Source organism: Rhinopithecus roxellana, chromosome 19, assembly GCF_007565055.1.
Source record: "Rhinopithecus roxellana isolate Shanxi Qingling chromosome 19, ASM756505v1, whole genome shotgun sequence".
Lineage (NCBI taxonomy): Eukaryota > Metazoa > Chordata > Mammalia > Primates > Cercopithecidae > Rhinopithecus > Rhinopithecus roxellana.
In genome coordinates, this window is record NC_044567.1 from 55,930,666 (window position 1) to 55,983,240 (window position 52,575).

The following is a 52,575-nucleotide window of genomic DNA, read 5'->3' on the forward strand; positions in this document are numbered from 1 at the left end:
CTGGGCTGTGTTTACCTCCTGCCTGTTTAAGCAGCTCCCACAGGCCATGATGAAAACATGAGTTCCTCCAGCTCGGTTTCCCTGGGAGGGCAGCCGGGCCCTGCCTGGAGCCTCGTGTTCCCCTCTCCAGGGAATGTCTGTAAACCCTGGAATGTCTCTTACCGGCTAACAACCAGAGTGAGCCAAGTCTGGGACCTCTGTACCCTGAGATCTCGGGGCCTTGGGACGTCCCAAAGCCCCCAACAGGTGGATGAGTTCTGGGAAGACTGGGGTCTGGTTTTAGGGGTGAGAGCAAATCACACTGGCCCGTTCTTAGAGTCGGGTTCAATCCCATTACCTGGATTTTCCAGCATCTGTGGTGCGTCTTCACTGGATAGCTTGTGCAGCCACGGGCCCCCCAAATGGCAAAGGAGGTCGCAAAGGGGCTCTGACCTCAGTAGGGCAAGAGGAGGTAGAGGCATCCATTTTCCCCACTGACCAGGCTGGGGCCCGCAGCCCTGCCTCCAAGTGGGCCAAGGGGAGGGCAGGCTGATAGCAAGGAGACGCTGTAAGCAAGAGCCCGGCCAAAGCATCCAGCTCCAGGGCGAAGGTGAAGAGCAAGAACCAAATCCAAAGCAAAGGTCAGGAAGACGGGAGCCTAGTGGGGCGTGAGTGAGACGCTTTTGTGGCAAGCTCTGTCCTGGAGGGAGAGGAAGCTTTTTTTTTTTTTTTTTTTTGAGATGGAGTCTCGCTCTGTCACCAGGCTGGAGTGCAGCGGTGTGATCTAGGCTCGCTGCAACCTCCGTCTCCCGGGTTCAAGCGATCCCCCTGCCTTGGCCTCCCAAACAGCTGGGACTACAGGCACCTGCCACCATGCCCAGCTAATTTTTATATTTTTAGTAGAGACGGGGTTTCACCGTGTTAGCCAGGATGGTCTCGATCTCCTGACCTCGTGATCCTCCCGCCTTGGCCTCCCAAAGTGCTGGGATTACAGGCTTGAGCCACCGCGCCCGGCCGAGGCTGATGCATCTTAAGGAGGCAGGTTTGTGGGAGACAGAAGGGGTCTCCTACTTAAAAGCCCCTCAAAGTCTGGCTTCCATGAAAAGGCCAGTTAGTAGAGCCTTTTATTATACAGCAGCTGTTGCTGTATCTCACAAATTCCTTTTTAAAAGCCCGCAAGAGGCTGGGCGCGGTGGCTCACGCCTGTAATCCCAGCACTTTGGGAGGCTGAGACGGGCGGATCACGAGGTCAGGAGATCGAGACCATCCTGGCTAACACTGTGAAACCCCGTCTCTACTAAAAAATACAAAAAACTAGCCGGGCAACGTGGCGGGCGCCTGTAGTCCCAGCTACTCGGGAGGCTGAGGCAGGAGAATGGCGTGAACCCGGGAGGCGGAGCTTGCAGTGAGCTGAGATCTGGCCACTGCACTCCAGCCCCGGCGACAGAGCGAGACTCCGTCTCAAAAAAAAAAAAAAAGCCCGGAAGAAAAATGTTCAGCTCTTCACATTGATTGCTTCAGCTAATGGATTACAGGGAATCATCTGTCCTCCTTCAGACATTCCTATTTTTTAAATTAAATTATAAATGATAAAGGTAATACATCTATAAATGCTTGGTGTAAGGTTCCAAAGATACAAGGTATGTGGGATAAAACCTGGAGACTGCCTTTCTCACCTCCAGTCCCATAGAGACTCCCCCAGCCATGAGTGACAGCTGGTATCAGTTTGGTGCAGAGAAGTTAGATGGCTTTTCTGTTTTGTTTTAAGTAAGTTTAAAGAGTGAATCTCACATGGACTGGGGAGCACAGAAAATTCCTGCAGAGGATGGTTGCCCTACAGAGTCAGGGGAAGCATAATGTTTTGTTTTAAATACGTTTAAAGAGTGAATCTCAGCCAGGCGTGGTGGCTCACGCCTGTAATCCCAGCACTTTGGGAGGCCGAGGTGGGCAGATCATGAGGTCAGGAGTTTGAGACCAGCCTGGCCAACATGGTGAAACCCCGTCTCTACTAAAAATACAAAAATTAGCCAGGTGTGGTGGTGCACACCTGCAGTCCCAGCTACTCAGGAGGCTGAGGCAGGAGAATCGCTTGAACCCGGGAGGCAAAGGTTGCAGTGAGCCGAGATTGCGCCACTGCACCCCAGCGTGGGTGACAGAGCGAGACTCCATCTTGGAGGAAGAAAAAAAAACAAAAAAAGTGAATCTGACATGGGCCGGGGAGCACAGAAAGTTCTTGCGGACAATGGTTGCCCTACAGAGTCAGGGCAAGCATTGCAGCATCAGACAGGGGCCTCTGGGACCTGGTGCTTGCACCATAGTCTTGCTTATGCATTCCTGGGCATGTCCCAAGAAGACCAGGGTCTCCTCTCACCCAGAAACACCTTCTCCTGATAGTCAACTGTGCACAAGGGCACCCTCTCGCCACTTCCTTGAGGAACATAAAATTCAAACCAAATTGAGAAATTTCTGGAAGAAAAGCTTCTATCCAGTGAAAAAACAAGTGGGGAAATGGAAAACAGCAGCACATACGAAGGCAGGAACGAGGGCTCATCTGCTTCTGGTGACCCAGCCTCCAATCTGCCTGTTGCACCAGGGAGCATTTTCACTGGGGAGGGGAGAGCATTCCCACCAAGGAGGGGAGCACTCCCACCAAGGAGGGGAGAATTCCCACCAAGGAGGGGAGCATTCCCACCAAGGAGGGGAGCATTCCCACCAAGGAGGGGAGAGCATTCCCACCAAGGAGGGGAGAATTCCCACCAAGGAGGGGAGCACTCCCACCAAGGAGGGGAGCATTCCCACCAAGGAGGGGAGAATTCCCACCAAGGAGGGGAGAGCATTCCCACCAAGGAGGGGAGCACTCCCACCAAGGAGGGGAGCACTCCCACCAAGGAGGGGAGAATTCCCACCAAGGAGGGGAGCATTCCCACCAAGGAGGGGAGAATTCCCACCAAGGAGGGGAGAGCATTCCCACCAAGGAGGGGAGCATTCCCACCAAGGAGGGGAGCATTCCCACCAAGGAGGGGAGAGCATTCCCACCAAGGAGGGGAGAATTCCCACCAAGGAGGGGAGCATTCCCACCAAGGAGGGGAGAGCATTCCCACCAAGGAGGGGAGAATTCCCACCAAGGAGGGGAGCACTCCCACCAAGGAGGGGAGCATTCCCACCAAGGAGGGGAGAATTCCCACCAAGGAGGGGAGAATTCCCACCAAGGAGGGGAGCACTCCCACCAAGGAGGGGAGAATTCCCACCAAGGAGGGGAGAGCATTCCCACCAAGGAGGGGAGCACTCCCACCAAGGAGGGGAGAATTCCCACCAAGGAGGGGAGAGCATTCCCACCAAGGAGGGGAGCACTCCCACCAAGGAGGGGAGCACTCCCACCAAGGAGGAGAGCATTCCCACCAAGGAGGGGAGCATTCCCACCAAGGAGGGGAGAATTCCTGCCAAGGAGGGGAGAATTCCCACTGGGGCAGGGAGCAGATTGGAGGCTGGGACTTCCCAAAGTCCCCAAGAGATGGAGGAGTTCTGGGAAGACTGTGGGGTTCTGGTTTTACGGGTGAGAGCAATTCACACTGGCTTATTATTAGATCACGTTCAATCCCATTACCCAGATTTTCCAGCATCCGTGGTGCCTCTTCACAGGCCACCCGTCCTCCAAATGGCTTACCAGGAAGGGAAGGGGCTCTGTCTGAGGCTTCTGGCTGAGACCCGTGTTCACCTGGCACTCTCCAAAGACAGTTTAGTCCCCATTCCCAGGGGGTCCCCCAGCCATCTGGTCTGGTCAGTCCCAGTGTCCCAGGCTCCCAGCCAGCTGGCCCTGGGGCTTCCATGTCTAGCCCCATCCCAGGGGCACCCTCCCTCTTCCAGGCCTGTGTGGTTGCCATGGCGACCCAGTCAGCCGACCCAGCGAGGAGGCAAGGTCCAGGCTGCCTTCTTCTCCCTGGCTCAGGAGACGGTGGACCCAGTGGGGCCTCCATAGCAAGGGCTGCTTTTGAAGCACCTTTGGAATTCACTCCCCTAGTGCCTAGGCCCTATGTTTAAATTATAGGTAGGGAGTGGGCGCGGTGGCTCACGCCAGTAATCCCAGGACTTTGGGAGGCTGAGGCGGGCAGATGACCTGAGGTCAGGAGTTCAAGACCAGCCTGGACAACATGGCAAAACCCCGTCTCTACTGAAAATACAAAAATTAGCCGGGCGCGGTGGTGCACGCCTGTAGACCCAGCTACTTGGGAGGCTGAGGTAGGAGAATCACTTGAACCCGGGAGGCGGAGGCTACAGTGAGCCGAGATCTCGCCATTGCACTCCAGCCTGGGCAAGGGCGAAACTCCATCTCAAAACACCAACAACATCAAAAATTATAGGCAGAAAAAAAATGGGAGAGAAACTGGGCACCTTAATGCCTGGCAATGGGAGAAATGATAAGTAAATAAAGAAGCTATCATTGATGTGCATTATATAGCCGTCTTAAAAGGATGTTTACAGATAATTTTTTTGTACGCAGAGTTTTTAATAACAGAGAAATGCTTGGGTTTGCAAATCTAAAAGGTAGCTTTGGAAGAAAATGTTTCTCAAAGAAGGGGCTTGGCAACCCACCGAATTTAGGAAATAATGCATAATCCACCCTTTCTTGGAGGTCCGTGGTGCACGTGGGTGTATGAAGGTCTCTGAGAAATCTTACTGCCCCGTGCCGTTCAACTCGACGTAATTCACCGTGTTCCTGATCTGTCTGATGACAGATCCTTTCTCTAGAGAACCCCTTTTGCCATCTCCAGGGCTGAGACGTGTCACTCTGCCTCCTTGTCCCCTGTTGAGGCAGCCACTGACGGCTGCCACCCACACCTTCCTGGAGGCTGCAGGAGCTCCTTTTGCTGCCTGCCGTGCCTGCCCCTCATGCCCACTCCCTGGTGGGAGTTTTCAGTAACAGCTTGGAGGACTGGACTGAATTGGAGTCCACGCTTGTTTCTAAGATACGCATGATTTGACTTTTCTCCCCTTCTTTTTCTTCTTTTCTTTTTTGGGACAGGGTCTTGCTCTGTCGCCCAGGCTGGAGTTCAGTGGTGCAATCATGGCTCACTGTAACCTCCTCCTCCCAGGCCCAAGCGATCCTCCCTCCTCAGCCTCCCAAAGACTGGGATTACAGGCCTGAGCCACCACTCCCGGCCTCCTTCTTCTTCTTCTTCTTTTTTTTTTTTTTTTTTTTTTGAGACGGAGTCTCGCTCTGTCGCCCAGGCTGGAGCGCAGCGGCGCGATCTCGGCTCACTGCAAGCTCCGCCTCCCGGGTTGACGCCATTCTCCTGCCTCAGCCTCCCGAGTAGCTGGGACTACAGGCGCCCATTTGTCTTTTTAGTAGAGACGGGGTTTCACCATGTTAGCCAGGATGGTCTCGATCTCCTGATCTCGTGATCCGCCCGCCTCGGCCTCCCAAAGTGCTGGGATTGCAGGCGTGAGCCACCGCGCCCGGCCGATACCTTATTCTTAATTTGCTGATACCTCGGTAGTCCACATCTAGTTGAAACACTGACTGCCCCGTGGTATCCATTCTCTTCCTAACAGAACCATGGTTTTTCCTTGGGGCATCCGTGTGCTCAGCTGAAAGGAAGGAATTTCCCAGCCTCCTCGGCAGCTAGCGGAGGTTGTATGAGGTACAGTCGTGGTCATAGAAAGCAGAAGTCACTTGACAGGAACTCCTGGAAAGGGGACCCACTGGTCCAGTGCAGTGGTGTTTACAACGAATTGGTCACAACCAGTCACATTTTTCTTTTTTCTTTTTTTTGAGACGGAGCCTCGCTCTGTTGCCCAGGCTAGAGTGCAATGGTGCAATCTCTGCTCATTACAACCTCCGCCTCCCAGGTTCAAGCGATTCTCTCGCCTCAGCCTCCCCAGTAGCTGGGATTACAGCCATGTGCCACCACGCCTGGCTAATTTTGTATTTTTAGTAGAGACAGCGTTTCGCCACGTTGGCCAGGATGGTCTCTTATCTCTTGACCTTGTGATCTGCCCACCTTGGCCTCCCAAAGTGCTGGGAGGATAGGCGTGAGCCACCGCACCCAGCAATTCTGGATCATTGTTTTGATATCTTCCTACCTCCACCCCTGCCCCTCCTTGGCGGCCCCACCCAGAGATACCCCAGATGGGGCATCACCCACCCTGGCTCGCACCCTCTTCCCTGAAGCTCTGGCCACCTCTGCCCTAAGCAGGCGGGTCAGGTACCCAGCAATCTCCCCTTCCCAAGACCTTGGCAACAGTGAAAGAAGCCATTTATTGTAAACAATATCAGCAACAGCATCAACTCCTGTTTAGGGAACTCGTGTTCAGGACCAGGCCAGCTGCTTCTCACTGCAAACACAACCCACCTGATACACTGTTTCCATTTGACAGATGAGGAGGTGGAGGCTCAAAGAAGTTGGAGGGCCGGGCACCCTGGCTCACACCTGTCATCCCAGCACTTAGGGAGGCTGAGGAGGGTGGATCACCTGAGGTTAGGAGTTCAAGACCAGCCTGGCCAACATGGTGAAACTCCATCTCTACTAAAAATACAAAAAAAAAAAAAAAAAAAAAATTAGCTGGGCGTGGTGTCGGGCACCTGTAATCCCAACTACTCGGGAGGCTGAGGCAGGGGAATTGCATGAACCCGGAAGGCAGAGCTTGCAGTGAGCCAAGATCGTGCCACTGCACTCCAGCCTGGCAATAGAGTGAGACTCCGTCTCAGGAGAAAAAAAAAAAAAAGATGCTTAAGGATTCAGCATTTGAACTCAGGCTGCCTGACTCTGGGAGGCCTTTCCTGGGCCTGCTCTGTGGGCGGGAGGAGAAGCTTGAGATTCAGTATGGCCTCCCCCACAGAAGCACATTAAGAAGAGAGGAGTCAACCCTGAGGGGCGAGGCGGGGAGGAGCCGGGCTGCACCTCAGCTCGCGATCCTCTGTGCTTCCTCGCTCTGATGAATTATTCATACCCACGACCAGGCAGCAGATCAATAATGCAGGAGCAGAAGCCCTGGCTGGGCCCCGCTTCCAGCTGACCGGCTGCACTGCCACCTCCGGAAAAGGACCCCAGCAGGGCGTAGCAGGCAGGCCTGCCCAGGACGGTGCCCGGGACCTCTGAAATCCAGCTACACTCAGCACACCAGGCTGGGCGCCCGGCCGCAAACATCCCAGGAAGGAGAGCCGTTTGCAGTTTTCATGATTTTTCTGTCTAGGGGGGTCCGTTTTGCGGTCAGCACAAAGGCAGCATGTGAACCTGGGCCAACTCCAGGAGCTGGAATTCCTGCCCCGGGACAGGGGTGCGAGAGGCCTCACAGCTTCCCAGGGTCCCTGCCTTCTCCCACTTCCTCCAGGCCTAGAGTTGGGGTGGAGACCCGGGAGAACCCAGGGTATTAATGTTGGTTGTGAGTAGAGGTTTCCATCCAAGCAGCTCTGAGACACCCACTTGGCTGTCCTCCAACCCTGGGAAGGTTCTAGAAGGTTCCAATATCCCCCAGAATTGCACTTTTGAGCCACGCCCACCCTGCCCCCCCAACTTCTTACCACCCACACAAAGGTCATTTTTTCCACCTGGGCCACAGCCTCGCTGTGACCACCCTGGATGTGGGGTGCAGGCCTCTTCTGCTGTGAGACCCCCCCAAACTTATCTGGGTTTCTCATATCCTCTTAGTTTCTCAGTACTGCCTAGATGTTCTCAGTTTGTTACAATAAATTCTAGGATGAAGAAAAACGAACAGAGAGAGGGAGGGCAGGTTATTTTTAGAGGTGAGATAAGGGACCCACTGGCAGGGGTCAAGCCTGGAAGTGCCTCTCAGCTCCATGACTCTGCCTTTCTGGGACTGCAGGAAAGCCAGCCCCCGACAAGGAACACTGAGAGCGGAAACTGCCTCAGGCATCTGATCAGAGCTGGTCCAACTATTTATTTATTTATTTATTTATTTATTTATTTATATTTTTGAGACGCAGTCTCGCTCTGTCGCCCAGGCTGGAGTGCAGTGGCTCAATCTCAGCTCACTGCAAGCTCCGCCTCCCGGGTTCAAGTGATTCTCCTGCCTCAACCTCCTGAGTAGCTGGGATTACAGGCGCCCGCCACCATGCCCGGCTAATTTATGTATTTTTAGTAGAGACGGGGTTTCACCATATTGGCCAGGCTGGTTTTGAACTCCTGACCTGGTGATCGGCTCACCTCGGCCTCCCAAAGTGCTGGGATTACAGGCTGGTGATCGCCCCGGCCTGGTCCAATTTTAAATTGCATACAAAGCACCTGAGCATCTTGTGAAAGGGCTGATTCCGATTGATTGAGGCCAGGGTGTGGCCTGAGTGGTCTGACCGCTCCAGGTGATGCCCATGCTAATGGTCCGGGGACCACACTTTGAGTAGCAACAGCCTCTAGAGTCCAGACTTGTGGGGCCCAGGCTTGAGTGTCCACTGGAATCACCTGGAAGGCTTTTAAAACTCTGGTGTGCAAGCCGCACCCAGACCAATTAAGCCAGATTCACTAGCAGTGGCACTGAGGTAGTAGGATTTTTTTTTATTTTTTATTTTTTTTGAGACAGAGTCTCACTCTGTCACCCAGGCTGGAGTGCAGTGGTGCGATCTCAACTCACTGCAACCTTCACCTCCTGGATTCAAATGATTCTCCTGCCTCAGCCTCCCGAGTAGCTGGGATTACAGGCACCCGCCACCAGGTTTTTGTAGTTTTAGCGGAAGACGGCGTTTCGCCATGTTGGCCAGACTAATCGCGAACTCCTGACCTCAGGTGATCCACTTGCCTCGGCCTCCCAAAATGCTGGGATTGCAGGTGTGAGCTACTGTGCCTGGCCAGTAGGAGGATTTTTTAAACATCTCAGGTGATTCCAGTGTGTGGCCACGCTTGAAAAGCCTGCTCCGGGCTGAGTCCCTCCTTTACACAGGGAGACTGAGGTCCAGAGGGAGGCCAGGAGCTGCCAGAGGTCACACAGCCAATGCGTGAAAGGCCTGGGACTGGGCCAGGCGCTACTGGTTCCTGGACACAGCGGGCTGTCTCCTGTTTTGCATCAAGGAACGGGAAGGAGGCGAGGTAGGGCTGGGCCTGGAGGAGATCAGAACATCGCGGTCAGCCTGGGGTACCCAGAACCTCCCAGATTGTGGGATGGGAGGAGCTGCCTGCTGAGCCCCAGGACACGGCCTTTTGTGTGTCCTGCTCTCTGTCGGGCCTCCCACAGCCCTGTTTACAGACAGGGAGCCAGAGCCCCCGGGTCCCAGAAGCACAGTGTCCGCCATGGAAGCCTGTGCACGGTGAGAGCCTCACTTTCCCCTTACATGTTCTCCTCCCAACCTGCTTTTAAACTTCTGAAATCGGTGTCTGACAAATGATCCCAAAGAAACTTCAGGCCCCCATGCCTGCTGTAAAAGGGCGTGGCTGTTGCGGACAGAGGGTGTGTAGAAGGGGCCGGCTCACCTGAGTGTGGCTGAGTTGCTGACATTACACTGGTGGCATTTCACCTTAATGACCCCCAGGTGGCCGGGCGCAGTGGCTCATGCCTGTAATCCCAGCACTTTGGGCGACCTGAGGTCAGAAATTCGAGACCAGCCTGGCCAACATGGTGAAACCCCGTCTCTAAAAATACAAAATTTAGCCAACGTGGTGGTGGGTGCCTATAATCCCAGCTACTTGGGAGGCTGAGGCAGGAGAATCGCTTGACCCTGGGAAAGTGGAGGTTGCAGTGAGCTGAGATCACGCTGCTGCACTCCAGCCTGGGCAACAAGAGCGAAACTCCATCTCAAAAAAACAAAAAAAAAAAAGTGTGTTAAGTATACGTGTATATCATATTTTTCAGTTCAATCAATGTTTGTTTTGAAGCTTGTCAGCTTGTCAGCTGGTCTCAAACGTGGTCTCAGGTGATCTGCCCACCTCAGCCTCCCAAAGTGCTGGGAGCGGTTACAGGATGTGGAAACGGTCAACTCCCTCAGCACAACTGGAGAGGCCCCTCTCACCACAGAATGCTTCTCGGGGACTGTCCTGCTCTACTGGCTACTGACTGTATGACCTCAGCTAAGCCCCTGGCTGGCTCCTGACTCTATGACCTCAGCTAAGCCCCTGGCTGGCTCCTGACTCTATGATCTTGGCTAAGCCTCTGGATCTCTCTGGATCTCTGAGTTTTATTTCTTCCCAGGAAAAGGGGAGGATCCGTCATGGAAGTGTTGTGAGGATTAAATGAGGTAATTCCAGCAGCGCAGGGAGCCCGGCACCTGGCATGCAGGAAGCGGTGCTGTGGCCTCCAGTCTGGATGGAAGGAGCTTTCACTCACAGGAAGCCTGCAACCCAGAGGCTCCTGGTGGCTGGGGCCCTCCCTCCTCCCTTCTACAGACTTGGCCTCAGCACCTGCTACATGCCAGGCCCCGTACTGAACCCTGAGGATACAGACATGTAGGACAGCCTTCCTGGACCATGCAACTCTGACCTAAAGAAAACGCGCTAGGCAGGCAGAGAGTTGGTTGTTGGGGGTGGCAGTGAGTGTCTCAGTAGTGAGGCCAGCAGGGTGGGGAACTTGGTGGTCTAGGGACTGTCCAGGAGGTCTGGGAGTCAGGAGCAGGAACATGGCTCGGCTCACTGCAGCTCCAACTTCTCTGGCTCCAGCGATCCTCCCACCTCAGCCTCCTGAGCCGCTGGGACCACAGGTGTACACCACCACGCCTGGCTGATTTTTAAATGTTTTGTAGAGACCGAGTCTCATTATGTTGCAGGCTGGTCTCGAACTCTTGCCTGCCCTCTTCTCTCCAGGCCTGAGATCTATGCAGAAAGGACTAAAGGGAGATGGGACTGGCATTACCACTTATTTTACAGTTGGACAAGCTGAGTCCTGGAGGGGACAAGTGACTTGCCCAGAGGAACGCCTTGAGTTGGCCACGGAGTGTGCCAGGTTCCCGGTGCCCAGCCTCAGCCTGACCCTGGGGCCACAGGCAGAGTGGACTGCTCACCCCCTTATTGTTTGGAACCCCCTTGACCCCCGCAGCACAAACACACAGGCCGGAGGCGAGCGTGCACATTCAGGTTTATTTCTTTCCATGCTGAGACACACAGCAGTGTCGCTGGTGTAGGCAGTGTGAGGGGTGGGTCTTGCTACTCCCTGTGGGACACAGGGAGAGGCTGGGTTAGTGCCTTAAGCCGGGCCACTGTGTTCATGCAGGTCAGCAGGGCCACTGACCCCTCTGGCCTCCAGGTGGTGTGGGGCAGGGGCTGCGGGGACCCTCCGTCCAGGTCCCCTGGTGTCCAGAATGGCTTTCTCCTCCAGGGCCCGAGCCCTCCTCCTGCTCTGTGCTCTGTGGGCCTCCGCCGCTTCCACACACCTCGGGGGCCTCTGAGCTCTGTCCCCGGCGCCCGAGGAAACTCTCAAGTCATCCTCGCCTGCCTGGAAGAGCGCCCTGGCTGTGCCCATTCCTGGGGCATCTGCAGTGGCTTCCCCTAAGCAGTGGCTTCCCCTAAGCAGGGCCTATGGCTGTCCTGGGTTCCGAGTGTGAACAAGCGTGTGTGTGTGTGTGGAGGAGTGCATGGCGGAGCCTATTTGTGCGGGTGTGAAAAGGTCTGGGCATGTGTGCGCTCTGAGGGCACCTAGAGTCCCTTCGGGTATCACGTTCCTCTTGTGACAATCCCTCAACCATCGGTTCGTTTCTCTCCTCTCCCTGGGTTGCTGAGGCTGAGGACCCCGGGGGCCTGCTGGGAAAACACCCACTCATCATCTCCTTCCAGAGCCTGTGCGGGGCCAGTTCCATCCACCTCACATCTCCCCCGTGTCACGTGACTTCACGAGTGACACAAATACTCGGTGCTCACACCTTTCCCCAACAAACGGGGCATCGGTTTTGGCCTCAAAGATCCCATTAAGCAAACCCAACCAGTCCCTTCTGTATGACCAGGAGAGGTTGGAGTTTATTCTGCAGGTAGGGGACTGACGTAGGAACACCAGCTCCAAAGGACCAACCTGGCACCCCTGAGCCCTGTACCCCTGCCCTCCAGCAGTCACACGGGCTCTGGAAGGCTCAGAGCTCCAGCTGTGCATAGGCCCAGGGCCCCTCCCTGCAGACAGAACCTCTGTACTGACCTGCTCTTCCCTTCCCCAGGCCTCTGAGGAGGGTGGGGAGATGAACAAGGGCCCTGGAGAGGAGGCAGGAGGGTCCTGAGGGGGCACAGAGGATGCTGACTTCAACAGCCTTGGGCCAGCCTGACTGTGGCTGGGAACCCTGCCCATGAAGGCATTGACTCTGGTTGTGAGGTGGGGCCTCCTAGGGCAGGAAAGCCTGGAGCATCCCTCTCCAAGGCCTGCGAGCTACAGTCAGGAGGGTAGGCGGGGGCAGGAGAGGTGCCTGTGGCTGGAGCCTGGGCCAGGGAGAAATCTAGGGAAAATCACGGGCCTGGAACGAGGGAAGAGGCTGAGGGCCCCGCTTGGCTCCTTTTGGGGGTCCCATTAGGTCCTAAGACAGGCCGTGGCATCCAGACCCCACGCTCTGTGCATGCAAGTATGTCCGCAAACCTGGTCCCCCCACTCTCTGCAGACGGAGTCCTTCAGCTGAGCCCTTCCCTCGGTCTCAGGACCGTCAAACAGACCCCCATAAAAACTGTGGCCCACGCCCTTGCAGGTGGCACAAACGCCCCTGACAGCCTGGGACCCCTTGGGAAGTCCCCCCAGGGTGGTCCCAAAACTACCTCAAGGGAAGGCCCCTGCTGTTTGTGGATGGCCGGGGTCCCAGGGCCAAGCACAGAGCCTAGGGCTAGGCTGGAGGCCTGAAACCACCACCTGAGCCACACCACGTGGGGCCCCGAGCTTGCATCCCAGGCCATTTCGGAGGCCACGGGAGGACGAGAGCTCAGACCTCGGCCTTCCCCACTGGCTGACCTTGGCCAAGTCGGGTCGGTGCCCCGGGCTACAGCAGAAGTAGGAGGAAGAGGCAGACTGGCTTGTCCTGAGAGACATCCTGGGACCAGAGTCCTCTAGAGATGCTTCCGAAGCTGACAGGTTTGGGAAGAGGCATGCGGGTCACACCGTCCCGGTACCTGTCTTCACAGACACGCCTGCCTCTCACACCATCACCTTGCAGCGGAGGATGTCAACTGAGGCAGGTGCCTCCTTCCCAGGAGCTGCACCCCCGACAGGTCCTGCGGCAGGTGGCAGGGAGTGTCCCGGGCCTATGCTCAGCACAGCTCCACCTCTGCGCTCAGGGCCCTGGCTGGGATCGCAGCAGGCAGGTGGCACGAAGCATGCAAACAGTCCGTTCTCTCCCCGCTCGAAAAAAATACAAAAGATGAGGCCCCACGTCTTTGCTGCTGGTCCACAGACACAAAGGAACTCTGCTGCATCTCTCCCTGCCGGCGTGTGTCTCGTTTGTGGGGCTGGGTTTTTTCCTCATCCTGGCAGTTTCGCTGCTTGGTAGAACCCAGGAAATTGTGGGAACGAGAAACAAGCCAGAGTGCCGGGGTTGAAATCCCAGGACACGCCCGGGAGAGTAAACCACGTTACCCGTCGGATTCGCCATGTTTTCCTTCTTCTCTCCAGGCTTTCCCGTCGGATGGGGGCTGACGATGGGTGACTGGGGAGTTTCCCTCTGAGTTTGTGCTTTTAGAACTTGGGGACAGGGGATGCTTGACAGTCACCACCCCGGCCTCCCGCGGTGTGTGGGGGGTGTGGGTCAGAGCTCTCCCAATGGCCAGGGCCGGCCTCTGCTAGCCCAGCTCCCCGGTTAAGTTTATTTTTTCTGAACTGTAAAGAAAAGAACAGATAAAAGGCAGAACAGGGCTCAGAACCCTGGCTCTTCAGGTCCCTGTTTGGAGGATTTAGATTTCTGGTTCCCAGTGGGAAATGGTAATAGGGATAAGGCTAAGGATTGGGGACCTCTTTGGTTTGGGGCTCTTGGAAAAACTGAACTCCTGCCAATAAGAGGACTGCGGCCTCAGTGACCGGGTCAGGTGGGCACTGGGTTAGAGGTGGGCATGCAAGCCTAACTGAGCCAATCTGAATCAGTCCTGAGACTTTCACTAGGTAACTATTGACACTTCTTTCCCTGCTTATACTGGACTGATTAAAATGTGTGCCACTCTGGTCGGGCGCGGTGATTCACGCCTGTAATCCCAGCACTTTAGGAGGCTGAGGCGGGCGGATCACCTGAGGTCAGGAGTTTGAGACCAGCCTGGCCAACATGATGAAACCCCATCTCTACTGAAAATACAGGAATTAGTCGGGCGTGGTGGTGGGTGCCTGTAACCCCGGCACTTTGGGAGGCCAAGGTGGGCGGATCACCTGAGGTTGGGAGTTCCAGACCAGCCTGACCAACATGGAGCAACTCCGTCTCTACTAAAAATACAAAATTAGCTGGGCATGGTGGTGCATGCCTGTAATCCCAGCTACTCAGGAGGCTGAGGCGGGAGAATCACTTGAACCCGGGAGGCGGAGGTTGCAGTGAGCCGTGATCGCGTCATTGCACTCCAGCCTGGGCAACAAGAGTGAAACTCCGTTTCAAAAATAAAATTAGGGCCAGGCGCAGTGGCTCAAGCCTGTAATCCCAGCACTTTGGGAGGCCGAGACGGGCGGATCACGAGGGCAGGAGATCGAGACCATCCTGGCTAACACGGTGAAACCCCGTCTCCACTAAAAAATAAAAAAAACTAGCCGGGCGAGGTGGCGGGTGCCTGTAGTCCCAGCTACTCAGGAGGCTGAGGCAGGAGAATGGCGTAAACCCGGGAGGCGGAGCTTGCAGTGAGCTGAGATCTGGCCACTGCACTCCAGCCTGGGCGACAGCGCGAGACTGTCTCAAAAAAAAAAATACAAAATAAAATTTCCCCTGCTTGGATGACTTCACTGGGCCACTTATGGGTGCCCACAGAAGGGTCACCTACTTTTTGAATTCCACCATATATACTGCTTGCTTCTGGGGTTCCCTGGCTGGCTGTGCAGGGATTTTAGTGTTTACAAAGCACAGTCACATCCATTATCTTGGGTGATGCTTACAAAAGTCTCTGTGCTGAAGGCTCTTTCCTGCCACTTGATACCAGCAAACACTGAGGCTCAGTTAGTCAGGAACCGGCCCGGTCCCAGGCCCATCAGAGCTGAGGCTGGAGCTCCTGGCGGCTGACTCTGAAGCTGTGCACTTTACATACCCTTGCCATCGATTCAGCCTCCAGGCACCAGACGAGCCTGCCAGCCCGTCCCCACTCAGCCGGCCCCTGCTGGGAACTGGGTCCCTTTTCTGGAGTGGGAGGATAAGGCCAGGGCCCCCACCGGCCCTCCTTCTTCCCCCAACCCACCACCTCTGCCCCTGAGGCTGGGTACACCCTTGCGCAGTCCTCCCACCAGGCAAGCTGGCTCCCTCCTCTCCAAAGAGCTGGGTCTCACCTGTGAAGTTGACGGTCACGGCCACCGTGATGATGACAATGCCCATGAGGATGAGGGTGATGCTGAGCAGCCGAGCCAGGCGGCCCAGCCTCCGGGCGCCGTCCACATTGCCCTGTTGCATGCTACTTCGAGACTGTGGAGAGAGCGTGAAGAGACCCCGGGAACCGGGAAGGCTGTCAGCTTCATGGGCCTCAGCAGGCAGCCCTGGGGTGGTCCTGAGCCTGGGCCTCCGGAAACATCCTGTCCCCATGACAGCCCATTCTAGGGGAGAGGAAGAGGGCTCCCCATGGAGAAGTGGCTGGGGCCTCTCGTGCTGACCCCTAACCACGCCTGTCCCTTACTGGCTGGGGACAGCTGGGAGCAGAACCCAGAAAAGCCTGGCACTTCTCAGGGTGGTGGTGGAGGGGGCGGCAGTGGCAGGTGGTAGGCTAGAGACTAAGGGCCTGAGAAAGTGGACCAGGTCCAGGCCAACTGGTAAGAACAGACAGGCCAGGACCCCCAGACTCCAGCACAAGGCTCACTTCTGCAGAGGCACTGGGATCAAAGACAGCCCCTGGGCTCTTCCTACAGCCTGACACACCGGCCTCCTCTCCACCCCCACCGCCATAAAAAGAGACATTGTCGGCCGGGCGCAGCGGCTCACGCCTGTAATCCCAGCACTTTGGGAGGCCGAGACCATCCTGGCTAACACGGTGAAACCCCGTCTCTACTAAAAGATACAAAAAACTAGCCAGGCGAGGTGGTGGGCGCCTGTAGTCCCAGCTACTCCGGAGGCTGAGGCAGGAGAATGGCGTAAACCCAGGAGGCAGAGCTTGCAGTGAGCTGAGATTCGGCCACTGCACTCCAGCCCGGGCGACAGAGCCAGACTCCGTCTCAAAAAAAAAAAAAAAAAACTGTCTTTACAGCCTCCATTTCCCACCCAAGAGCCACATCCTTGTTCAGTCGAGCCCACTTCCCTGGTCACACATAAGCATGAAACACCTTGTGGTTGCCTGGGGAGACCAGGACTGGGTGGGGCCACATGTGGCTTCCCGGGGGCCCCGTTGTGTGTGTCACTCCTTCTCAGTGAGCTCTGTTCTTCCTGAACCTAGTGAAAATGGATGAGGGTGAGGACAGACGTCCTAGGAGGGTCCTGGGGTGACTTGGTAGGAGGTGGGGCCAAGCGTCTCTAAGGGTCCTGTGTCCCCGCCTCCCTAGAACAGGCACACGCAGGAGTTCTCTGATGGTGTGGCTGGTTTCAGGGTCTCAGGGAAGTCTCTTGGTTATTTTATTTTCTGATTATGGCTGATTTCAGGGCCTCAAGGAAGTCCCTTGGTTATTTTATTTTCGGATTATTTGAGGCTCCTGAGTTCAACGTGGAAATGTGGTTAAGTATGATGAAGATGATGACGAAGACGATGATGAGTTTACTTCGTGCCAGGCAGCTTGCTAAAGTCTGTACCTAGATTACCTCATTTAGCCTCAGTCACCCTGGGGGTTTGGCAATGCAGCCGCACCTCCCTGAGGAAGAAACAGCCTCAGAGCCCTGCCCCTTCCTCCCTCTCTCCTCTCTCTGCAGGTGGCTTCCTGGGGTCCTTTCTCTTCACTGCTCAGAATTCTAACCAACCTCCACCCAGCCCGGCACTTCATTCCAAGCTCCGTCTGGGACAGTGTCATATCATCACACTCAACCCGCGACATCAAACGCAACCTGTGCCTTGTGTCTCTCCTCCTCCTTGCCCAGGCCTGAGCTCCTCCCTCTCCGTGATGGCTCCTCTGCCCTGTGATAAAGCAGGAGCATCACTATCTTGAACAAACTCTAACTTTCCCTTGATTAAAAAACCGCCTAAATCTAGCCCCAAAACATCAGCCTAATGGCTAATGTCAGCATAACCAGAAACATGCCAACCCCGAGATGAACCCCTCTCCAATCAGAAACATGCCAACCCTGAGATACCTCCCCTCCGACCAGAGATGTTCCAGCCCGCGGTCAACTTTTCGTCACGTAGAAACATTCCAAACCTGTGATAAGCCCCCTGCTTCCAAAACCCTTAAATATCCTTAGTCTGTAAGAGAGAACAGTCCTGACCAAAATTGGCCAGAAGCCCCTCTCAGGTTTACTCTCTGAAATAAACCTGTTTGTGACAGTTGAGCAGCATTTTTTTTTTTTTTTTTTTTTTGAGACGGAGTCTCACTCTGTCGCCCAGGCTGGAGTGCAGTGGCGCAATCTTGGCTCACTGCAAGCTCCACCTCCCGGGTTCATGCCATCCTCCTGCCTCAGCCTCTTGAGTAGCTGGGACTACAGGCGCCTGCCAACACGCCTGGCTAATTTTTTGTTATTTTTAGTAGAGACGGGGTTTCACTGTGTTAGCCAGGATGGTCTCGATCTCCTGACCTCGTGATCTGTCCACCTCGGCCTCCCAAAGTGTTGGGATTACAGGCGTGAACCACCGCACCCAGCCTGTTGAGCAGCTTGTTATGCTTCTTTCCTTTTTTTTTTTTTTTTTTTTGAGACAGTGTCTTGCTCTGTCGCCTAGGTTGGAGTGCAGTGGTATGATCTTGGCTCACCACAAGCTCCACCTCCCAGGGTCACGCCATTCTCCTGCCTCAGCCTCCCGAGTAGCTGAGACTACAGGCGCCCGCCACCACGCCCGGCTAATTTTTGTATTTTTAGTAGAGGCGGGGTTTCACCATTTTGGCCAGGCTGGTCTCGAACTCCTGACCTCAGGTGATCCGTCCTCGGCTAAAGTGCTGGGATTACAGGTGCAAGCCACTGCGCCCAGCCTCTTTCCTCTCAAAGATCCCCCCAGCACCAGTCTCTGTTCTTTTTTTTTTTTTTTGAGACGGAGTCTCGCTCTGTCACCCAGGCTGGAGTGCAGTGGCCGGATCTCGGCTCACTGCAAGCTCCGCCTCCCAGGTTCACGCCATTCTCCTGGCTCAGCCTCCCGAGTAGCTGGGACTACAGGCGCCCACCACCTCGCTCGGCTAGTTTTTTGTATTTTTTTTTTTTAGTAGAGACGGGGTTTCACCGTGTTAGCCAGGATGGTCTTGATCTCCTGCCCTCGTGATCCGCCCGTCTCGGCCTCCCAAAGTGCTGGGATTACAGGCTTGAGCCACCGCGCCCGGCACCAGTCTCTGTTCTTCCTCACCCTTTCCCCACGCCCCCGATTCACACTGTCTGTATTTATACCAGGCACATACCTCTGATTCACACTGTATTTATACCAGGCTCATGACCCCGATTCACACTGTATTTATACCAGGCTCATGCCCTGATTAACACTGTCTGTATTTGTATCAGGCACTCTGCGAGGCCCCGGGACGCAGCGGCATGGAGAAGTATCCGGTTCCTGTTGTCACAGCACTCTCGGCCCACTGGCCATGTTTGTGATCACACAAAGAAAGATAAAAATGCAACTGTGGGTAGCATGACAAAGGAGAGGCACATGATACCAGGAGAACTCGTGAAAGGGGAGAATCAGGGAAGACTTCCTGGAGGAAGGACATTTCAGCTGAGATGTGGAGAAGGATGAGCAAGAATTCGATTGTTTCCAAAGGAAGAAGGAGTATCCCAGGCAGAGAGAGCAGCCATGTGCGAAGGTACTGCATGGCAAATGTGTAGATGTTCAAAAAACAGTCGCTGACTGAGGAGGTTGGAGGCACTGGACGGAGGTCAGCGTGGCTGGGGCTGATGGAGGGAGGAGGGCGAGGCTGCAGAGATGGGCAGGGCCAGGCCAGGCAGGGCTCGAGCAGCACCAGAAGGAGAATGGTCCTTATACCATGAGCAGCTGGGGCCAATGTAGGATGTGAGTCTGGAGTGACAGGACTGGATACAGATTTCCAAAACACCCTTCTGGCTGCAGCATGGGGATCACAGGGAGATGAGTCGGGAGCTGTTGCGAAGGTTCAGTGAGATGATGGTGGCTGAGGCAATCCCAGCTGCTCAGGGTCTTCCACAGAACAAAGTCCAAATGCAGGCCGGCTTTACATTTCCTGTGTGGGTGTGTGTTTGTTTGAGATGGAGTTTTGCTCTTGTTGCCCAGGCTGCAGTGCAATGGCGAGATCTCGGTTCACCGTGACCTCCACCTTCTGGGTTCAAGCATTTCTCCTGCCTCAGCCTCCCAAGTAGCTGGGATTATAGCATCCACTATGCCCAGCTAATATGCATTTTTAGTAGCAACGGGGTTTCACCATGTTGGTCAGGCTGGTCTTGAACTCCTGACCTTGGTGATCCCAGCCTTCCAAAGTGCTGGGATTACAGGCATGAGCCACTACGCCTAGCCTACATTTCCTGTTTTATCCTCCACTATTTTCTTCCACAACCACTGGGCCCAGCCGATCTGAGTTGCTTGAGGTTCGAGCACCGACCTCCACAAGGCTTTATTCTGGCTATTTCTCCTGCTTCTCCAAAACGCCACATGTCCAAATCCCTCCATCCTTTAAGGGGTGGCTCCAAGGCCACCTCCTCTGTGAAGCCCACCAAGATTCCTCCAGCTCTGCCAGAAGAATAATAAACCCTGGCACTCTTGGAACGTATATTGTGTTGGGAACAATGCTAAATGCTGCCACCCATTAGAGCAATTCATCCTCTGTATTAGTCTGTTCTCATGTCACTAATAAAGATATACCCTAGACTGGGTAATTCATAAAGGAAAGAGGTTTAACTGACTCACAGTTCAGCATGGCTGGAGAGGCTCAGGAAACTTACAATCATGGCAGAAGGGGTGGTAAACACGTCCTTCTTCACATGGTGGCAGGAAGGAAAAGTGTTGAACAAAAGGGGAAAGCCCCTTATAAAACCATCACATTGGCTGGTGCAGTGGCTCACGCCTGTAAGCCCAGCACTTTGGAAGGCCGAGGTGGGTGGATCACCTGAAATCGGGAGTTCAAGACCAGCCTGGCCCACATGGCAAAACGCTGTCTCCACTCAAAATACAAAAATTAGCCGGGCGTGGTAGCAGGTGCCTGTAATCCCAGCTACTCAGGAGATTGAGGCAGGAGAATTACTTGAACCCGGAAGGCGGAGGTTGCAGTGATCTGAGATTGCACCATTGAATGGCTGAGGTGGGCGGATCACCTGAGGTCAGGAGTTCGAGACCAGACTGACTAACATGGTGAAACCCCATCTCTACTAAAAATACAAAAAATAAGCCGGGCGTGGTGGCACCTGCAACTTGGGAGGCTGACGCAGGAAAATCGCTTGAACCCAGGAGGCAGAGGTTGCAGTGAGCCAAGACCATGCCACTGCACTCCAGCCTGGGCAACAAGAGAAGAACTCTGTCTCAGAAAAAAAAAAGAAAATCCACCAGGTCTCGTGAGAACTCACTATCATGAGAGCAGCACACGGGGGTAACTGCCCCAGGATTCAGTGACCTCCACTGGGTCCCTCCTAGGACACGAGGGGATTATGGGAACTACAATTCAGGATGAGGTTTGGGTGGGGACACAGCCAAGCCGTATCACCTTCCTAACACTCCGACGAGGCAGGGATTGTGATTAGTCCATTTCACAGACGAAGAGATGGGGGCAGAGCACAGACCATGATGTGGACGTGGTACAAGAAGCAACTGGGGAGAGGGAAAATGCCAGATCAACAAGGGCCCTGGGCCAGGAGCGGTGGCGCATGCCTGTAATCTCAGCACTGTGGGAGGCCGAGGTGGGCAGAGTGCTTGAGGTCAGGAGTTCAAGACCAGCCTGGGAAACATGGCGAAACCCCATCTGTACAAAAAATACAAAAATTAGCCGGGTGTGGTGGCGTGTGTCTATAGCTCCAGCTACTCGGGAGGTTGAGGCAGGAGGATCGCTGGAGCCTGGGAGGCAAAGGCTGCAGTGAGCCGAGATCATGCCATGTGCTCCAGCCTCAGCAACAGAGCAAGACTCTGTCTCAAAACAAAACAAAAGGCGGGGCGTGGTGGCTCACGCCTGTAATCCCAGCACTCTGGGAGGCCGAGGCAGGTGGATCACGAAGTCAGGAGATCGAGACCATCCTGGCTAACACAGTGAAACCCCGTCTCTACTAAAAATACAAAAAATTAGCTGGGCATGGTAGCGGGCACCTGTAGTTCCAGTTACTTGGGAGGCTGAGGCAGGAGAATGGCGTGAACCCAGGAGGCAGAGGCTGCAGTGAGCCGAGATCCGGCCACTGCACTCCAGCCTGGGCGACAGAGCGAGACTCCGCCTCAAAAACAAAGGAACAAACAAAGGGCCTGACGGTCCCATAAGGGAGTCAGGATTTTGTCCTGCAGGAACAGGGAGCCAATGAAGGATATGAAGTGGGGACAGGATCAGATTTTCATTTTAGGAATGATCTTTCTGACTACTGTGTAGAGTATGGGCTAGAGATTGGGAGCAGACAGTTTCAAAGACTGGAACGAAGTAGAGGATTGAAAAAGAGTTCAGACTTGAGAAGTTCTGAAGGTAGAATCCATGGGTTTTGGTGAAAGGTGAGATGGAGTGTGGGGGAGGAACGGGACTCGAAGGATTCCAGGGTTCCCGGCTTGGGTGCAGGATGAGTGGAGGTGCCGTTCCTCCAGCTGGGAACGAGGAAGGGGGCCGTGCAGTGTTCAGGCTTGGATTTGGGCAGAGGTGGGGAGTGCCGCGGGGTGTAGCTGTACTTGGATACACCAGCCCCATTTTGCAGGAGTCAGTCACACAGGGATGCAGCTGAGGCCATCCCGGGGCAGATGGAAAGACAGACAGGACTGTAGGGAACACTGACTCATAAATAAAGTGGGTGCTGGGGAAAAGAAGGCTGGAAGGGAGCCTGAGGAGGAGCGGGAGAGGGCGGGAGGGCAGTAACTGGGAAGTGCAGGATGGGAAAGAAGGAGGAAGTGGCTGACAGCGCCCTGTCCGGCATAGGTCAAGCAAGATAAGGATGAAATATCTAACTATTGGCAATGCTGGGTCGTGCTTATCCTTGGCAGGAGGGTTTCAGAGGAGCCCGTGGGGGGAGGAGGAGCCCGTGGGGGGAGGAGTGGCCCAAGGGGGGAGGAGGGGCCGGTGGGGGGAGATGAGGGGCCGGTGGGGGAGGAGGGGCCGTGGGGGGATGAGGGGCCCGTGGGGGAATGGGGGCTAGTGGGGGGATGAGGAACCAGTGGGGGGATGAGGGGCCTGTGGGGGATGAGGAAGCTCAGGCAGCATGTGGAGGCAGCTCTTAGGAGCTCACCTGTGGATGCGAAGAGGGTGATGGCAGAGCAAATACAACTGGGTGGACAAAAGGGGTTTCTTTCAGATGAGAGAGGAGGAGAGCTGCAGAGAGGGAAGGGGGATGAGACCGAGGAGTGATGGGTGCCATGATGCCTCTGGGCAGCAGAGAGAGGCTGAGGTCTGGACTAGAGCTCAGGGACGGCCCGTGGACAGAGTGGAGAGGGCAATCTTGTTCTTAGAAATTGGATGAGGGGACGGGGTGCGGGGGCTCACTCCTGTAATCCCAGCACTGAGGCTGAAATGGGCAGATCACCTGAGGTCAGGAGTTCAAGACCAGCCTGGCCAACATGGTGAAACCTCGTCTTTACTAAAAATACAAATATCAGCCAGGCTTGATGGCCTGTGCCTGTAGGCCCAGCTGCTTGGAAGGTTGAAGCAGGAGAATCACTTGAGCCTGGGAGGTAGAGGTTGCAGTGAGCTGAGATCACACTATTGCACTCCAGCCTAGGTGACAGAGTGAGACTCTCTCTTAAAAACAACACAACAGAAAAAGAATTTGGAACAATACCTAACATTTAGTAGGTACCCAGTGAATATTAGTAATATTAGCCCTCAGCACTGGGTTCCCTCAACTCCCTCCTCCCTGGCTGCTGATTTTTCCCTTTAGAAATTCATTTCCACAACTACACTCCACCCCTTTGCCATCCCCCGACCCGACTCCTGCTTTGAAACTCAAGTCCTAACTTCCCTCTCACCCTCTCATGCCTTTTGTCTTCTCCGAGCCTGTGGCCACTCTTCTCTTCCAAGTTTATCACTGTCTCCCTGGCCCCGCTCCCTCCCACACCAGCCCAACCCTTGGGTGCATCATCTCAGCCACCTCGCCAGCATCTTCCTCACCACCTGGCCCTGCTCTCACGGCATCTCTGCCATCCTCAGCCTTGGGATGACCTGATACGCATGTCTGGGAACCTGCACCTACAGCTGGAGCAAATCAGACATGGATGGCCGACAACAACATCCCACAGGCCGACAACAACACCCCATAGGCCAACAACATCCCACAGGCTGAGAACAACACCCCACAGGCCGACAACACCACTCCATAGGCCGAAAACAACACCCCCCAGTCTGATAACACCCCACAGGCCAACAACACCCCACAGGCCGATAACACCCCACAGATCGATAACAACGTCCACAGGCAGAAAACAACACCTCACAGGCCAATGACAACACCCCACAGGCTGATAACACCCCACAGGCTGAAAACAACACCCCATAGGCTGATAACACACCACAGGCTGAAAACAACACCCCACAGGCCGATAACACCCCACAGATCGATAACAACGTCCACAGGCAGAAAACAACACCTCACAGGCCAATGACAACACCCCACAGGCTGATAACACCCCACAGGCTGAAAACAACACCCCATAGGCTGATAACACACCACAGGCTGAAAACAACACCCCACAGGCCGATAACACCCCACAGATCGATAACAACGTCCACAGGCAGAAAACAACACCTCACAGGCCAATGACAACACCCCACAGGCTGATAACACCCCACAGGCTGAAAACAACACCCCATAGGCTGATAACACACCACAGGCTGAAAACAACACCCCACAGGCCGATAACACCCCACAGATCGATAACAACGTCCACAGGCAGAAAACAACACCTCACAGGCCAATGACAACACCCCACAGGCTGATAACACCCCACAGGCTGAAAACAACACCCCATAGGCTGATAACACACCACAGGCTGAAAACAACACCCCACAGGCCGATAACACCCCACAGATCGATAACAACGTCCACAGGCAGAAAACACCTCACAGGCCAATGACAACACCCCACAGGCTGATAACACCCCACAGGCTGAAAACAACACCCCATAGGCTGATAACACACCACAGGCTGAAAACAACACCCCACAGGCTGAAAACAACACCCCACAGGCTGATAACAACACCCCATAGGCTGATAACACACCACAGGCTGATAACTACATCTCACATCCGTGGTCTCCAGCCTCAGCAGAGGCCTCGGGCCATTGACCTGTCTGTGCCTGGTCACCTCCTCTCCCTGCTGCCACCAGGCCCCTAGTTCTCAGCAAATGACCTTGGGCCCACATCCCTGGAGGCCTGGAGGGCACACAGTGTGAGCCAGCCCCTTCCCTCTGAGCAGTTCCATCACCTCTGCCCTCACGGCCTCCTTCAGGCTCCCGGGAATGGGGCATCTTTCTTCCTGGGCTCTGGATCCCATCTCTCTACTGCTTCCCGGACCTCAGCTCATCAATCATCCCTTTCCATTTTGCCGAGGCCCTTCCATCTCCCAGTCATCAGGGACCTATGCGTGGCCAAGGCAGTGGATGCCTCCATGCTCACTGAACCTGAGCTGCCTCAGAGCTGGCTGCTCCCTCCTTCAGACTCTCTCCTCCCTGGGCGTCTCTCCCCCTTTCCTAGATTTCCTTCCACCTCCTGGAATCTCCTTTTCAAAATGTTTTTCTGTCCACTCCCCTCAGCCCCTCTCTAGATGTTAGAGACTCCCATATCTCTAATGTGGCTCCAGTTTCTCCCTCCCCTCTCCTCCCCTCCACTCCCCTCCCCTCCCCTCCCCTTCCCTCCCCTCCCCTCCCCTCCCCTCCCCACACCATCCCTTCCTCTCCCCTCCCCTCCCCATCCCTTCCCTTCCCTTCCCTTTTTGAGACAGAGTCTTGCTCTGTAGCCCAGGCTGGAGTGCAGCGGCGCAATCTTGGCTCACTGTAACCTCGGCCTCTGCCTCCTGGATCCCAGTTCAAGCGATTCTCCTGCCTCAGCCTCTGGAGTAGCTGGGATTACAGGCGCGTGCCACCACGCCCGGCTAATTTTTGTATTTTTAGTAGAGATGGGGTTGCACCATACTGGCCAGGCTGGTCTCGAACTCCTGACCTCAGGTGATCCACCCACCTCGGCCTCCCAAAGTGCTGGGATTACAGGCATGAGCCACCACGCCTGGCCAGGGTACAGGGTTTCTTTTGGATATGAGGCAAATGTTCCAAATTGACTACAGCTGTGGTTGCATCTGTCTGTGAATATACTTTAGATGGGTGCATCGTATGGTATGTGAGTTATATCTCTTTTTTTTTTTTTTTTTGAGATGGAGTCTTGCTCTGTCACCTAGGCTGGAGTGCAGTGGCGTGATCTCGGCTCACAGCAAGCTCTGTCACCCGGGTTCATGCCATTCTCCTGCCTCAGCCTCCTGAGTAGCTGGGACTACAGGCACCTGCCACCACACCCAGGTAATTTTTTGTATTTTTTGGAAATGGGGTTTCACTGTGTTTGCCAGGATGGTCTCCATCTCCTGACCTCATGATCCACCCGCCTCGGCCTCCCAGAGTGCTGGGATTACAGGCATGAGCCACCACACCCAGCCAGGGTACAGGGTTTCTTTTGGAGATGAGGCAAATGTTCCAAATTGACTGCGGCTGTGGTTGCACCTGTCTGTGAATACAGTTTAGATGGGTGCATCGTATGGTATGTGAGTTATATCTCTCTCTTTTTTTTTTTTTTTTTTGGTATTTTTTTTAGTAGAGATGGGGTTTCACCGTGTTAGCCAGGATGGTCTCGATCTCCTGACCTCGTGATCCTCCCGTCTTGGCCTCCCAAAGTGCTGGGATTACAGGCTTGAGCCACCACGCCCGGCCATATCTCTCTTTTTTTGTTTTTTGAGGTGGAGTCTTGCTCTGTCGCCCAGGCTGGAGTGCAGTGGCGTGATCTTGGCTCACTGCAAGCTCTGCCTCTTGGGTTCACGCCATTCTCCTGCCTCAGCCTCCCGAGTAGCTGGGACCACAGGCGCCCACCGCCACGCCCGGCTAATTTTTTGTGTTTTTTAGTAGAGACGGGGGTTCACTGTGTTAGCCAGGATGGCCTCGATCTCCTGACCTTGTGATCCACTCGCCTCAGCCTCCCAGAGTGCTGGGATTACAGGCGTGAGCCACTGTACCCGGCCGAGTTATATCTCAATAAAGCCATTTCTAAAACACCACGATGCCTTCCCACCTACCCCTGGGAGGCTCCCCGCTGCCATCACCCTGGGGCCGGGCGCGGTGGCTCAAGCCTGTAATCCCAGCACTTTGGGGGCTGAGGCGGGCGGATCACGAGGTCAGGAGATCAAGACCATCCTGGCTAACACAGTGAACCCCCATCTCTACTAAAAACACAAAAAATTAGCCAGGCGTGAAGGTGGGCGCCTGTAGTCCCAGCTACTTGGGAGGCTGAGGCAGGCAGGAGAATGGCGTGAACCTGGGAGGCAGAGCTTGCAGTGAGCCGAGATTGCGGCACTGCACTCCAGCCTGGGCAACAGAGAGAGACTTGTCTCAAAAACAAAACAAAACATAACAAAAAACCCCAAAAAACCATACCATGGCCCTGTCAGAGCCCCACACCCTCCCGGTGTTCTGAAGCCATGGGTGTGGCCCGTCTCACTTCACCCCCTCCCGGCTCTCTCGTGCAGGCATTACGGTTATGCCCATTTTGCAGACAGGCATGCTGGGGAGAAGAGCCGTTTGAATGACTTTCCCAGCTAATTACCTTAAGTTTATGTCTAGCATGTGTGCTTCTTGCAATATGTCGTAAGAATCTGTTTAAGAGTTCCTCCCCGCAGGACTGGAGGCTCTGGGGAATTGGCAACGGTGTCTGGTCAGCACTGTATTCCCTGTGTCCAGCCCAGTATTCATCAGACCTGACTCAAAAATCGTAAAACGGGCCGAGTGTGGTGGACTCACGCCTGTAATCCCAGCACCTTGGAAAGCCGAGATGGGAGGATTCCCTGATGTCAGGAGTTTGAGACCAGCCTGGCCAACATGGCAAAACCCCATCTCTACTAAAAACACAAAAATTAGCTGGGCGCAGTGGCAGGCGCCTGTAGTCCCAGCTACTTGGGAGGCTGAGGCAGGAGAATTGTATGAACCTGGGAGGCGGAGCTTGCAGTGAGCCGAGATCGCACCATTGCATTCCAGCCAGGGCGACAGAGTGAGACTCTGTCTCAAACAAAACAAAACAAAACAAAACAAAACAAAACAAAACCTTTAAAGAATGTAGGCCGGGCGCGGTGGCTCAAGCCTGTAATCCCAGCACTTTGGGAGGCCGAGACGGGCGGATCACGAGGTCAGGAGATCGAGACCATCCTGGCTAACAAGGTGAAACCCCGTCTCTACTAAAAATACAAAAAACTAGCCGGGCGGCGTGGCGGGCGCCTGTAGTCCCAGCTACTCGGGAGGCTGAGGCAGGAGAATGGCGTAAACCTGGGAGGCGGAGCTTGCAGTGAGCTGAGATCCGGCCACAGCACTCCAGCCTGGGCGACTGAGCGAGACTCCGTCTCAAAAAAAAAAAAAAAAAAAAAAAAGAATGTAGAAACAGGCTGGGCGCAGTGGCTCAAGCCTGTAATCCCAGCACTTTGGGAGGCCGAGACGGGCGGATCACGAGGTCAGGAGATCGAGACCATCCTGGCTAACACGGTGAAACCCCGTCTCTACTAAAAATACAAAAACTAGCCGGGCGAGGTGGTGGGCGCCTGTAGTCTCAGCTACTTGGGAGGCTGAGGCAGGAGAATGGCGTAAACCCGGGAGGCGGAGCTTGCAGTGAGCTGAGATCTGGCCACTGCACTCCAGTCTGGGCGACAGAGCGAGACTCCGCCTCAAAAAAAAAAAAAAAAAAAAAAAAAAAAAAAAAAAAAAAAAAAGAATGTAGAAACAGGCCAGGCGCAGTGGTTCACACCTGTAATCCCAGCACTTTGGCAGGCCAAGGTGGGCAGATCATGAGGTCAGGAGTTCAAGACCAGCCTGGCCAATGTGGTAAAACCCCATCTCTACTAAAAATACAAAAATTAGCCAGGTGTGGTGGCGGGTGCTTGTAATCCCAGCTACTCAGGAGGCTGAGGCAAGATAATTGCTCGAACCTGGGCGGCAGAGGTTGCAGTGAGCCAAGATCGCACCATTGCACTCCATCCTGGGTGACAGAGCAAGACTCTGTCTTGAAAAAAAAAAAAAAGTAGAAATGCACTGGGGCATGTTTCCGTGGTCTCCTCGCCTTGGACTTAGGCTCCCTTTGACAGAGGCAGGTCCTGCCCAGCCTGCACCTGCCACCCCACCCGGAGACGGATTCCAGCAGCTGTTTTCTCCTGAGCCTTTGGGTGGCTTCCCTCCCCAAATCTGGTCTCCCCTCCTGAGGCCTTTCCCTGTAACCAAGAGGTGGGCCCTGCCCAGAGACACTGGCTGCACCCCTGGGTCCTGGCTGTACCTGGAAGCGGTCCCCAGGTGCAGTAGGCATCACAGAGAGCTGCCCGGAAGGCCCCTGCCCAGCCCTGCTTCCAGAGCCCATGCCAAGTCCCTCAGACTCAGGAAGGCTGCCAGGGCTCCCTGATGTCCTGAAAGGTAGTACTAGCTTTGGTGGGATGCGGAAGGTTTCCCTGGTGGGAGGCTGGGCCTCACTGAGGTAGACAGAGTTATTTGAAGAAATAGGAGCTTTCTCAGAGGACAGCTCCTGGGGGTTTGGTGATGGTGACTCTGCAGGGAGTTCCTCTTGGGAGAGCTGCCCGCACCCCTCCGCCAGTCCTCTGGCTCTGACCAGCCTGGGCCAGCAGTTTTCTGCCCCCTGCCCCTGACCTCACTCTGAAATCATTGCTGGGCCCTGCTTCTCCCTCTCCCTGCCCTTTCATAACTCTCTCTTCTTCCTGGACTTCAAAAGTCACTTGCCAATATCTGCTGACATTTTCTATGAAGTCCTTTATAAGTAGCTCTACCCAAATGGCTTGGGTTGGATACAGTCTAAGACGATTCATTCAAAACCCCATAGACATGAAGACCCGGCCACATGCCCCTTCCTGGGCATGGCGGGCCATGCCCTCTGACTCTCAGTTTTCACTTGTGACCCAGACCTCCCCTGTCGTGAAGACGGAGGCTGAAATCAGCCCAGCTGAGGAGTTGCAGAGGGCTCCGGAGGGAGCTCCACGCCTGGGGAGGAGCAGCCTTCCAGCTCTCCCTGCTTTGTGCGCCCCTTGGGGGAGCCTGGCCCCGGAGCCCTCAGCGCACCGCAGGGAAGCTGCTGTGACTCTTGGAAACCGGAGCTGGCAGAGGCTGGGAGCATGTCCAGGTGGCCTGGGAGGACACACGGGGCCCTGGGACCCCCGTCTGGTACAACCTCTGCTGAGAGCCCCACTCGGTGATGACTCTTTAGGACCGCCCGTCCCTCCTAAAACAGCAAGACCCCCAGCTGGCTATCTTTCTGCCCTGCGGGATGTACCACCAGGCAGCTCCCTGAGTGCCCCTCCCCAGCAGCCATAGGCACAAAGTCAAGCTCTGATGCCCAGAAGCAGAGATGAGAGAACAGAACGGGAGCTCTCGCGGCCCCAGGGCCCCTCTCGAAGGGGAAGGAGGAGGCCAGCGAGGAAAGGAGTCTTCCTCAAGCCCCCCACTCCCAGGTCTCTCTTCTCCACACTCTGGGCAGTGTGTTTGGTGCCTGCCTGGGGGACACACAGCCCTGGGCCCAGCCCCTGCCCCTGGAACAAAGAGCAGCACTTACCATGATGGAAATGATGAGGGGGATGAGGTTGAGGGGCCAGACGGGGCAGAAGCAGGAGACGATGGCCAGGATGAGGTAATCTCTGGGGGCTTCTTGGTCTTGGACATAGGAGGTGGTGGCGATGGAGGACGCCCTCCTTGAGCTGGCCCGGGAGGGGGACCGAGGCAGTGGGGCCTCCAGGTGCACCTCGGAGATGGCCTTGAAGGGCAGGCCATGGCCATTCTGTTCCAGATCCAGAGGCCCTGAGAGGGTCTTGGACAGATTGAGGGTCTTGTCTTCCTTGTCCTCTGCCTTGGTGAGGAGTTTCTCCATCTCCGGCAGGTCCAGGGGTGCGGTGGAGCCTGGCTCCTGTGCTGAAGGAAACTCGGGCTGCACCGGATTGGCCATGTGGGCCTGGGCCTTGCACAGCTGCAGCTCCAGGCTGGGACAAGGGACTCTGGAGGGACCTCAGTGTACCATTCCCCAGCCCTGACTGAGGGCCTCCAGGTTGGGGGCAGAGGCGTCCCTCAGGGGACGGAGGGCCGGCTGGGTGCTGGAAGGGTTGGGCTGGGCTCCTCAAGGCCAGCTGAGTTCAGAGGCTGCGGCCTGCCTGCTGCCCCTGCGGCGCTCCCAGAAAGATGCTGGAGCCTGCGGCTTCGTTCAAGTTTGAGGCCAACTTTGCTGGTGCTGCTGAGAGCACAGACGGGCAGGGAAGCAACAGAAATCTCAGAGAGCAAGAGAGGGGAATGCGCCTCTTAGGGAGGCTGTGTGGGTGTGCGCGCGCGCGCGCACCACACGGCCTCCCTCCTTCTCCCCCTCCTTGGTGATGCTTTTCCTTTTCAATTCTCCTCTCCCCAGAGAACCACCCTGGCAGCATTTTGCCTCTGCCCCAGCCCAGCCCAGCCCAGCCCAGCTCAGCTCTGCCCAGCCCAGCCCAGCCCAGAGGGACCTGGGCCAGCCTCCGGTTTCTGTTGCAGCTTCAGGGCCTGCTCCGCTGGGCGGGGGCTCTGGATGGGGAGAGACACACCGGGCCCAACAGGGGTGTGTCTTCAGCTGTCCTAGGAACGGAGCCCTCTGCTGCTTCTTCCAAAGCAAGCCTGTACTTCTTCCTCTCTGCTGGGAAATGCCGGAACCTGGGTCCCCCTATTGCGTCCCACCCAGCCTCTGACCCTCAACAGCTAGGAGCATCCAGGCCAAAAGCCTGGCTGCCGACTCCAGAAGGGAAGGGGAGGTGTGAGCACCAGAGCAGCCCCTGGATCCTGCCTGGACCAGCAGGGCCCCGTGAAAGGGTTTCTACGTAGCTCACCACCAGGTGGGGAAGAGGATAAGGGGGAGTGTTGGGTCCGCCTCATGCCCATCAGAGCGACTCTGTGGTGTTAAGAGCCGCTAGGTCCGAGCCGCTCCGGGAAGATGCCAGCTCGGAAGGACCTCAGGCTGTTTGTCTTCTCAGATTCTCCTCTGTGTCTTTGTTCTCTCTTAGGTTTTCTCCCTCTGTCTCTGCCTTCTTCTCTATCCTCGGCATCTCTTTCTCTCCATATCCCTGACGCCTCTTCTTCCATTGTTTTACAAATGTGACCTGGAGCCGCCAGGGATGTGTGTGGTTTGAAAGTGGCTGCATGGGCCGGGCGCGGTGGCTCAAGCCTGTAATCCCAGCACTTTGGGAGGCCAAGACGGGCGGATCACGAGGTCAGGAGATCGAGACCATCCTGATGAACACGGTGAAACCCCGTCTCTACAAAAAAATACAAAAAACTAGCCGGGTGTGGTGGTGGCGCCTGTAGTCCCAGCTACTCGGGAGGCTGAGCCAGGAAAATGGCGTAAACCCGGGAGGCGGAGCTTGCAGTGAGCTGAGATCCGGCCACTGCACTCCAGCCTGGGGCGACAGAGCGAGACTCCGTCTCAACAATAACAACAACAAAAAAGTGGCTGCATGAAATAGTTTAAAATCCTACAATCAGGCGGGGTGCCATGGCTCATGCCTATAAGCCCAGCATTTTGGGAGGCCGAGGCAGGAGGATTGCTTTAGCCCAGGAGTTTGAGACCAGCCTGGGCAACATGGAAAAATCCCATCTCTACAAAAAATACAAAAATTAGGTGGGCATGGTGGTGCATGCACACCTGTAATCCCGGCTACTTGGGAGGCTGAGGTAGGAGAATTGCTTGAGCCTGGGAGGTCAAGGCTACAGTGAGCCAAGATCATGCTGCTCAAATGGGAGATATGGGACTGAAAGGACACCTGGAAATGAATAAGATTTGAAAATTCACCTGGGCGTGGTGACTCACACCTGTAATCCCAGCACTTTGGGAGGCTGAGACAGGTGGATCACTTGAGGTCAGGAGTTCGAGACCAGCCTGACCAACATGGTGAAACCCCGTCTCTACTAAAAATACAAAAATTAGCTAGGCATGGTGGCCGGTGCATGTAACCACAGCTACTCAGGAGGCTGAGGCAAGAGAATCACTTGAACCTGGGAGGCAGCAGAGGTTGCAGTGAGCTGAGATTGCACCACTGCACTCCAGCCTGGGTGACAGAATGAGACTCCATCTAAAAACAAACAAACAGGCTGGGGGCAGTGGCTCATGTCTGTAATCCCAGCACTTTAGGAGGCCGAGGTGGGCGGATCATGAGGTCAGGAGATTGAGACCATCCTGGCTAACACGGTGAAACCCCCTCTCTACTAAAAATACAAAACATTAGCTGGGCGTGGTGGCGGGCGCCTGTAGTCCCAGCTACTCGGGAGGCTGAGGCAGGAGAATGGCGTAAACCCGGGAGGTGAAGCTTGCAGAGAGCCAAGATTGTGCCACTGCACTCCAGCCTGAGTGACAGAGTGAGACTCCGTCTCAAAAAACAAAAACAATGTTTGTGGCTTTGGGACAACTTTTCAGGTTTCATTTATTTGACTATATTAAATTAAGAATTTTGCTCAGGCCAGGGATAGTGGCTCACGCCTGTAATCACTGCACTTTGGGAGGCCAAGGCAGGCAGATCAAGAAGTCAAGAGATGGAGACCATCCTGGCCAACACGGTGAAACCCCGTCTCTAGTAGAAATACAAAGATTAGCTGGGCATGGTGGCGGGCGCCTGTAGTCCCAGCTACTCAGGAGGCTGAAGCAGGAGAATGGTGTGAACCCAGGAGGTGGAGATTGCAGTGAGTAGAGATTGTGCCACTGCACTCCAGCCTGGGTGACAGAGTGAAACTGTCTCGAAAAAAAAAAAAAAACTTTTTAAAGGAAACCCATCGTTATTTGCAAAATGAAGACCTTGGGGAACTGCCTCGTCCTCCTGTCAGTCCTCAGGGAGGCCAGGTGTGGGGCCTGGGAACGAGCTGGGCTCCCCTGCTCAGGAGCGTCCAGAAATATGATAATCCTGTATAACAGGAAAGCTCCTTCACAGGGTGGTTAGGTAAGTCCCTGAGACCCCTTAGGCTCCAAGCCAGTATCCAGTTGGGCAGAATTCCATGGTACAGCCTAGGAGCTGACGCCCAGGTGGAGGGACGACAGCTGCCCAGCCCAATTCGGTAGCCCCTAGGCACATGTGGCTTCCGAGCCCTTGAAATGTGACTCATCCAAGTTGAGATGTGCTGTGGGTGTAAAATACAAGATGTCGAAGACTGGGTCCAAACACACCAAAAATGTAAAATATCTCATTAATACTTTTTATTGATTATATATTGAAAGGATAATATTTTGGATATATTGGGTTAAAGAAAACATTAATAAAATCAACATTATTGATTTCTTCTGTTTATGTTTTAAAAATGCCTAGTCGAAAATTTAATTTTTTTTAATTCTTTTTTTTTTTTTTTGAGACAGAGTCTCGCCTGGGTGACAGAATGAGACTTTGTCTCAAAAAAAAAAAAAAAAAAAAAAAATTGGGATTTCAAGTCAGGCACTTACAGTCCCTGCTGTTCAGAAGGATCACTTGAATCCAGAAGTTTGACGTTGCAGTGAGCCATAATCACACCTCTACACAACAGAACAAGACCCCCCCTTTTTCTTTTTTTGAGACAGAGTCTTGCTCTGTTGCCCAGGCTGGAGTACAGTGGTGTGATCTTGGCTCTAGGCTCACTGCAACCTCTGCCTCCCGAGTTCAAGCGATTCTCCTGCCTCAGCCTCCTGGGTAGCTGGGATTACAGGCATCCACCACGTCTGGCTGATTTTTGTATTTTTAGTAGAGACAGGGTTTCGCCATGTCGGCCAGGCTGGTCTCGAACTCCTGACCTCAGGTGATCCGCCTGCCTCGGCCTCCCAAAGTGCTGGGATTACAGGTGTGAGCCACCGCGCCTGGCTATATGTTAAATTTTTGATTGCATAAAAGGAGGACAGAAATAACTAAGAAGTCCCCAGAGTAGTCCCTGGCAGGAGGTTGCCTGGACGGCTGGGGTGGGGGGAATTAGGGACCTGTTCGTTCCGCCTGCGTGGGATGCTGGATTCTCAGCGCCACCTAGTGGCAGGTAGTGATGAGGGGCATGACCAGAGTGGAGCGAGCAAGAGGGAGGCTGCCACGGATTTGGGGTCCCCGCTGTGAGCGCAGCCCAGCGCAGCCCAGCGCACCCCAGCGCAACCAGCTGCCCAGGGCCCTGCTCCAGTCTGCAGTTGCTCCAGGCAGGTTCTCACTTAGGTCTTACATGAAGGCCTGTGGGCTGTATTCACACAAGGTGGGTTTGGCTGGCACAGTGTTGATTCAATATATATATATATATTTTGAGATGGAGTCTCCCCCTTGTTGCCGAGGCTGGAGTGCAGTGGTGCGATCTCAGCTCACTGCAACCTCCACCTCCCGGGTTCAAGCGATTCTCCTGTCTCAGTCTTCCGAGCAGCTGGGATTACAGGCACCTGCCACCAAGCCCGGCCAATTTTTGTATTTTTAGGAGAGATGGGGTTTCACCATGTTGGCCAGGCTGGTCTCAAAAGCCTGACCTCAGGGGATCCGCCCACCTCAGCCTCCCAAAGTGCTGAGATTACAGTGAGCCACCGCGCCCAGCCTCAACACATGATTTTTAAACATTTTATTTCATATTTAAAATTGGGGTTTCAAGCCAGGCACTTGTATTCCCCACTGTTCGGGAGGATCACTTGAGTCCAGAAGTCTGAGGTTGCAGTGACCCATGACTGTACTCCAGCCTCAGCAACAGAACAAGACCCCTGTCTTTATAAAAAATTGGAGTTTCAGACATTTAACATAAACATCTGGGAATCCTGGTCCAATTCCTGCAACAGCTGGGCCAGCTGCAGCCGGTTTCACCATCTTGGCCGGGCCTAATTTTTCACCTTTTTAAAAAACAATGATGAAGACTCTAATGAAAATCTGGTCAGGTGTGGTGGCTCACGCCTGTAATCCCAGCACTTTGGGAGGCCGAGGCGGGCGGATCAAGAAGTCAGGAGATCGAGATCATCCTGGATAACACAGTGAAACCCCATCTCTACTAAAAATACAAAAAAAAAAAATAATTAGCCGGGCGAGGTGGCGGGCGCCTGTAGTCCCAGCTACTCAGGAGGCTGAGGCAGGAGAATGGTGTGAACCCAGGAGGCAGAGCTTGCAGTGAGCCGAGATCACACCACTGCACTCCAGCCTGGGTGACAGAGAGACTCCGTCTCAAAAACGAACAAAGAAAATTAAGACCAGGCTCCTCACACTTGTAATGCCAGCACTTTGGGAGACAAAGGCAGGAGGATCGCTTGAGCCCACGTGTTTGAGACCTGCCTGGGCAACATGGCAAACTCCCATCTTTACAAAAAATACAAAAATTAGCTGGCATGGTGGCACACGCCTGTATTCTCAGCTGCTAGGAAGGCTGAGGCGGGAGATCACCTGAGCCCAGGAGGTCAAGGCTACAGTGAGCCATGACTTAGTGGCTCTGTCTTACACCTGTCTCTTTCCTTTCTGGCATTTTCCTTTCTCTATGCATTTCATGCCTATCACTGTGCCTTTTAAACAATATTTGGGCAAATCCTGTGATCTCAGTGGATAACCACCTTTTTTTTTTTTTTTTTTTTTTTTTGAGATGGAGTCTCGCTCTGTCGCCCAGGCTGGAGTGCAGTGGTACGATCTCGGCTCACTGCAAGCTCTGCCTCCCGAGTTCACGTCATTCTCCTGCCTCAGCCTCCCAAGTAGCTGGAACTACAGGCATCCGCCACCATGCACGGCTAATTTTTTGTATTTTTAGTAGAGACGGGGTTTCACTGTGTCAGCCAGGATGGTCTCAATCTCCTGACCTCATGGTCCACCTGCCTCGGCCTCCCAAAGTGCTGGAATTACAGGCTTGAGCCACTGCGCTTGGCCATAACCACCATTTTTTAATAATCACAAAATCGGCCGGGCGCGGTGGCTCAAGCCTGTAATCCCAGCACTTTGGGAGGCCGAGACGGGCGGATCACGAGGTCAGGAGATCGAGACCATCCTGGCTAATACGGTGAAACCCCGTCTCTACTAAAAAAAATACGAAAAACTAGCCGGGCGACGAGGCGGGCGCCTGTAGTCCCAGCTACTCGGGAGGCTGAGGCAGGAGAATGGCGTGAACCCGGGAGGCGGAGCTTGCAGTGAGCTGAGAGCCGGCCACTGCACTCCAGCCTGGGCGGCAGAGCAAGACTCCGTCTCAAAAAAAAAAAAAAAAAAAAAAAAAAAAAAAAAAAAAATCACAAAATCTTTTCTTCACCACACATCAGTCATCTCGGAGAATGCATATGATCTTGGGAAGCAGACAGAAAAATCAAGCAAGGGTTCTAGAAAACCTAAACAGTACATAACTAAGGCTACTCAGGCCCAGGATCCCCTGTGGCATCAGAGAGATGAGGAAGTACCTCTCAGGTTGATACGTATATGGATACCCACGCAAATATCCACGCAGCCACACATCTATATAAACACACAAAATATGTACATATCACAAACTCAGAATCCTAGGCAAATACATATCAGCACGCAAACACACAGCCCTGCAAAAACCATGATAGCAGCCAGTGTGTCCTGGACTTTACAGTTCATAAAAACAGCTTCCCATGCATTCTTTCCTTGTAACAACCTTGTGAACTGAGTATGTCTGAACAGCCTCCACTCAGTGAGCATTTATGTGGGCCAAGCACTATGCTAGTGCGTTAAATGCATCGTCCCATTTAGTCTCCAAAACAGCCTGTGATGTAAGTACTTATTCTAGCCCGTTATACAGATGGGAACACGGAGGCTCAAAGCTGCCAGGTGATTGGCCCAAGATCACTCAGCTGGTCAGTGAGGAGACGGAAGTCCAGGACTGTGACATCCCTACCACTGAACCCACGGGGCTGCTGCGCCAGGATTTTGCCTGCAGGAGTGTCCTTGCTATTACCAGGCTGAGAGTGTGACAGGGTGGGGGAGTAGAATCCTTCTTTCTTTCTTTTCTTTTCTTTCTTTCTTTTTTTTTTTTTTTAAGAGAGTTTCGCTGTCGGCCAGGCTGAAGTGCAGTGGCACAATCTCGGCTCACTGCAACCTCTGCCGCCCAGGCTCAAGCAATTCTCATGCCTCATCCTCCTGAGTAGCTGGGATTACAGGCGTGTGCGCTACTATACCCAGCTAATTTTTGTATTTTTAGTAGAGATGGGGTTTCACCACGTTGGCCAGACTGGTCTCAAACTCCTGACCTCAGGTGATCCTCCCGTCTCGGCCTCCCAAAGTGCTGGGATTACAGGGGTGAGCCACCGCGCCCGGCCGCCTTATTTCTTTCAGTCCTGGAATTTAGGAAAGCAGGACTTGCTGGTCCTCGTATCATGTTTCCAGATGATAAATACCTGAGGCTGAAACACGGGTACAGCCTTGTCCAAGCTGGTTTCTCGTAAGATCCTAGTAGTACACAGTGACAGCTTGTGAACACCTTGAACACCTTCTGTTTGCCAGAAATGGTCCATTACGAACCACTTACAATCCTCACAGCCACCCTGGAATCATTATTCATGTCAGAGGGGAGGAACTAGAGGCTGAGAGAGGTGGCTGAGCAGGGGCTGGACTGGGGTAGGCCTGGCTCTTTCCTTCCCACTGGCAGCCCGTGGCACTGTGGGGCTCGGTGGGCAGGGCTGGGGCCAGCATCTCACGTGTTGCTGCTCCTGGCTAGACCCCACGTCCCCGCTGAGTAGAGTCAAAGCCTCCCCGTGGTCTGTGCCACGCCTTCCTGTGCAATTGGGAACCCTAAGGGCTGTGACTGGGGACAGGATGCTGAGCGCGCCAGCCAGGGCTGGGGTTTGCAGACAGCAGAGGCATTTTGAATTGTAGTGGTGGGCCTCACCCCAACTGCTCTGGGAAACTCTCCCTGGGTTTATGCCTAATGGCGTTTCTCTAGCTTCTGTGGGATCCCCACTCTGCTGTGGGGAACCCTTCCCTCTCCTGTTGGCAAGAGCCCAGCTCTCCCCCAGCACCTCTGGGCTCTGGCCTAGCAGGCAGCCCCTGCCGCATTAGACCCTTAGCCTGATCCGGGCCAGACACCAGCTCATCTCAGACGCAGGTCAGCTCTCTGGACAAAACTCCCGGGGCAGCTGGCTGTGCCTCTCACTCGCTCAGCCGGCTTGACCTGAGGCCCCTCTGCCCTCACTCAACCCCCTCCCCAGAATCGTTCCTGGGTTCCAAGTCGGCCCCTCATCATGGGGGCCCTGGCCCACAGTTCCCTGGGAGTTCTTCCTGCCTGTCGCTCGAGGTACGTGCACGCAGGACTCACAGGCCCCCAATCCTCAGCCCTGCCCTCGGCCTCCTTCCCTGAGACCAGGCCAGACTCTCGCTTCGCTGTGGCTCACTCCAGGCAGGTCCAGAGACACGGCTGACCGCATCCGTATCCTCCCAGGCCCCGTGACCCCTCTCCTGATCATGCCCTCTCCCACCCCAGGGGACGCAGGGAGGGGGGTCTCTGGATGTCTTTTTCCTCCCCTTGGGTCCCCACAGTGCTCAGCCACACCTGGGGTCTTGCTATGAACGAGTTCCCCCAGGCGCCGACCTGTGGGCCTTAGGCCCCGCCCAGCGTACCAAGGCGAGCCCCGGGCCCTCAGGCGTTCCTGCCACCCTGGGCTACTGGGCCCACTGGAGTCGTGGTATCGGACAGAAAGGAGTTTTTCCTTTTTATTTGGCTGCTGCTGCCTCTCCCGGATCAGGCTTGGGCAGCAGCGCAGGCAGGGGAAGGGGACTCCGCACTCATGTGCCCACGAGACCACAGCAGGTGCCACCCGCACTCCCACGCTCCCACACTTGCTGCCCCAGAGCCCTCACTCTCCTAAAAGCAGCGAGAGCACACAGGGCTCCGAGGCGCAGGGGTGCGAAGGTGGCTCCAAGACAAGTTCGAGTCCAAGATGAGCTCAGGATCCTGAGCCTTTCTGAGAACTGCCTCCCCAGGCTGGGATGCGGGGGCGCAGCCCCAGGCCCTGGAGCTCCTTCTCTCTGGCTCAGGCTGGGATGTGGGGGGCAGCCTCAGGCCCCAGAGCTCCTTCTCTCTAGGGAGGCCGCGTCTTTTTCACGCCAGGTCTCAGCGCGTCCAGTTCTGCTCTTGTCGAGGACGCCTTTGCAGTCCCGGCTTTTGTAGTCCAGCTGCCAGCCCGGCCTCCCTCCAGCCCCGCTGGTGCCTCGAGGCTGGTCAGGAGCGCGGATGGCCCATCCCGGGAGCGGCTCGCAGGTAGCCCCGCGGCCAGGGAGGCGGCCCGGCAGAGGAAGGCCCTGGACAGCGGCTCCAGCTTCCCCAGGAGGCCTGGCCTAGGCCCGGCCCCTCGGCCACCGCGCTGGGCCGTCCTGGGGGCGCGTGCGGGGGGCACGAGGCACAGCGGGGCGCAGACGGCACCGAGGGGTGGGCGGCGTCTGGGCGCGCGAGACTGGGCCCTGCAGGCGTCTGGGGGCTAGCGCCTGTGTCTCCGGTGTCCCCGCGCGCAGCCGGGCCGTGGCACTCCAGGTGTCCGCAGGGCTCTCGGGGCGCGGGGCTGGCGCGCAGGACCAGGGAGAGCGCGGCGATGCGGTGGATGGCTCTGCGCAGCGTGGCGATCTTGGAGAGCCTCTTGCCGCCCAGGTCGTGCCGCAGTGCCCGGCGCAGCGCGTTGAAGGCCTCGTTGTAGTCCAGGATGCGCTTGCGCTCCCGCACGTTGGCCGCCATGCGCCGCGCCTTGGACCGCACCGGCCGCGCGCGCCTCCTGCCAGCCGGCTCTTCTGCCTGGCCCTGGCCACGGGAAGCGCCGTTCGCCCCCAACATCCCCAAATCACCCCCAGGCTCGGGCCAGGGGCCCCCCAAGTCCTCTGCAGAGCCTTCGGCCCCCTTCCGCGCCCTGAGGCCTAGTCCTGGCGCGCCCCGCAGCATGGCCTTCCCGGGCCCTCACCCTCTGCCGCAGCCCCGACCCTCTGCCCTCTGCCCTCTGCCGTCTGCCCCCTGCCCCGGCCCCGGCTCGCTACGCGGACGGTCCCCGGCTCCTGGGGCTGGACACTCCCGAGACAGGCCCCCTCCAGCTGGGCTTTATGTCACCACGCGGCGCCCCGCCCTCCCATCCATCCATCTCCCTCCTCCTGCATTATTACCGGCCTCCAGGTAGGTCGGCGAGGGAGGAACCGAGGGGAAGAAGGAAAGCGAGGAGGGAAGCTTGCAGGTTCTTGTAAGCGGGGACCAGACGGCAGTCCGGCCACGCTGTACCGGGGACCTTGCCCTGCCTCGCTCCGGTACTGCTATGGGGTGTCTGAGTTCCACATTCTTCCTCCTCGCTCCCAGATACGGTGCTAAGTTTGGTTTCTAGCAGGAAAGCTGATAGAAATAAAGAGTGGCAGAGGGCTGGGCGCCGGCTCACGCCTGTCATCCCAGCACTTTGGGAGGCCGAGGCCGGCGGATCACTTGAGTTCAGGAGTTCGAGACCAGCCTGGCCAACAGGGTATATAAAACCCCGTCTCTACTAAAAAGACAAAAATTAGCGGGGCGTGGTGGCGGGTGCCTGTAATCCTAGCTACTCGGGAGGCTAAGGCAGGAGACTAGCTTGAACCCGGAAGCCGGAGGTTGCAGTGAGCACAGATCGCACCACTGTACTCCAGCCTGGGTGACAGAGCGAGACTCCATCTCATAATAACAACAAACCTTGAAAGGTCTTGTCAAGTCCTGTGGGCAACCACAGAGATGTCATTGAGGAAAAGCATGAGTGTGCCAGCAGGGGTCATATGGGAGGGCCAGGGCCCTGCAGGTAAGGCTGATCCAGAGCTTCCGGCTTTTTCAGCTATGGAGTGCGGCTGGCTGCAATTTGGGGTTCAGGTTTTGGTTGGGCCTCTCTCTCCACTGCCCTTTGACTCCCCTTCTGCAGGCAGAGCTGGGCTGAGTCAGCAGCAGAGGGTGAAGGGGAAGATCCCTTTGCAGCCCTGGGTCCCCATTAGGGGCATCTTTGGGGTCCAGAGCCCTCGGGCAGCCCTAACTCGTGACACAGCTCTGCCAGGTTATGAACTCAATGAGCAGCCTCTGTCCTCTTCCCCCAGGGATTTGCATTTGAAAGAGGGTCTCCGAAAAAAGATAATGTTTATTCCCAGAGAAAGACCCCCAGTGGAATTTCCGGCATCCACAGCTGAGTTATTTGGAGTACCTGAGGGCCACTCATTCCCAGTCACAACCCAAATGCCTCCAAAATGCCAAGGCCTGTGGCATTGGAATGGGTGTGTGGTTCACATCCATCTCGCCAAGAGAGCGTTGCCAGTAACCCCATTATTTCAAACTGAATGTCTCCATAGAAGAAAATAACAAGGCATTAGGAAGCAGAGTGTATGTATTTACTTCTGTGATTGTCTGTCTTGCCCAGTAGGATGAAACCATCCTAAGGACATCTGCATTTCCCAGGTTCTATTTCCCCCAAATCTGCAATATATGTGGAATTATAAAGCAGCTAGAGGCCGGGCGCAGTGGCTCACGCCTGTAATCCCAGTACTTTGGGAGGCCGAGGTAGGCGGATCACTTGAGGTCAGGAGTTCAAGACCAGCCTGGCCAACATGGTGAAGCCCCGTCTCTAAGAAAATACAAAAATTAGTCGGGCGTGGTGGCGGGCGCCTGTAGTCCCAGCTACTGGGAAGGCTGAGGCAGGAGAATGGCTTGAACCCGGGAACCGGAGGTTGCAGTGAGCCAAGACAGCACCACTGCACTCCAGCCTGGGTGACAGAGGGAGACTCCGACTCAAAAATAAACAAAAAACAAGGTAAGTAAAAGCAAAGAAAATGCCCACGCAGCGCGCGTTTCCCGGTGGCGTTTCCCGGTGGCGTTTCCCGGCCGCTCCCGCCCTTCCCCGCGCAAGTCAGGAAACGGCCCCACGTGAAAACCCCGAGGACCCGGGACAGGCGCCCCCTCCTGGAACCCGGGACTCCTGGGCGCTGCGGGGCGCGGCTGACTTCAAAGCGAGCGGCAGGCCCGGCATTTCCGCGGCACCTGCCCGTGCCCGGGAGCGCGAGTTCTCGGCCGGGGCGGGAGGAGGCGGCGGGCGGGCGGGCGGGCGGGGCGGCGTGATTTAGGGTCGGGCGGCTCCGCCGGCGGCCGCGAAGGTGCCTATTAGCGCCGGGCGGGGCCTGGGGTTCAAAAGTTCCGGCTCTTCCTCCGGAAGTTCCGGCGCCGCTCCCCGAGGGAGGACAGAACGCGCGAGAGAGAAAGTCAGGGAGCCGCTCACGGGGGCCTGGACCCCACCCCCTCCAGAGTGCGGATCCCAGGAAGCCCTGAGCCTCCTTCTCCCCCGGGCGACCCACACGCGGCCCAGTGTGGGAGACGTAGGGGCGCAATTTCAGCCTCTGCCCCTTCATGCATTCATTCAACAACGTTTTTGTTTTTCTTTTTTTTTTGAGACAGAGTCTGGCTCTGTCGCCCAGGCTGGAGGGCAGTGGTGCGATCTCGGCTCACTGCAACCTCCACCGCCCAGGTTCAAGCGATTCTCCTGCCCCAGCCTCCCGAGTAGCTGGGATTACAGGCGCCCACCATCATGCCCAGCTATTTTTTGTATTTTTGCTAGAGACGGGGTTTCACCATGTTGACCAGGATGGTCTCGAACTCCTCCTGGCCTTAAGTGATCCGCCCGCCTCCGCCACCCACAGTGCTGGGATTCCAGGCGTGAGCCACCGCGCCTGGCCCTAAACTGGATTTCAAAGGATGAATAGCAGTTTGCCAAGCAGACAGGAGGTAGAGGGAACAGCAGGTGCCAGGCCCTGGAAGTGTAAACCGTCACAGGATGATGCGGAAAATACAGGAAAGTGACTTTGCCAAACCACCAAATGTGAGGCCAGGGCGTGATGGGAGATAAGGCTGGAGATCACCAGACGTCCTGCCAAAAGCTTTTCATCCTGTAGGCAGCTGGGTACCACAAAAGGTTATTAAACTGAGGAATGACAGTTGTATTTGAATTACAGCTAGAGCTTTTTGAGCAGTGTGGAGAATGAATGTTAAGACAAATTCTACTTAGGAAGCAAGGATCCTGGAGGAAGCGGGGGCCTGAGCTATGCAGGTGATGGTGAGAGAAGGGCACGGAGTCAACACCTGTTTGGAAAATAGAATTGACATGTGGGGGTGCCAATGGGATAAAGCAGACGACAAAAAGGGGTGTCATCTCCATATCCTCCTTTAAGAGCAGAAGCCTTAGTTCAGACGCTCTCTACAAAGTTCCAACCATGGACATGGGGACAAGAAAGCCAGTGGCATATGGTCACCTCGGACCCAGGGCACCCACAACCAGTGGTTTTTGTTTTTTGAGATGGAGTCTCACTCTGTCGCCTAGGCTGGAGTGCAGTGGCGCAATCTCGGCTCACTGCAACCTCCGCCTCCCGGGTTTAAGTGATTCTCATACCTCAGCCTCCCGAGTAGCTGTGACTGCAGGTGTGCACCGTGGTGGATGTTTTTGTTATCACTGTTTCCTATGCGGCATTTGAACAGCCTACCTGTCTGGGGAGAAGGGAGCCTCTGTGGTGGGGCTCTGCATGGCAGAGATTTCTGGTAATTGGGACAGACATGAATCCAGGCACTTGACTGCCTGACTTGAATCTGAGTGATGTCCCAAAGAAACAGGTAACAGTGGAGAAATCACAGCGCCAGTGCCGGGGCTGGTGGCCCTCCACGTCCCACACTGGCATCTAGAGGAGGTTCCTGGTTTGGCCGTGGGTCTAGCTGCCCAGGTTCCTGTGATTCTTATGAGTTTCCCAACCTTAATTTCCCAGACTTTTTTCCTTTTTTTTTTTTTTTTGAGACTGAGTCTCACTCTATTGCCCAGGCTGCAGTGCAGTGACGCTATCTTGGCTCACTGCAAGCTCTGCGTCCCCAGGCAAGCGATTCTCCTGCCTCAGCCTCCCGAGTAGCTGGGATTACAGGCGCCCACCACCACGCCCGGCTAATTTTTTGTATTTTTAGTAGAGACGGGGTTTCACCATATTGGTCAGGCTTGTCTCAAACTCCTGACCTCAGGTGATCCACCCACCTTGGCCTCCCACAGTGCTGGGATTATAGGCGTGAGCCACCACACCTAGCCAATAATAATAATTTTTTTTTTGAGACAGAGTCTCCCTCTGTCACCCAGGCTGGAGTGCAATGGCATGATCTCGGCTCACTGCAAGCTCCACCTCCTGGGTTCAAGCCATTTTCCTGCCTCAGCCTCCCAAGTAGCTGAACTACAGGCGCCCACCACCACACCTGGGTAATTTTTTGTATTTTTAGTAGAGACGGGGTTTCACCGTGTTAGCCGGGTTGGTCTCTATCTCCTGACCTTGTGATCTGCCCACTTCAGCCTCCCAAAGTGCCAGGATTACAGGCGTGAGCCACCGTGCCTGGCCGATAATAACTAATAAGTGCCCACAGTGTGCCAGGTACCATCCTAAGGGCTTTCTGTGCATGGTGTCATTTAATGCTCACAGCTCTCTTATGAGGCAGTTACCAATCCATTTTACAGATGAAGAAAGTGAGGGTCAGAGAGGTTAAGTCACCTGCTGCACCTCTTGAAGCTGGGATTGTCTTGGGAGTCAGAGAGGTTGACCAGGATGGCTGTCAGGAGGCAGGAGAATCGCTTGAACCGGGGAGGCAGAGGTTGCAGTGAGCTGAGATTACGCCACTGCACTCCAGCCTGGTTGACAGAGACTCCATCTAAAAAAAAAAAAAAGTTAATAATTAGTTATTGTTATTATTATCTTTTTTCTGGAGAACATACTCAATACCCCAGGGTTCCTTTCTAACAAGCTCATGCACACATTTGGTCCTCTCTGCTGCTGCCACTCCCAGCCCACAGAGCAGCGTCCCCCCATCCAGCACCTGCCGACAGCGTGTTCTTTCTTGCTCTAATGCTGGCATATTGCTTGGCTCTTCACCTGCACTCACCCCAGCCCTGCCTGTAACACTGAACAGCAGACTATTGTGTAGGTTCTGGAATAGGCTCATCATTTACCAGCTGTGTAGCCTTGGCCAAGACGCTTCACATCTTTGAGCCTCCGTTTCCTTGTCTGTAAAATGGGGTATGCAGTGGTACTGCTTCATCAAGTTTGCTGTAGGATTAAATGAAACACCATGCTTTTATGCTCTCGGTGCAGGGCCTGGCTCCTAGAAGGAACTCTGTGAATATTAACTTTCTCTTCTTCCTACCCTCTGCTCCTTTCCCCAGCCAGCTTGGCCACTGCAGCCGTAAATCATCCAGAGAAGCAAGAGCATTCTCCTCCCTCCCACGCCAGTACCGAACTGCTCATCACCTCCACCCACTAATGACCTGGCGATTGGCTTCTCATTAAAGAAATGACAAAGAGGCCTCTGTGCTTTTAGCTGGGGTCTAATCAGCCTTAGGTCTGCCCCAGAGTCAGTCTGGAGAAGGAATTCCAGGTCCGGGCCAGGGCAGGGGTCGCGGGGGTGGGGGAGTTGGGAGCAGGTGTTGGGGGGTAGGTAGGTGGGTGCTGGCTTGGTGTGGACAGCGAGCTCTGCCTCCCAGGCCCAGGGCTGCTGAAGGCCGGGAGCTCTCAGGAAAGGGCTCTGTTACTGGGAGGAAAAACAGGGTTCCTACCTGGTGCCCAAGAGGCTGAAAGCCATGTGTGGGCTCAGGAGATCTTCGCTACCCTCCTGAGGTTCGGCATTCTCATCTGTTAGAGAGGAATTATAGGCCGGGCACGGTGGCTCGTGCCTGTAATCCCAGCACTTTGGGAGGCTAAGGAGGGCAGATAATGAGGTCAGGAGTTTGAGACCAGCCTGACCAACAAGGTGAAACCCCGTCTCTACTAAAAATAAAAAACATTAGCCGGGCCTGGTGGCATGCACCTGTAATCCCAGCTACTTGGGAGGCTGAGGCAGACAGGCATTACCTACTTGAACCTAGGAGGCGGAGCTTGCAGTGACCTGAGATCGCGCCACCTGGGTGACAGAGGGAGACTGCGTTCAAAAAAAAAAAAAAAAGGAAAAAAGATGACACCTCCCTTGTGGGTGTGGTGTGAGGAAGAAGCGAGAGAAGCCAAAAGCAGACTTCTGGTCGGACACAGTGGCTCCCACCTGTCATCCCAGCACTTTGGGAGGCCAAGGCAGGAGGATTGCTTGAGGCCAGGAGTTCCAGACCAGCGGGCAACACAGCAAGATCCTGTCTCTAAAAAAATAAATAAATAAATAAACTAGCTGGGGCCGGGCGCGGTGGCTCAAGCCTGTCATCCCAGCACTTTGGGAGGCCGAGACGGGCAGATCACGAGGTCAGGAGATCGAGACCATCCTGGCTAACATGGTGAAACCCCATCTCTACTAAAAAAAAAAATACAAAAAACTAGCTGGGCGTGGTGACGGGCGCCTACGTAGTCCCAGCTACTCGGGAGGCTGAGGCAGGAGAATGGCGTAAACCCGGGAGGCGGAGCTTGCAGTGAGCTGAGATCCGGCCACTGCACTCCAGCCTGGGCAACAGAGCCAGACTCCGTCTCTAAATAAATAAATAAACAAACAAACAAACTAGCTGGGCATGGTGGTGCGTGCCTGTGGTCCCAGCTAGAGCCCAAGAAGTGGAGGCTTCAGTGAGCCATAATTGAGCTACTGCACTCCAGCCTGGGTCACAGTGAGACCCTGCCTCAAAAAAAAAAAAAAAAAAAAAAAAAAGTGTATTTCTAACACTTTGTAGGTGTCAATAAATGGCATCCATTACTACATTCCTATTATTATTGCTTTAAGTATTATTGTCATCCTTGGAACCCAGTTACCAATTTTTCCAACTCCCTTTGGTGACCTGTTCACCCTGCCCCCACTGATTTGTAATGCCACATATTCGCCATGCCACCTCCAGCCATTTCTGGGTAATGCCTATCTGGCCAGGCAATCTTGCAGTCTCGGTTTTCTTTTTCCTTTTTTTTTTTTTGAGACGGAGTCTCGCTCTGTCGCTCAGGCTGGAGTGCAGGGGCGCGATCTCGACTCACTGCAACCTCCGCTTCCGGGGTTCAAGCGATTCTCCTGCCTCAGCCTCCTGAGTAGCCGGGACTACAGGCACATGCCACCACGCCTGGCTCATTTTTATATTTTTAGTAGGGACAGAGTTTCATCATGTTGGTCAGGCTGGTGTCAAACTTCTGACCTCGTAATCCACCCGCCTCGGCCTCCCAAAGTGCTGGGATTACAGGCGTGAGCCACTGCGCCCGGCCGAATACTCTTTCACATAGAATTTTCTTTTATTTCCCCAGGCTGGAGTGTAATGGTGTGATCTCGGCTCACTGCAACCTCCACCTCCCGGGTTCGAGCGATTCTCCTGCCTCAGCCTCCCAAGTAGCTGGGATTACAGGCGTGAACCACCTTTCCCAGCTAATTTTTGTATTTTTAGTAGAGATGGGATTTCATCATGTTGCCCAGGCTGGTCTCAAACTCCTGACCTCGTGATCCACCCGCCTCAGCCTCCCAAAGTGCTGGGGTTACAGGCGTGAGCCACCGCGCCCAGCCTCATGTAGAACTTGAGAGAATTTTTAAAGCACTTTCATAAATTTCCTTTAAATTGGATCCTCCTAACTCCTTGTGAGGTAGGTAGGGCAGAATGCTCTTTTATTCGTGAGGAGAACTGAGGCTCAGAGAGGCTAAGACGCTTGCTCAATGTCACGCAGCTCATGGGTGGAGCAGGAAGACAGCGAGGCAGATGGTGAGATTACCTAGTCCAAGCGGGTTAAGCTTTGGAGGTGTATGATTCCTGAACCCACTACTCACTGGTCAAGGGACCTTGGACAAATCAATCACTTCTCTTTTGATTTCTCCATCTGCAAAATGGGAACCATAACGACTTTCAGAGCTGCCTGGTGACGTTCAGCAGATAATGTATATACACGCAAGATTCCTGGCACCCAATAGGCATTCAGTAACTTTGGTGAGTTGATACAGCGTTTAGCACAGCTGGGCACACAGTCTCTCCATTGCGTTAGCCATGCGTATTATTACTACGTTTCTATTTGATTTACATAGGAACATGTTATGGTGGATGACTCTCCAGACTGTCCTTTCAACAAGGCCCTAAGAACTTAGGAGCCCCTCAGGCCTTCTGGAACCGGTCTGGGCTCCCCCAGACATGCCCAGCCCCCGCGCAGCACGCGGCCCGCCCCCCATAAATCAGGCCCCGCGACCTGTAATTAACAAGCCACGGCCCCCATCCCAGGGGCTTCCTGCGCCCCCCGCCTCTCCAGGAGTGAGGCGGGGGCAGGGAGCTGGGGGGTCCCTCCGCCGGCCCCTGATTTATGGGCCTCTGTGTGAAGGAGATTTACGAGCTAAGGGCCGGGCCGGGACGCGTCGGGAGGCGCCCCAGGAGAGGGACTCGGGGGTCGCCACCCGCCTGAATCCCGCCGCAAGTGGGGGTCGCGGGAGGCGCCGGGGCTGCGGACCCCGCTCCTGGCGCTTCCCTCGGCGCCAGCCTCCCTGGGCCGGCTCTGAGCCGGGGGCGCCCGCGTGGGGGGATTCTGCACGGTCCTTGTTATCCGTCGCCCCGTTTCTAGATGAGAAAACTGAGTCTCAAGCTTCCGTTCTCAATTACTTTATTTATTTAATTTTTTATTTTTTTTTGAGAGGGAGCCTCACTCTGTCGCCCAGGCTGGAGTGCAGTGGCCGGATCTCAGCTCACTGCAAGCTCCGCCTCTCCGGTTCGCGCCATTCTCCTTCCTCAGCCTCCCGAGTAGCTGGGACCACGGGCGCCGACACCTCGCCCGGCTAGTTTTTTGGTATTTTTAGTAGAGACGGGGTTTCACCGTGTTCGCCAGGATGGCCTCGATCTCCTGGCCTCGATCTCCTGACCTCGCGATCCGCCCGCCTCGGCCTTGGTCCCAAAGTGCTGGGATGACAGGCGTGAGCCACCGCACCCGGCTAATTATTTTTATATTTTATTTTCGTAGAGATGGGGGTGGGTGGGGGCTGACTTTGTCGGCCAGGCTGGTCTCGAACTCCGCGCGCCTCGCCTGGTAAAGCGCTGGGACTACAGGCCGAGCCACCTGCCCGGCGGGAACTGGGCTCCTCTCTCTGGCATCTCTCCCCACTCACTCCTTTTCTGCCGCTTTTGATGGGCTCCTCTTCTTCTGACAACCCCTTCAAGGTCAAATGTCTCTTTCCAGCTGCAGCTTCTCTCCCAACGTTCAGAGCCGCGTTCCCGTTTCCGGGTGACCGTTCCGCCGACATCTTCATCCAGTTCCCACACTCTTCTCCCTGGTTCACCACCGGGGTGAACAAGCGAAGGAACAAGGCCCTCGCCGACCCTCCCACCGCCTCCCGCCATCACTGTGGCGAATTCAGAAGGGAACTTTTTACTCCGAAACCCAAACCTCAGCAACTTTGGAAAGAGAAACGTGGGGCGTGAAGAACAAACGTGGAATCCCGGCGCCCTCTTCTGGTCAGAAAGTGGAACTCCAGGCCGGGCACGGCGGCTCACGGCTGTAATCCTAGCACTTTGGGAGGCCTGGGCGGGCGCGTATCCCTTGAGGTCCGGAGTTCGAGACCAGCCTGGCCAACATGGCGAAACCGCCCCCCCCCCCCCCCCCCGTCTCTACTAAGAATACAAAAATTAGCCGGGCGTGGTGGCGTGCGCCTGTAATCCCAGGTACTCTAGGCTGAGGCAGGAGAATCGCTTGAACCCGGGAGGTGGAGGTTGCAGTGAGCCCAGATCACATCATTGCACTCCAGCCTGGGGGACAGAGCAAGACTCTGTCGTCTCAAAAAAAAAAAAAATGTGGAACCCCATGAAGCGCTTAATTCAGGCCTCTAATTGGGCTAAGGCCCTGCTGCTTGATGCTGTCCACCTGGGGCTGCCCCTGCAAAAACTGAAGTTTTATCTCCTCATCAGTGCTGGGAGAGGAAACTGCTCTTTTGCTCCGGTCAGGTTTCTCCTGCGCTTCTCTTGGGGGATCTCCAAGTCTTCATTGCTTGCAACCCACAGTTTCATTGCACACAGCCCACCTCTCCTGTCTCAGGAAAAATTGAGGCCAACAGGTGTGAACCCTCAGCTTCCTGCCTGGGCCAACAAAGAGATCTATCTCACCCACTTGCATGTCCTCTCCTCCTGCCGTCTGAAGATAACCCTGTTGCTGGGGCAGGGAGTGGGGGAAGCATCTCCACTCCCATCCTCACAGAAGGTACACTTTGAGCCGCTAGCTATTACTCCCTCTCTCCAGTTGCTTTTTGATTTTTCAAGGGTTTTTTTTTGGGGGGGTGGTTTTCTGTTTTTGGTTTTCATTTTTGTTTTTTTTGAGACATGGTCTTATTCTGTCATTCAGGCTGAGGGGCAGTAGCATAATCACAGCTCACTGCAGCTTTCACCTCCTGGGCTCAAGCAATCCTCCCACCTCAGCCTCCCAAGTAGCTGGGATTCAAACGTGCACCACCACGCCTGGCTAATTTTTGTATTTTTAGTAGAGACAGGATTTCACCATGTTGGCCAGGCTGGTCTTGAACTCCTGACCTTGTGAATTGCTGTGACCAACCGCCCATTTTTCATGCTTTAATGAACATTATTTTTTAGAATGATTTTAGAGGTACAGAAAAATTAGGCCGAGTGCAGTGGCTCCTGCCTGTAATCCCAGCACTTTGGGACCCTGAGGCAGGTGGATCACCTGAGGTCATAAGTTCGAGACCAGCCTGGCCAACATGGTGAAACCCCGTCTTTACTAAAAATGCAAAGATTAGCCAGGTGTGGTGGTGGGTGCCTGTAATCCCAGCTACTTGGGAGGCTGAGGCAGGAGAATCACTTGAACCCAGGAGGCGGAGGTTGCACTCAGTGGAGACCGTGTCACTGCACTCCAGCCTGGGGGACAAGAGTGAAACTGCCTCAAAAGAAAAAGAAAGAAAAAAGATGGACAGAAAGTCAGAAGCTAATACCAAGAGTCCCCCATATACCCTGAGCCCATTTCCTTGTTATTAACATATCACATGACTGTAGTACATTTATTACAATTAACTAATCCATATTGACACATCATTATTAAGAAACCCTGTCTCTACAAAAAATTAAAAAATTAGCTGTGGGTGGTGGCATGCACCTGTAGTCCCAGCTACTCAGGAGGTTGAGGTGGGAGGATCCCTTGAGCCCAGGAGTTTGAGGCTGCGGTGAGCAAAGATCGTGTCACTGTACTCTAGTCTGGGAGACAAAGCGAGACCCAATCTCTAAAAAGCAAAAATAAAAAGGGGGTTTCAGGCCTACAAGGAATCAGAAAAATTTCCCTCATGTGCGTGAAATTGAGGCAGCTGAACATGATCAAAGAGACTAGAACTGCCTCAGAGACAGGAGCCTGGCAGGTGAGGGAAAGGAAGAAGGAAGTGCTGGGCAGCCGGGGAAGCTTGGTGAGGGGTGGACTGGTGAGCACAGGGCATCAGCCTTTGTCCCCCTGCCCCCACCGACACACAGCCGGATGGGCCCGGGCTCTGTGGCCTCCAGCTCTCACCCTTGAAGCTGCTGCAGTGAGAGCCCTGAGAGAGAAGCCAGAAAGGAAACTGCTCCCACCCAGCACCTCCACCCACCAGGAGCCCGCAGGTGTGGTTTGCGTTTCTGCTTGTTTTCCTGGCATCCACCCTGCCTTCTCTCACTAAAGTGATATCTCTTGGCTGGGTGTGGTGGCTCACGCCTGTAATCCCAGCACTCTGGGAGGTCGAGGCGGGCGGATCACCTGAGGTCAGGAGTTCGAGACCATCCTGGCCAACATGGTGAAACCCCGTCTCTACTAAAAATATAAAAATTAGCTGGGCATTGTGGCAGGCACCTGTAATCCCAGCTACTTGGGAGGCCGAGGCAGGAGAATCGCTTGAACCCGGGAGGTGGAGGTTGCAGTGAGCTGAGATCACACCACTACACTCCAGCCTGGGTGACAGAGTGAGACCCTGTCTAAAAAAAAAGAAAAAAACAAAAAGGAAGAAAAAAAAACCTCCCTTTTCTGTTGGAGCGTCTCCATTCCTTTGTCCTCAGCATTTTGAACGGGATCGGCTTAAGCCTGTCGGAGACTCCCCTCTTGGCCACAGCACATGATTCAGGGACGGGCAGTTGCCAGTCAGAGCCAATAAGATGCCCGGAGATGTTTGCTGGAGCTGCCAGGAATGAAATACCTCCTTTGTGGAAATTGCCTGAATAGACTCGCACCTGCTGGACATACATGAGCATGGATCTAGCTCTGGGAAATGACTGTCTTCACCGGGCAACTATGAAGATGGGAACAGGTCGGAG

At 54.9% G+C, this 52,575-nt stretch overlaps 2 protein-coding genes across 2 annotated transcripts; both read right to left on the reverse strand.

Moving 5' to 3' along the window:
- Window positions 1–13,592: 13,592 nt before the first annotated feature.
- TRARG1 (trafficking regulator of GLUT4 (SLC2A4) 1) lies at window positions 13,593–30,402 on the reverse strand. The gene is made up of 3 exons (XM_030922544.1): window positions 30,016–30,402; window positions 15,319–15,451; window positions 13,593–13,689 (listed from the first exon to the last, which is right to left on the reverse strand). Exons 1-3 carry the CDS (start codon window positions 30,400–30,402, stop codon window positions 13,676–13,678), a joined length of 534 nt encoding a protein of 177 aa, XP_030778404.1. The 3' UTR covers window positions 13,593–13,675.
- A 9,112-nt stretch (window positions 30,403–39,514) lies between these two features.
- On the reverse strand, window positions 39,515–40,283 carry BHLHA9 (basic helix-loop-helix family member a9). The gene has a single exon (XM_010373491.1). It carries the CDS (start codon window positions 40,281–40,283, stop codon window positions 39,576–39,578), a length of 708 nt encoding a protein of 235 aa, XP_010371793.1. The 3' UTR covers window positions 39,515–39,575.
- Between the last annotated feature and the right edge of the window lie 12,292 nt (window positions 40,284–52,575).

Excerpts from the sequence above, each read along its gene's own strand:
- TRARG1 (XM_030922544.1), bottom strand. The coding sequence starts at position 30,402 with ATGGCCAATCCGGTGCAGCCCGAGTTTCCTTCAGCACAGGAGCCAGGC. Across the intron at positions 15,452-30,015 it reads CCCTCATCATTTCCATCATG|TCTCGAAGTAGCATGCAACA; the intron begins GTAAGTGCTGCT and ends CTCTCTCCACAG.
- BHLHA9 (XM_010373491.1), bottom strand. The coding sequence starts at position 40,283 with ATGCTGCGGGGCGCGCCAGGACTAGGCCTCAGGGCGCGGAAGGGGGCC.